Source organism: Leiobunum rupestre, chromosome 3 (genome assembly GCF_980474605.1).
Source record: "Leiobunum rupestre chromosome 3, qqLeiRupe1.1.hap1, whole genome shotgun sequence".
In the NCBI taxonomy this organism is placed as follows: domain Eukaryota; kingdom Metazoa; phylum Arthropoda; class Arachnida; order Opiliones; family Sclerosomatidae; genus Leiobunum; species Leiobunum rupestre.
This window is the reverse complement of record NC_143386.1, coordinates 8,377,196-8,438,143: the sequence shown is the minus strand read 5'-3', so window position 1 is coordinate 8,438,143 and position 60,948 is coordinate 8,377,196. Positions and strand designations below refer to the sequence as shown.

General features: G+C 37.5%; 7 protein-coding genes across 7 annotated transcripts in view; 4 read left to right on the top strand and 3 right to left on the bottom strand.

Moving 5' to 3' along the window:
• Positions 1-1,711: 1,711 nt before the first annotated feature.
• On the bottom strand, positions 1,712-5,636 carry LOC149949321 (dynein regulatory complex protein 9-like). The gene is made up of 6 exons (XM_090169234.1): positions 5,521-5,636; positions 5,195-5,438; positions 5,058-5,132; positions 4,864-4,995; positions 4,330-4,431; positions 1,712-1,921 (listed from the first exon to the last, which is right to left on the bottom strand). The coding sequence occupies exons 1-6, from the start codon at positions 5,562-5,564 to the stop codon at positions 1,769-1,771; spliced, it is 750 nt and encodes a 249-aa protein (XP_090025360.1). The 5' UTR covers positions 5,565-5,636; the 3' UTR covers positions 1,712-1,768.
• Positions 5,637-5,981: 345 nt separating this feature from the next.
• Positions 5,982-7,042, top strand: RpL35A (ribosomal protein L35A). The gene is made up of 4 exons (XM_090169194.1): positions 5,982-6,139; positions 6,384-6,518; positions 6,599-6,751; positions 6,829-7,042. Exons 2-4 carry the CDS (start codon positions 6,406-6,408, stop codon positions 7,001-7,003), a joined length of 441 nt encoding a protein of 146 aa, XP_090025320.1. The 5' UTR covers positions 5,982-6,139; positions 6,384-6,405; the 3' UTR covers positions 7,004-7,042.
• Positions 7,043-7,361: 319 nt separating this feature from the next.
• On the bottom strand, positions 7,362-7,906 carry LOC149949319 (uncharacterized). The gene has a single exon (XM_090169192.1). The coding sequence runs from the start codon at positions 7,795-7,797 to the stop codon at positions 7,396-7,398; it is 402 nt and encodes a 133-aa protein (XP_090025318.1). The 5' UTR covers positions 7,798-7,906; the 3' UTR covers positions 7,362-7,395.
• A 4,452-nt stretch (positions 7,907-12,358) lies between these two features.
• LOC149949318 (uncharacterized) lies at positions 12,359-13,881 on the top strand. The gene is made up of 3 exons (XM_090169413.1): positions 12,359-12,703; positions 12,782-12,931; positions 12,994-13,881. Exons 1-3 carry the CDS (start codon positions 12,440-12,442, stop codon positions 13,879-13,881), a joined length of 1,302 nt encoding a protein of 433 aa, XP_090025539.1. The 5' UTR covers positions 12,359-12,439.
• Positions 13,882-26,212: 12,331 nt separating this feature from the next.
• On the top strand, positions 26,213-27,413 carry LOC149949317 (uncharacterized). Its single transcript, XM_090169412.1, has 3 exons — positions 26,213-26,589; positions 26,913-27,170; positions 27,245-27,413. Exons 1-3 carry the CDS (start codon positions 26,213-26,215, stop codon positions 27,411-27,413), a joined length of 804 nt encoding a protein of 267 aa, XP_090025538.1.
• Positions 27,414-55,622: 28,209 nt separating this feature from the next.
• On the top strand, positions 55,623-57,368 carry LOC149949316 (uncharacterized). Its single transcript, XM_090169191.1, has one exon. The coding sequence runs from the start codon at positions 55,913-55,915 to the stop codon at positions 56,885-56,887; it is 975 nt and encodes a 324-aa protein (XP_090025317.1). The 5' UTR covers positions 55,623-55,912; the 3' UTR covers positions 56,888-57,368.
• Positions 57,369-59,578: 2,210 nt separating this feature from the next.
• The window catches only part of LOC149949315 (uncharacterized), a 1,601-nt gene continuing 231 nt past the window's right edge, over positions 59,579-60,948 (bottom strand). Inside the window, exons 2-3 of the mRNA XM_090169190.1 lie at positions 60,052-60,636; positions 59,579-59,963 (exon numbers count right to left, since the gene is read on the bottom strand). Of these exons, the coding sequence (XP_090025316.1) occupies positions 59,792-59,963; positions 60,052-60,629 (750 nt within the window). The 5' untranslated portion in view covers positions 60,630-60,636 and the 3' untranslated portion in view covers positions 59,579-59,791. The remainder of the gene's footprint in view (positions 59,964-60,051; positions 60,637-60,948) is intronic.

Below are 60,948 nucleotides of genomic sequence, written 5' to 3'. Positions count from 1 at the left end.
TATCCCTCCTGGAAAAAAGAAGAGTTTGGACCAAGACAGTCGATTTCGAACGAAAGCCAAGATTGAAATACGCGAAATGAGCGGCAAACTGCAAGTTTGAGTTGAGCGTGGCGTCGCCTATCGAAAAGTTTCGTCGAGTGATTAAAAGGGCGCGGCGCGCTAGAACGGACCCGAGATAGAAACAGATCACGTTTTAATCCCTAAATCCCGATTCTGGAGAAAGTGGAAAAATCCCCGTTCGCCGGTTTTAATAGGTCGCCTCTGACTCGTTTCATTTTCTTAGATTTATATTTTCATTTTGTCTTTCGACATTTTTATAAAGTTTTAACGGCGATTGATACATTACCCCTTTGTCGAATGGGTCTAATATTTTTCTTTAACATTTTCAATGTATACTTTTTAACTACTCTTATTTCATCAGTATAATTTTTTATTGTTCGTTTCGTATTGAAAATTCCATTTTTCTTTCGTATTGTTTACCAAGTAACAAAGAAAACGGGGTGCTTGTGTTTGGCGTTTTTCTGCTCTCTAAATCTCATTATAGTTGCGGGATGTTCATTTAATTCGCATCAGGTTTTACCAATTAATTCTTTTAATACGCATAATCTCGATCAACAAGATGTCCCCTATGACGTAATACTCATTTTATTTGGTGGGAATGGATTTTTTTTACTATAATTAAGGAATGACTGTAGGCTGTCTTAAATATAAATGATACCTTTTTTAATAATTTAGGTTCTTTTTACCATATTGAGAAATAATTTAAATGGTTTTATAATACATTTTAATTTGAATTTTAATGTTTAAACTTACATTTTAGACCCTTAAAATTATCCCCCTGGTTATTGGGTTAATGAGTGTCGTGAATGTTAGTTTGATGGATCTTTAATATTTTTACTAGAAAATTAGATTTACTTATGACTAAGAGCAACAAACACAAGGAGAACGCAGCTAGCCTTTAAAGGGAGTATATCCCCTCTTGTTTGGTAGGGTGCACTTAGACTGTACCGAGTATCTTCCACAAGCCTTCCTAGAGAGGGGCGGCAAGAAGTTAGTTTGATCGGGTTTTACCCCCCAAATTCCCAAAAAGTGTATACACCCTAACTAAACTAACTCCTTGCCATCCCTCGCTAGGAAGGCTTGTACTCGGTACAGTCTAAGCGCACCCTACCAAACAAGAGGGGTTATACTCCCTTTAAACACGCTAACGCAGTGTTGTGTACAAATTTCATTGGACGATACTTTAAGCTGAACGTTTTACGGGCAGGGGAGAAGACAATTTCCGAATTTTCCCCTTCCGACGGCAGCAGGCGCTAAAGCGTCTAACCAATGCAAAATGTACCCAAGGAAATGCACGAAAGAATGTATTTATTTATAAACCTTGCGCAATATCTCTGAAAATCATATTACTTTTTGGCAATTATAACACTTATTATTAGTATTATTACGTTACTTACATGTTTATAATTATAAATATAAACTTAATAACATCAGAGAAAATGACAGACAAAGTACAGTTTCACGTAAGCCGGTGTCAAATCGTTTAAGCTTAACAATACTTCGATATTGTTAAAATAAATTAATAACTTATAATTGTGGAAAACATTTATTAAAGGCAGCCAAATATGCGGAAATGAGAGATTGAGTCTTACGAGTCTTCATCTCGTTTAGATTGATTATGTAATCCCAATTTAAAAATGCTCTTTTAGTTTACAGAAATTGTAATATTTAAAATAACAAAACGGCGTATTATATAGAAAGTTCGTAATTATTCCTTTTTCTTGATAGCTTTAACCTGTTTTTGAATTGGTTTCTTTCGCTTGTCGCTCTCTTTGGGTTTAACTTTAAATTTCTTTTTTCTCTTCTTGGCGTAAGGTCCCAATCCTTTTCGGACCATATTCCCTCTCCACCAGGCTTGCACCTGAAGCGGGACACAATAATTGACACCCTTTCAAGGGAGTTGACAGTGTTTTGAAAATTGGGGATAGTAATTTTTATTTTATTTTATTCGGGATTGTAACGTGTGGGACAAATTTAGTCCTCTCGTCCACCTGATTAATCAGGGCGAGATATGTGTAACGGCCACGCCAACGGGGGGATACGTGGGGACAGGGGTGGAGATTGGTGGTCGTCCTTACACGGCCATCCACAAACTCTGCCTCCCAGACGCTTGGGATTACAGGAGTACGCCAATAATTCCGGCTGGGGATAGTAACTTTGCCTTTTTAGCCAACATAGAACCACGTAGCGGACGATCATAATTTTCGTCTGCTATTAAATAGGGGAAATCGTCTGCTTAGCAGTCATAATCGAGCAGTTTATGAACTTCTCGCGTTGACCGCTACGGGGCTCTACGTGAATTGAAAAGATTAATTGTGGCGGCAGCAGTGGCGTAGCGAGGGGGGGCGGAGGGGTGGACCGCCCCGGGCGCCACCATTAGGAAGGCGCCCCTTTTTACAAGGATGATTTTGGCGCGTTCATCCCTTCTACTTCACCTCTCTTCCTATCCTCCGTGGAAGTATGATTCCGCCCCGGGCGACAATGGCCGACGCTACGCCACTGGGCGGCAGTGACAATCGCAAATTCCTATTTCACACTCACAAGGAGAGTACTCGGGGTGTTAATTTCCGATTTTGTTCAAATTTGGGCGTAATGCAGACCTATATGAGATATGAAATTTCCCAAAAGGAGACGTTGCACTACCCATTCGATATGCCATGGCAACCGAAAATGTTTTTGACCACTTAAAACATAAATAAGATTTTTTCCTTATTTCACATAAAAATTGTTACAATTTTACCCCACAATTTTCCAATTTACCTAAATGTGGTCCAAATTACCCATTTCGTGATTTTAAATTTTTTTTTTTAAATTTTCGTAGAAACCGAGAAAAGGACATTTTTTTTGTTTTCAGTGGTTAAAAATATTTTCGGTTTTGACAGTAGGAATAGTAACAAACACAGCACCCCACACAAGGAGAACGCAACCCGTCTAAAGTCGTGCATTTTCTTGCGTACATTTTTCATTGGTTAGACGCTTTATCGCTTGCTGCCGTCGGAAGGGGAAAATTCGGAAATTGTCTTCCCCCTTTCCGTAAAGCGTGCAGCGTAAGAGCTCGTCCAATGAAATTTGTACACAACACTGCGTTAGCGTGTTTAAAGGCTAGCTGCGTTCTCCTTGCGTTTGTTGCTCCTAGCTTCAACAAACTTCTCACGATAAAAGTAAATCAAGATTGCTCCTAGCGGCATAAAACGTGAATTTCGTTGATCCACCATTGAACGCCCCACTTGATACTCCCATTAAAGATATAAGCTCCGAAATAATAATAACAGTGGATTGTAAACATTTAATCAAAGCTTCACTGTCCCAGAAACTTTAACAATATTTGACCCTCTTTTATAAACGTGTAATTTAACATTCAGATTTTGACTTTGTCATCTTTTTATATTACATTATCTATATTATGAGTTAGGTTAATTATATTGTCTGACACAAAATGGAGCTACAAACTTTTAAGTTAAAAAAAAATTATTTTAATAAAAATATTTATACTTAAATTTCTGTGTAATTAACAAGTTAAGTTTTCTTTGTGAGCTTGAATGCAAAGTCCCCAAGCTCTTATTTAAAAATAACGGCTCTAAAGGAACGGTAGACAACTAGGGCCATCTAGCAATCAGTTGTTTGTTCATAAAAAGTAAGGAGTCGTATTGAAAAACAATTTCAAAGTAATGCCATCTAAAGAATGGGGGCTGTCAAAAAGGGGGTAAGCACCGGAGCTTTTGTCGCTCGCAAAAACAGCCACATTCTTTCTTTCTAGGAGCAACAAACACAAGGAGAACGCAGCTATCCTTTAATCACGCTAACGCAGTGCTGTGTACACATTTCGTTGAACGAACCAATGAAAAATGTACCCAAGAAAATGCACGACTTTTGACGGGTTGCGTTCTCCTTGTGTGGGCAGTGCTGTGTTTGTTGCTCCTAGCTTTCTTTGACGTCATCACGGTGTAGACCCCTTTTTTGTCAACCCCCATTTCAACGCTTGCATCACGAAGACGTGTTGGAATTGTTTTACAAAAACCACTCCTTAGTTTTCCTCCTTGACTCAGATAACATCGATTTGAAGTATAATTCTACACGCCGTATGCAAAATTTTGGGTTTATTTTTTATTATTATTATTTTTAAAAGCTCGTGTACAAAACGCGGAAGATATTTCCCTGGAAACCGGTAAATCATTTTTGTTAGTTTTAGTTCATCTACTATTGTCACGTATTGTTTGTGTTTGTATGGGGGTGTATGATCATACGCATAATAATTAGAAAGAATCTTACCCTAATTATGGCTTTAATTTCGATAGCCTCTCTCTCCATCTTTCGACATAGAGTCATTTTTTCAATGGTATCTTCTTGTATAGTTTCAATGTAGCGTTTACACTGTAAAATGTGTTTTAAAATGACAAACAAGCCGGTGTTTTTTTTAACTTAAAGGCCCCTTAAACATCGTTTACACCCAAAAAATTGTTCACACATACGCCACAAACGAAATTGGCGCTGCTGTGTAATTTTCATGTAACGACTTAATTTTTGCATGAAGCCCAGACTTATTGAAAATTAAAAAGCTTCCAAAACCAAAATAAAATAAGTTTACATCGAGGAAAAAATTAAAAATTATTGGATAGAAATGTTAAATTGATTATTATAAACTATTGTTATTGTTATTTGTTCCTAAAGGTATTTATTAAAGAAACAAAACTGTTATTTATCACCATCAATCTAACCTGCTGGTGATTCGACCAAAAAGATAAGTATAATGTTTGGTCTGTGTTTAAAGGGCCTTTAAGTGTGTGTCAGATAACACAGATTTACCTCCTCCGTCATATTAGTAATGACGTATTTTAACGATTCTATTTCGTTTTCTAGTTTATCAATTTGGTATTGATTACTTTTTAATTGATCGCAGACCGTGATTTGCCAAGAATCCCTATCTTGTAGTAATTCCTAAAAAAATATATATTTAATAATATTAAAATAATTATAAAAATTATAAAGGCCTGGTTAACCTTAATTTTAATTTTTAAGAAGTATTCCAAGCCTTCGTTTGTGGAAATTTCTCCACGAAAGCTCGATTTAAAATCCTGTTTATTTTAAAAATGAATTTATAAATTGAATATTTAATTGAGGGAGTGTTTTTCCATACGTGTTTCTCGTTGATTAGTTCAGCTTCTTTATCTGCTAGCAAATCTTTGGCGACAGTTAGATCGTGTTTTAGTTTGTCGGTTTCCATTTTTACTTTATCTTTCAATTCCTCGGTAACGCGTTCCAATTTCACCCTAGTGTTTTCCACCTTGTTCTCTAAAATTCCCAGTTCTAGTTCGGATTCTCTTTTAACGGTGGGTAGCTTTTTGATAAGGCGCTCAATTTGTGATTTATTTTCTGCCAGCCTAATTTTGAAGACAAGTTTTAAAAAATTTATTTCGCAATTTTCTTTTTTAATATTCCACTAACTTGTGCGAGTCTACTTACTTTAGCTTTTTGTAAGTTAGTCGACTTTGTTTTAACCTTTCCATTTCTATATTTTCTATAAATTTCACGTACGTTCCATTTTTGTCAATTTCGGTTAAAAGGAATTCTATATTTTTAAGAATTTGTAAACGTTCGGTTTCGAATTGGTTTTCTTTTTTGTCTGACTGTTAAAAAAATCGTTAACATTTTGCTAAAAATTAAGCGATAAATCTATATTATTTCTTTGGGAAACATTTTAAGTGAAGTTAATATTTATTGGACAATATTTTAGACTTATGATTAGGTTTATTATCTGCAAATTAAATATTCTTACCAGATTGACATATTTTGTAATATCTAAATAGTCTACAGTTTCTTCAAAAACCGCCATCAACCAGTATCTTTCTACCGTATTAAATTTATTTGGAATTTTTAAATTATAATCATTTAATTTTAAACCTTCCGCCATTATTTTACGTCTTATCGAGAAGGTCTGGCGTATTTTTGACAACAAAGCCCGTCCCTTAGCAACCTATCGTAACAGAGATAAACTATTGCCATCTGGTGACTGCGGCGAGAAGCTTAAGTGAAAGATTTCTTCGTGACCACGTTCGGCCATCTTGCTGTGTCTGACGGTGAGGTATGTTGAATATTTAATGGAAATTTTAACTTTTTATAACCTTATTAATCTAGTAATATAGCTTTAGTTATTAAAATCAGACTATAATCTATCGAATAAACCTATATTATTATTAAATATATTGTCGTAAGTGAAGATTATTTCTGATTGAAAACCGATGTTATACTACGTGGTTATGAGACGTGAACCGAGGCTTACAATTGTTAGTGTATATTGTAGTATTCATGTAGTCAAACATTTTTAGGTCTAATTGAATCGCCTTTAAAATGGCTGAAGCTGCGACAAAACCGAAAAGAAAAGCAAAGACTGAGATTACCCCTGCTGCAGCTGCAGCTCCATCGTCAGTGTTGAAGATTAAAGAACCAGTTAAAGTTGGAAGGTAACATTAACATTCCCACTTTTACAATCTCGCAGTAGTTCCATTATATATTTTACTTACCCATATTTTAAAATATGCAGGTTATATTGCAAAGGAGTGTTTGTTGGATATCGAAGAGGTTTGAGGAACCAGCATGAACATACCGCACTTTTAAAAATTGAAGGTGTTACGAGGAGGAGAGAAACTGGTTTTTACCTAGGAAAACGATGTGCTTTTGTATATAAAGCTAAAAAGTAATTGATATCTGATGATGGTTTTTATTTATTTCTTGAAAGATTTGTGAATTAACTTATTTATTTTTATTTCGCAGCAAAACCAGAGTTCCTGGCAAGAAAGATAAGTTTACAAAAATAAGAGCTATTTGGGGGAAAGTAACCCGTGCACATGGTAACAGTGGTGTAGTTAGGGCGAAGTTTAAGCGAAACTTGCCAGGTAAAGCCATGGGAAGAAGAATTCGAATTATGCTTTACCCATCTAACATCTAATCTTGTATAAATTTATGGAAATAAATGGCGTATGGCTGACATTGGTGTTTTCTTTTTGTAAAAGGCTTTTTTAAATAAATTTATAATGAAAAATTTACTGTCCATTTGAAAAAAATGTTAATTGACTAAATTGTTTAGAAATCAACCACTTATATACAGTATAAACAACTTTATTCAAAATGCTAGGTGTTTCAGTCTGATTGCACAGACCATTATCAGGTGAATGAAACACAGATAGTCGGAACAAAACGCGTAGCGTTTTCAATAAATGTGTTTATACTGTTGATTTCTAAAAAGTTAGTATGTTATGCACAGGTTATAGCCAATTTCTTAGATTTATGTTCATTGAAATATTTTATTCTCAGTTTTACAAAAGACGCACAAAATTTTTATTATCTGACATTATATTCTTTTTCGAACCAAGCAAAATCTTCTTCTGTAAAACAAGACTCATCTTTTTTAGCTTTTGGTTCAGTTTTATCGAAAACTTGATTTTTGGATAGTTTCTCTTTTTGCCACTTAATAACATTTTGAGATATGTTGTTAGATACTGTTGAAGAACTTAACTTCTTCAAAAATAAGAGATTATGTTCGGTTTGATCATCTTTTCTTTTCATTCTAAACTCTTCAACAATGGATTTAACTTTCTTATTTTTGAGAGATTTTCTTTTCTTTCTTTTACTATTTATGGTAGTTCTAAGAAGGTTACCCTCTTTTCCAATGATGTCAGCTGTTGTTGAGCCTTCATTGGTGTTAAAATGTTCCAAAGCTTTTTTTACCAAAGAGTTAGACATAATACTTCGTTAATTGTTTTAAAACATTTGTAATTTTGCTAAAAAAACTTATTTTCAAATTTCAAAACAACAATTTACTATGGGCGTGAGAAAAACGTGCATATTACGATCAGATTTACGAGCAGACTATTTTCGGACAGCATTGCCAGATTTTTAAAAGTTAAATTATCATTCCATATCAGGCTGAAAAAAAGGGAATTTTTTAAACTGGACCTGTGGCCAGTAGCATTGAATTGGAAATAATACTGCTAGAATTACAATTACGATTTCGGTTGCCATGGTTACGTGGGACCTGTTCTGATAAGACTACGAAATTCATCTTTATAATTAGGTGGTAGCGCCATCTATATTTTGTAAAGTTATATGGCTAAAAATAAATAATTATTAGCTAACTCACCGTAACTTGAGTTAAAAAGGATCGTGTTGACAGAATAAAATTAATTTTAAACAACTTCAAAGGTTTGTTTGATCATAGCCACTAGAGACAGATGCCGCCACGGTAGAACGATAAAGTTGATAAAGTCTCCTTATCGAACGAAATTGGTCCCGCGTCAGACAGATTTAGTTGTACCTCTATTTATTCCCAACTCAATGGCCAGTAGAGCCAAATAGTATGGAGTAAATAGAGATAAAACAACCGGAAGAGGTCCGCAACGAAACGTTCACCACCGAGGGGGTTGACAATGGGGAAAAACATCTGTAAACCTAGCGTTAGTTTGTTCCATGATGAAATTATACTTCTCAAAATATCCATTAATGTGAATTTAAACTTTCGAACATTGGCAACACTGACTTGAGGCAGCCTCATAGAAATCTCATAGGTAACTAGAATGCTGCCGCCTACGGCCGAGCTTGTCGCCAGTTCGTTTTGAACCTTTAGTCAATGAGAGGCCGTAGAGTGGTTCCGCCAAGGAGGATAATAATTATCCTTGGTTCCGCTAATAGCTGAAAACTATTCGTGAGTTCTGAACCGTTCAACTAGTCCCCATGCGCACTATTCGGCAAAAAAAATTCTAGAACTACCCAAATGCAAACTATTCGCAGACAAGAACCTCTTGTTGAACCGTTCGGAACCGTTCTAAATGGTACCTGCTCAAGAGCAAGTACTTGCCGGAACTCAAGGTTGAAATCTCTAAAATTCGTCTGCACATCGGGCTGCGTACGTCAAATCGTACGAATCACAACTATTCGTCCAAAAGTTCTGAACTATCCAGAACTTTTGCGTGACGTCACAGCTTAGTCCTAAGCCGTTCTCTTAACGGTTCAGAACTCACGAATAGTTTTCAGCTACTATCGCGGGAGCTAGGTGACGTCATTCTCTCTGGTGACATTAAATTCTTGGCAGAACCACTCTTTGAGCTCTGATTGGCTGAGATCTGGCTATCGTCTGCCACGGCGTTTGGTCCATTTGCCAGTTACACGGCAGCATTCTAGTTACCTATGAGATTTATATGGGCAGCCTGGCTCTGGACTCGGTGCGATTTTTTGGGCTGTGTGTGATAAAGGGATTTTTAAGCGAAAATCATTGATTTGGTGGGATTTTTGGCCTGAATTTTTGAAAAAGCACTATTTCCAGAAATTCATAAACCGAAAATATCAGACTTCTATAATCACAATAACCATAATATTAAATCTCTTGCAATTTTAAAAATTCTGCTCATTTAAGCGTACGTTTCAATCAAAGAAGATGGTAAAATGACTTAACAAAACATTTCCTATAGATTTTTTTTATAAAAATTATTAGTAATTTTTATTTAATTTTTTTCCCGCGCTGGCGTACGAAACTTGAAAATATTTGGTATGTTTTCCGCTGAGTTTTGGGAAGGGGCATGGCTAAAAACGTGCAAGGTTCCTAGAAATTAATTTACGCTAATATAGGTTGGCTGGTTTGGCAGCATTTCCTATGGGCAGTTTTGAGCGCGTTCATTGGCTGTTCGATTGACGTCATCATGAGACTTGGAGAATTTCTTTAAGTTTTTCCCAGGGCCTTCAGGAAGCTAGATTTGGTGTCAGACGGACAGCGCTTTTGCCTAAATTATGTCATAATATTAAGTAAGTACATTTTTTTCAACTTTATTGTTATTTAAGTATTAGATTTTATTATTTTATTTATTTTGGATTATTTTTAACCAAAGTTAGACGTAAATATATTGCAATTTTTAAAATGCATGCCATTATGACTTAAGACTAGGCCGTTTTTATTTAGGTTTTTCATTTTTTATATCAATATTTATTCTTTTACATGGTTTCCAAAAGCTAATAGGATGACTGGTACAAGATATGCGGTTGCAGTGTGCCAAAATTGTTGAAAATCCACCAAACAATCTGAAGAAACCCAAAATATAACTTATTATCAAAAGTGGATCCACTTTTGTTATTATTGATTCCGCAAAGATCCTGAGCTGCAGAACGTGTGGGTTGTGCGTTGTAGAAGGTTAGACAAATTTAATCCAGAAACATCGCGTATTTGCTCAGAACATTTTAATTTGGAAGACTTCAAAAGGGTTCTCCAATCAGAACTGACGGGGATTTCTCGAAAGAGAATCCGAAGATAATAGTAGGAAAAAGCACAAAAATTGTGACTTAACATTTGTAACCCTTCAGGTTCATTTTCCCCCGTATACTTATTTTTTTTTACTTTTTCTGTGTTTTATTTACTTTTGTTATTACGTTTTCACCGCACTCTTGACCCTCTAAATTTACAGTTTTTGTTAAGTATTCGTAAAGCCCCATACGTCAAATTTCTTAGAATTCCGAGCTCTATTTAATGAAACTAATCCCAGTGTTAAATATAAATTTAATTTAACGATAAACTAAAAACTTAAATAACTTTTGAACCATACATACAAATTAATTATTGTTTATACGCCTTATAGAACTCGATCAAACCCCACGATAAAATATAAAATTAAGATAATTAATTAAACCATTCTCTCAATATAAATTATAAACTAAATCCCTGCCTTCGGCAACGTTAATATTAATCCCTCGCTAATGAAAATGTTTTTCTCTCGGTCACAAGACCGTGTTGCAATACATTCAGCGAACTTTCCCAGCCCAGATTTCCCTAAAACTTTCCGAACTAAACCAGTAAAGCTCCCTCAGCTTACAGCGATCCCATGAAGTCATTTCAAGTCCACAAGCTTCGTATTAACTATCAGGTAGCACGATCCCAAGAAAAGTGGACGTTTTCCAAGGTTGCCGCCATAGGGTCAAGAGGGCGCCCGGACGTTTCCGCTTGGAGACAGAAAATCGGGAACCTCGAGACTCTCTGGCATATCCCCCCCCCCGCAATCCCAAGCGACCTCTCGTAAATCGGACAACGTCACCACCGCATGACTAGACACGAGTCTTAAATACACCAATGACCTAGGTAAAATGGGAGGTCACCAGTTGCTTTTTGTTTCAACCCCGCTCCCCAATAATCCGAACAAAACCAAGAGACAGAGCCCCAAAAAGGGAGAAGTTGAGAAAGCTTGACAGAACGGTAGAGAACTGGAGAGAACTCTGCTTTTGGCAGAACTCGACAGAACTCAACTTTTACCAGGAAGGAAGTCCACCTGCATTATCCGGAGAAACCATGTCGAAATAAATATAAAATAATGTGCGATGAAGTCGCGCTTAAATATTAATTAACCCTCAATGCAAACCACATGATCGGAACAACCCTCCATAATTGCCTAGATGACCCACAGCCAGGACATTCCGACCGGAAGAGTATAAGCCGAGCAGTAATGAATCCGGGAAGCGTAATGCCCTCAGCACCCTCGAATCACCTGTTGATCACCCAAAATCTAGACGTACCGAGGGAAGAAAACCAGATGACCGAGACCGAATCCCTAGCCTAGCCGGACATTTGAGACTGAAACCCGAAGTACCTACGCCCCCGTCAGCTTGTGAAGTAAAAGAATATAGGAAGAAACCCGCAATCCGGCCGCCAAACCGTAGACGAGTAAATAAAGAGAATTAAAGAAAAGTGTGAATAAAGAAACGCGTAAACAAGCATCCCCCAAAGACGTCCCGTTCTGTGAAGTGCGTGTGTCGGGCATCTTACGTAAACCGAGGAACGAGAAAACCCGTAAACGGAGAGACGACAACGTAGCGGAGGACACCGAAATAAAATGATGAGTAGAATTTCCATCATAAACCCGCTTCGTTTTTAAATTTTTGGATAACACAACACTTGTATTTGTTATATGTAAAATTATAATTGTAATGTTCAGTTTAATTGGAAAATGAATTTGTCCAATAAATTCTGGTTTAAAAAATATATTTTTTAATATCAATAAAACAATTTACACGCCTTCAATTTTTGTAAAACACTCGAAAATAACCGAGAAATTTGCGGCGGTAGAGCGCTTAGCGAGAGACACGGGACGGGATGGGAGTCTCATGAAGACGTCACAAACGCGGACGACGAGAGAGTGAAAATTTCCTGAGATTTTAGAACCGCGAACTGGCCCCCCTTGGGTTTGGCTGGAAATTTTGGAACTGGACTGCGGGATTTTCACTCGTCAAACATTGGCAACACTGTCTTGACTCTGGAGCGCGGGCCGCGGGAGTTAAAACTGGAGGAGAGAATACTTCCCTCCTCCAAATTAAAAGTCTAGTCCGATTTGAAAGTTTAGAATTTTTTTTAGCTATGGCTCCGAAAAAATGTTATTACGGTGATTGTCGAAGTGATACTAGGTTATTAAAAGGTGCAAACTTGATATTTTATCGATATCCAAATCCCAAAAAGCAACCAATTAAGTTTGAGCATTGGTTAAGAGCCAGTGGTTGGGACTTGACTTCATCTGAAAAATTTAATTATTCAAAATCCCCTCGATATATTTGCTCGAAACATTTTCTTGGTAGCGATGGGCCTTCGAAATTAAATCCGAACCCAGTTCAACTAAATGGAAAGGTAATCATATATTAAAATTATATTGGTTATACATATTTATTAAAGAAATTAAAATATTCTATTCATTTGCACCTATAGGTTGTAATCTGGAATGATCGTAGAAAAGTTATCATGAAAGATAATGTAGGAACAATTCCAGTGATAATTAACCAAACAAGTGCCAATTCTAGTAATGATAATCAATTGTCTGAGGCAATCAGTGTTGATCCTGAATATGAAAATTCAAATGTACGTATTTCTTCTTCGAAAATGTATACTTTTCTTGAAAACTGATTAAGTTTATATTATAGGCTCAGGAGCCCCTGGAAATTTCAACTTCAGTGTCACTAAAAAGGAGTTATTCATATCAAGAAGTAGCCAATATCGTCAAAAAGAGTAAACCAAATCAAGACTTCTCAATAACACCTTCTGCCCTGCCCCTTAATAATGAAAATGTTGAACTATTTTCCATTGATCTTCTAAATAAGAAGTTTGGGTGTCCTCCAAATTGGACTACTTACTATGACATTGACTATGCCAAATATTCTAAAGCCAAAGGAGAGGTATTGGCCTTGTCGTATTATATTTATAAAGATCAAACAACTCGCTTGACCATATTGGGGAAAGAAGTACCTTCTTCAAATTTCCTTATAGAAGAAATTAAAACTAAAATAGACGACATTGCTAATATTCCCAAGAATCTAGAATATCTTCAAAAATTTTGTCTTTGTCCAGGAAATTCAAAGGGAGACTTCCCAAATATTATTGCATTTGGAAGCGGTGTTTATAACCACCTTAGTGACTCTCTTCACTCGAAGGAATGTTTACTCGTGTTCCAAAAAGATGGTAGAGTTCAGCGTTGCACGAAATGCAAAAATCTCCGCAATGTTTTACGAAAACTAGTATCGAGAAATAAAGCTTGCACCCCAAAGAAACGACTTAGTTTCATGACCAAAAAACAGCTAATTTCTAGTGTAAAGAAGGCAAAGAGAATGGAAATGTATTTCTCAAAACAAACCCAACTTATAAGACTGAAATACCACAAAATGATTCATGAAGAGGGCCACGTAATATCCAAAAAAGATTATGATATATTTGAAAAAATACTTAAAACAAACATGGATTCAACGCAAGACTTTTCACAGGCTTTTTTAAAACAACAGCTATCCGCTATTAAGGTGGAAAATAATGAAGGGTAAAGTCTGTCATTTAAGGATGTTCTTTAAAAAATTATTATATAATAAAAGTAATTAAAGAAACTCTTACCCTGCACTAATTTTTGATGCTTTCATTTGAATATTATGATTTTGAAGAATGAAACCCATTTTCATGTAAAATTTAGCTTTACCTGTGATTAATGAAGTTAATATTACATCTTGAGCAGTAGTCTTTAGCTCCAAATAATAAATATTCTAATGAATATCCATTCGATATTAAGTCATTTGACAGCCTTTTAGAAGATTCGTTACGAGGGCTGTTTTGTGTATCCTAGAATTTTTCAACCATTTCGCAGATAATAGATTGAAATCTATGCTCAAGAATATTTATGATGTTTAAAACGTTTCATATTAGTTTATAAAATGGGTTAGTATAACTTAACCTGAAAATTCTGTGTAAATTTTATTTTTCAGGGGGGGGGGGGGGGCAGAAGCAGTGGCGTAGCCAGAAATCCTTCAAGGGGTACGAGAAGGGGATGAAATTTTAGTACGGCCAAAGTTACACCCAAGGGGGTGTTTGACACCATCCCCTTGTCTACGCCACTTGGCAGAATAAAAAGATTACATAGAAGTTGGTGCCTTCACACATGGATTAAATAACCTAAGGTTATTTAATCGATGCTTCAAACCATGTGCAAAATAAAACTAAATGTAAAATTATCAAATGAACAAACACTTATAGTATGAAACCATAAGCCTATCAACCCTAAGTTTGAAACGAAAGGCAGTGTTGGTTCAAGCAAACGACTGGCGAAAGTACAGCGCTAAATCTACCCGGTGGCGGAAAAGAAAAACGTAACGGGTCCCGCAATGCATGATGCCAGATGCTTTGGTAAGAGAGGTGCGTAGAGAGAGAAAGGGGGAAGGAAGAAGCTTCAATTTATTTCTACCAGGTGCCGATACTATCGCCTGATTTCTTCTTTTTCGCCCGTCCAGTGGTGGTACAAAGGGCGCTATGCGCGTTTCAAACTTAGAGGTTATAGGCTTATGATGAAACCACAAACAAACAAAAGATTAAAATACGCTACAACACAAAAACCGAAAAAAAGTCCGAACAGCGTTGCGAAGTATTATAGCGTTTTCCATTTGACTGCTCAAGATTCGCTCTGAATCTGTCTCTGACGTTATAGATCTCGCCCCAATCGACTGATCGACTAGAGTAAAACCGCAAATGGAACATTCCATGAACATATTCCCGCGCTTTGTTGTTTTTCATCTGCTAGTAATTTAAATATTGGCGTCTTGGTCTGCCATTTTGCGAAAATTTGCTCCGATCTCGATTTCGATCTCGATCCGTTGATCTGTCAAAATCGGCAGATCGGTTTTGGGCGATCTCGGAGCACCCGAGAGCGCGAAACTTGATCGGAGCAGATCCGAGCACGCTAATGGAACATAAAATGTTGATCAGAGCGATCTAGAGTGCTCGAGAGCAGTCAAATGGAAAGGAAAACGCTACAACACAAGTGGCTGAACGCAGCTATAGAATTTCACTAGGTGGCTATGCCCGTCACGTCAAATTTAAATTTGAAAGACGAAGTTTTATAGGCTTACATTGCGAGTCCTGATATAGTTGGCCGTGGTTTGCCCATGATGAATGTTATCGTACATAATAGTGTTTTCGTCTGATACGATTTTGAAAACGTGTAACGTCACAGCTGTGGTGTTAATAGTGGCCGCCATGACAGTTACCGTTTTTTATGAACAGGAAAATTACATTGGTGACGTCGTGAGTTTCGAATTGAAACCACTCTATACTGTTCTTACTAGCGTTGATTAGTTCCATCACCAGTAAAATAATAACAATTAATAAGTGTGTCAATTGGGAATAATGATCACCGAACTGATTTTCAGAGCTAAGCAGCTGGCAAATACGCAAGTCATTTAGCCGTTCTAGCGACGTTTATTGCCTTTTAAGTCAGGTGGCCGGGTTAGATTGCGCAATCAAGATTCAGTCAGGAAATTAATATTAAAACAATATGAAGTGTCATGCTGATTGTTATCATGTTATTTATGGTGCCATGCTTCTACAATGAAATTACAGATTTAAGGTTTCTCAAAAGCCTATTGAACCTATCAGTGCCGTAACTACCTTTTCTTGGGCCCTGTGCAAAGTTCAATTTTTGGGCACATTATTTTTTGGGTAAATTACTAAGACAAACACAGAACGAATTGAGCAGGTAAACAATTAATAGCGTTTTCCATTTGACTGCTCTCGAGCACTCTAGATCGCTCTGATCAACATTTTATGTTCCATTAGCGTGCTCGGATCTGCTCCGATCAAGTTTCGCGTGTTCCATTTCGCGCTCTCGGTTGCTCCGAGATCGCCCAAAACCGATCTGCCGATTCTGACAGATCAACGGATCGAGATCGAGATCGGAGCAATTTTCGCGTGTTCCTTTTAGATTTTTTGGCAAAATGGCAGACCAAGACGCGAAAATTTAAATTACTAGCAGACGAAAAACAACAAAGCGCGGGAATATGTTCATGGAATGTTACATTTGCGGTTTTACTCTAGTCGATTGGCGCGAGATCAACTACGTCAGAGACAGATTCAGAGCGAATCTTGAGCAATCAAATGGAAAACGCTATTAGATCTGAAATTTTATGGTACAAGTTTGTAGGCGTGATGTTCAACGGTGAGAACAATTATAGTTCTATGCATACACTTTTGAAATTGTAATGTAATTTATAACCGAGCTCCAGGTCATTTGGCGTATACAAATTCAAATTATAGAGGGTAATATTTCCATTTACTAATTTTATTTAGGCCACCCTCACATGACTAAAATCATGATTAAATATAGTTAAAATCAAATATTTAGCTTTGGCTGTACAAAAAATAAAAATTATTAATACATTATTAAATTTTAAATCATGATGATTAGGACACCCTGCATTTCGAGAAACCTCTAAAATTCAAACGGCAGCGTTCCACTTAAATAGCCGCCGTCAGTTCCGTTAATTTAGTTTGCTTAAAATTCATTGCAATTTTTAGCATAGGAAAAATCTAAGATGACCATCAACCGCGTAGAAATTGAATTTAACAGATTTAGTTATGAACGTGGTGGGTACTCTCTCCTCACCCTATCTCCACCTCCGACTTAGGCCAGGTATGGGCTGGAAACTGGGCTTCGACTCAGGCTTACTGAGAGGGTCCAGGCAAACTGGCCGCCTCGGAGGAGTGGGTAGCCTGTTGTGGGGCTGTGGTCCTGTTTCCCAGCCTTTTGGGGAAACACCGGGTGTCCGGGGCCAGCTGTGCCGGGTTACTTGGGCCACTGTGTGTCCGTCGTTCCCTTTTAGGAGCTATTTCTGAAGGGTTTGGCTCTCAGGATGTCGACTGGAGTTGCTATAGCATCCGCTCTTATTCCCACTGCTGTGTGCGAAGTGAGGGGTTGGTCGTCCTATTGTTGCACTTTCTGCTGGGTTGAGTGGTCTGCGTCGAAGGTGAGACCGTCAGTGGTAGGGTTCTCTTGCTGCCGTGTTCTGTCAACGGTCCTGGCTGTGGAATCTGGCGTAGGGCAATATGATGAGGTCCTCCAGTGGTGTGCACTCTGTTTGCGGTACACCGGGCTACCAATCAGATACACCTTTAATACACCTGAAATGATAAGGGGCCCCAACTTCAAGGGCCCGCTGTACCGTCGCTACAAAACTGCCTAGGCCCTGTCCTAACAAATCAATTGGATAGTTATAACAAAACAATAAAAAATACGACGATCAAGAGAAGTCTAATTGAATCGGATTTCAGGATTTCTTGCCGAATTTTTGAAAAAACCTCCGGATTTCTTGGAAATTGTACGTTTTTTTTTAATGTCGAATGTTGGCGAAACGAGTCTACAAACTCTACATGCTATAGGTGGAGCGTCACTCTGTCGAGGTAGCGCCTATATGATCAAGCGTCTGCTACCGAGAAATTAGAGAAAATGCCGTATTCACTAGGAAACACAAAACAGTGTATATTTAAAATAAAATGTAAATGTTAACCTTTTATATCTTCTATTTCATCTATCAGAACCCTCTAATAAGCGTCATTGCTTGAATTAGTTAATTAATCCAACGTCATTGAGTACCATGAAACGTCCTTATGCAAGTTAGGCTATTGGTTATCAAACGTAAATAGCGAGAGGGTAGTAACTCGTAAAATCTTTGAACACCTGATTACTGTTTTTTGAAATTCATTACTTGATTTCAACTGACTCGGGGGGCGCCAAAGGATCGCCGATAGTTATTTTTATGGATTTAATATTAAACTCATTATTGTTGAAACTTGAAGAGTACACTTATTTTAAGTAAAACCCAAAATACACTTATTTTAAGTAAAACCAGAAGCCTATAATAAGAGAAGCCTCTAACCACGGACTGTAAATTTTAGACTATAACTCACCCAAAATCGTGAAACGTCTCGTTTTCGAACTAGAGGTATTCGGAGGGATATAGATTTGTTTAGGCGATATGTGGCCAGAAAATATAGTCCTCTCGATATATTCATATTGCCGAGACACTACAATCGCATAAAAAATATAATGCCAAAGAAGAAATTAGAATTCGGCCAATTTAATTTCCGAGAGTCTATTTTAAAATATAGATCTCATATCCAAAGGATTTTATATGCTCGAATTTGGATGCTATATAATTTATTATGTGATATAACATAATTTTTTAAAGAATATACAATGTAAGAATTTTGCTCTTTAGATTTCCAAAAGTAAAATCTAAACTTAAACACCATTCAATGTTGGTTCGGCGTCCAAAGTTGCAGTAGTTGAAGCTGAAATAGTTGAAGAACCTCCCTGGACTCCGGGCGAAGACTGTGCAGTTGATTAACGCTTCAAGAAATAGTCCAGAATTGTGTCAGTCGTTGAGGTATCCCCGCTGGTTGTAGTTGTATCACCTTGGCTGAAGCAAGAGCTTAAAACTACGGCCAGAAAGGCAGCGTCCGTTGAGGATGATTGAGGATCTAAAGAAATTACATCTCTTTCTGGGGTGGAATTTTCTCCGGGACTACTCCGTACGTCCGTTGGTCGTATTCTTTTAGTATCTTTCGAAGTGTTATCCCTTTCTGAGAGTGGCCTTTTTGTAGGTCTACTTCGCTCGGTCGTTATAATTTCAGCCGGAGTTTGAAACAAAGATGCAGGGGCGGCTTAAGGGCCGGGCAAGCCGGGCAACTGCCCGGGGCGCCGTTTTGAGAGGGGCGCCAAAATTGAGTTGGCGCCTTTCTAGTTATCAAGAATTGGATTTGTTTATAAAATTTGTAATGAAAGCATAACATAATTTGAAAAATCTTTAGCTAATAGGTGGTTAAACAAACCCCTCTCTGACTGTCTTGCCCCCCTGTTGAAAAATGCTGATCTATGCATAGAAAATTCACAGCTTGGGCAGTATAAAGAGAAACCACTGACAAACCAGTAATGTGTCCAATCGCGGCAACACAAACTGTATAATAATGATCTTTTATTTAAAGGACTAATACCAAAATGTCCAACATAGTCGATGATCGTTTTTTTTCGACTATTTATTTTAAAATAGTAAATAAACCATAAAATTACGGTGCATACATGTAGTTCTGACGGATAAAGCATTTTAATTGTATTTTCATTATAAACCAGGGTATATAATATGAAAAAGAAAAAGTGGTTAGGCGATACTACAAGAATAGAAGTGTGTCAGAATTTTAAGTCCGGTGTACCTAGCAACAGGGGCCATACCACCGGAGGCCTATCATCATAGTGCCCTACGCCAGCGTCCCCAAGCCCGGACAGGTGACCAATCCAGCATGGGTAGTAGCGTGGGGCTAGCCGGTAAGAATTTTCCTTACACCGATTACGTAATCATTAATGAGTTCAGATGATTACGATGAGTACAGAATGATTATGGTGAGAACATAATGATTACAATGAGTACACAGGCAACCTAAAACTTATAAATTGTTACAGATGAGTAATTGAGTACGGGATAATTCCAATGAATAAGCGTGATTACAGATGATTACGCACTTTACAAATGATTACACGTGATTACAGATGAGTACGCGTTATTTCATAATGATTTCGGTGATTACAGATAAGTACGAAGATTACAAATGATAACGGGATTACAAATGAGTACAAAAGATTACAGAAGAATACGTAATCATTACAGTTAGCCACTCAACCCAGCAGAAGGTGCAGCAATGGGTGGACCAATTCTCACTTCGCACACAGCCGTGCGAGTAAGAGTGGATGCTATAGCAACTCCTTCCAACACCCGAACTACGTAGGTAAAGAGTCATACCCTTTGTAGAAAGCTCCTGAAGGGAAACGACGGGACACAGCGGTCCACATAACCCGGCACAGCTGGCCATGGAGATCGCGGTGTGACTCCAAAAGGCCGGTAAACAAGGCCAACGTGCCCTTACACGGAGGCCCGCCGCCCCATAGCAGGCTACCCAATCCGCCGAGGCGGCTAGTTTATACGGACCCTCTCCGTTTGCCTGAGTCGAAGCTCAGTTTCCAGCCAAACCTGGCCGAAGTCGGAGGTGGAGATAGGACCATTTGATCAGAGCTAACATCTCCCAGTGCGCCACCGCCCTTATGGGTTACAAGAGCCGGACCCCTTCTCCCCGGTAAACCCACCAGTTATTGCACACTCTAACCAATTTAGGGCCACAAGAATAGAATTAAGCCCAAAGTAATACAGTACTTCTATGTACTTGCTTGCTATTTCGTTGTCATTTATCCAGCTTTATGATAAATAAACTAGCAGGCCATTTTCAAGAATTCTATTTGTTTCTTAGACTGTTATGAACCTGCATTTAATATTCTAAAATGCATTTAAATCGTTTTCGATAGCTAGTTCTTAAGCAGTCTATCGGTACGATTTAATCTGTCCGTGGTTACAGTTAGTCTCTTCTATTTTACGCGCACGCGCAGAAAGCCATTTATTAGTTTCAGTTAAATAGTTTTTGTTAGATATATATTAATAAGAGTCACGTTGAATTGAATTAAGTTGTCCGAGAAATAGAAGCATTCTGGTTCTTTTTATAAAAAAAAGTAAATTAAGAGAAGCCGTTAAAGCAGAAAAGCAAGCGACATCTTTAAAAAGTTCATAAGTGTAGGCCTTAAAAAATCCCACAAAAAGTTTCTTAATTAAAGCAACTAATGTAATGAATAAAAGAATTAAGTTTACTAAGAACAACCCGTGAGTTAAAAATAAAAAAATCCAGGGGTTATTTTTATCTTTAACTCACGGGTTCTTCGTAAACTTAATTCTTTTATTTCACATATTAACCCTGATACTATTCAGTATGGACATTATAATTAATGTACTTAAGGTATACTAGTCTTGCCATTTTACCTAGTGTTTCAAGCTCCATGTAAAATGACCCTGTAACATAAAGAAGGTATTAAATATGTTTACACAAAGTATTTAGAAAGTGATTAAAGGGATTATTTATTGTTAGGAAAACGGTAAATTTATAACATGGACATGGTAATGTTTTTTACGGGTGGGGGGTAGTTTAATTTAGTCTCAAAATAAGAGGGGCGCCAAAAATCCCCCTTGCCCGGGTGAAAAATATTTCTTGAGCCGGCCCTGCAAAGATGCGTGGCGTTTAACTATCCTTCTTCTAGGTCGTTTGACCTTTGGTTGGGGTGACTACGCGGTAGCAAGGGTTGATGAGTTTGACGTACTGGGTGCATCGCTGGAGATCTCGGAAGTTTTGACACGAGCCTCGCTTCTTTCGGGTGCCAACGATTCTGAATTCTTTCCAGATTTCTTAGCCATTTCTTTAAGGTTAAGAAAACACGAGACAATCAAGATGATCTGATATTTACTGACTAAGCCTAACATTTAAAATTTCAAAAAGCGCGCTGTTAGCACGTAATAATACAATAATTTAATATTACAAATACAATTGGGGGATTTTAAAATTCATTTTGTGCGTTAAAATACGCCGCCATGTTAGGGTATAAAAGCAAGTAAATAAGCCTGCTATACCTCATAATGTAAAGGTATTGTCGCGTGCAAAAACGTAATTTTGAAATCGGTCAATAAATAAATAAATAGATAGATAAACTCTAAATTTAACAACTACAGTGAAATAGGATCTTAAATACTTTTGAGGATGCGTACTTTAGAAAAAAAATAAAATGTTTCTAAATTGTATATGTAATCATTACACTCTGGTTTTTTGTTTATAAGTGGCCTATTCATCGAGAGAAAAAAATTAAGAATTGTTTATTTATATAAATATCCCCAAGTTTAAGGTTTTGTGCAGTAATTCAGACGTTCAATTTAAAAATAAAGGAAGTATATTGTAAAAATCGTAAAGAAATCAGATGTTAAGAGTAACAAGACGTACGACGGTCAGAATACACACAATCCTCCTAATGTGTTAAGTTTGTTTGAGCTATTCACAGCAACCTGCAGCGCCGTTATCACAACCAAAATATATCCACGGTCACACATATATACAAATTTACACTTATTTGTTACTTCTAGTCATACTTTGAAAGCATCGGAGATTCCTTCGATCAGTGTAACTCTTATTTTTTACTTCTGATAACACTTATTTGTTACTACTAGTCAGCCGTTGAGTGCCACACTTATTTCTTCTGGTTATACGACAAAGACTAGTTCGATTAGTTTCATACTTATTTGTTACTTCTTATCACACTTATTTGTTACTTCGGATCACACTTATTTGTTACTTCTGATCACACTTATTGGTTACGTTGAGTGTCACACTTATTACTTCTGGTCATACGCCGAAGACTAGGTAGATCAGTGTCATACTTAATTGTTACTTCTGGTCATACGTTGAAAGCGCGGCCCACTCTGAACGGCCTTGAAAAACGGCAGAGGGAAACGGGCGCGTAGACCTCTATAAACACGCGGATTTACAATGTTGGAAATTGCGGGGGTCCGTATACGCTGCCCAAAAAACCTTACTTAGAATTAAATTTAAGGAACGTTTTTACAATTCTAGGTTATATGTAAACCACAGCTATTCAAAAATATAACTTTCATGAAAATCGGACTTAAATATGTAGATTTTTAGGCGGAAATATAAAAAATTGGGGTCCCGTAAATTACCCTGAAAACTATACTTAAATTTAATATTTACTGATATGACCGAAGTTGTAGGTCCGCTGAATCCTAACCTATCCAATAATATTTTTTTTAACGTTATCGGACTTAATTTTAATCAAAATATCTACCACATAAAGGAAATCACCGAAAATAGTAAATTGGGCAAATTCCCAACTTCTTGGGCTCCGATTTGAAAGGCTATCAATGGTAATATATGTACTTTTGAACGAGATATCATTGACTCTTCTAGTTATAACCGTTGAAGAGGTATGCGTGACACGGCGGCATCGGCGGCAACGGCTACACTGTACGTGAGACTAATACACACAAATCCTTAGGATTGTGTGTAAAAACGAATTCTTGGGCCTAAATGAAATGAAAACGAGTTAAGCCTTGTTCTCTCTGGGTGTAACTCTCGAATCTGCAGGGAGTTAAAGTTTCTTCATGACTCGAAGCGTGTGCTAAATCCAATGTTGTCAAAGTGAGGTGAAATTTATTGCTGTTTGCAATGTCGAGAGATTTGTAAGGGATCCGATTTGTGTATTGAAGAACCTACCGGGGTTCCGGACAAGGAATAAGGAGTCGCTTTTGTAATACATAACTCCTTTATTTTGTTTTATTTCCCTTGTATCTCCCTCACATTGTACTGTTTTCCTGTACATACAAACGGTATATAATATCTCCTCTGTATATGTATAATTTGTATTGTCCACTATCTTAAAGAACTAAAAGAACTAAAGAACTAAAGAACGTCGTTTGAACAATACTAAAACAGGCGTATTTGTATGGGTATGAGCAAAAGTGACATAATTACCAAAAGTGTGTCAATCGGACCTAATTTCGTAATGAATGTTTCGAGTGAAATACAAGTTGGGAGGGGAAAAGGGAAAGGATGCCTTGGGGAGGAAAGTAAGTTAAAACGCCTCATAGTGAGGAACGGAGGAACTAAGTAGCACTGGTCAAAGTTAGTGTATTTTTTTATTTTTCGTCGTTCTGTGGAGATGCTATCGCAGTCTTGCATGTGGTCGATCTCGAGTTGAGCCCAAGTGTACCGCAAGTGTTTATCTTTGTATATTCGTATTTATTTCCCGAAATTCGTCTTAATTGTACAAGGCTTAGATGTATTTCAATTCTAACAAGTACTTAGCCTTTTTAGCAAGTACGCTGCTAGAGAAATAATAAGTTGTCACAACTCTATTTCAATTTCTTGAGTTAGAAAAATATAAGTATCAATATTTTTATTTAAACACTTTAAATATTACGACTTGTCACGTAAGATCGACAGAAACATGGCGTCGCCTTGAAGTTGTTAAATATTCGATTACGAAGTAAAAGGTCTAAAATATCCACGTGACTCCCGACGTTGTTGTTCAAATTTCTAGAGTGCTCTGCTTAACCGTTGACGTTTTTCCTAACCACTCTCGTGCCGTCATTCTTCCTTAATTTAAATAATTACATTCTTACTAATTAATATAGTTTCTGCTCTCCAATTTTTTCAAAAGCCCCTGTTTTAGCTATCACCGTAAAATGCCCAAAATCCTGGTGTAAATTAGAGATAAATGTTTACCATAAAATGGAAATACATTTTACTTTTGGCAATAAGTATTAAGGATCCTATTTCATGCCATTGTTAAATTGTCCGGTTATTTACTTTATTTATTGTATTATTTCTAGCTCTGTTCTCTCTGGCTCGCGTTAAATACGCAAGCACTAGCGCGCGCTTTTATAAATTTTAAATGTTAGGCTTAGTCGGTAAATGGCTGTTAGTAAATTTTAGAAAATAGTAACAAAATTTCTGATCGTCGTGACTGTCTAATGTTTCCGTAACTTGAAAGAATGGCTAATACATCTGGCACGGGGAATAGAAAATCCCCTGCACAACCCAAGAATTCCAAGTCATCGGCACCCAAAAGAAGAGTGGTTAATGTCAAAACTCCAGAGAAACTTAGCAATGCGCCTAGTGCCTCAAAACCCTCAACCCTTGTTAAAAAGGGCGGCACTAAACGCAGCGCGTCATCATCTCAGCCAACGGCCAAACGACCTAGAAGAGCGACAGCTCCAAATGAATCGATATTTGTCACCAGGGCCGCTGCCAAACGCAATTCATTGTCTTCGAAACTTCCGTCTGAAAGGGCAACAATTAGAGAATCAGTGGTTAAAGGACGTAAAAGAACGGCCAACCCAACCACATCGGGCATTGTTACGAAGGGTGCTGAAAAGACAAAGACCAGGAGAAGCCGACATAGAAAAAGATCACTTTCAGAAAGAGATGATACTTCGAAAGACCAGCGTCCAACTGAAAGGGACAGACTAACGAACGTACAAAGTAATCCCGAAGGAAGCTCAATCCCAGAAAGAAATGCCACTTCTGGAGACGAGGAAGAGTTAAGTACGTGGACTATTATCACTTTACGTCCTCGATCATCCACAACGGATTCTGGCTCGAATACAACCGGTGACGAAGATAATTTGGACTCGCCACTCTCCTCCATTCTGGGTGCACTAATTGGCGCGAGCCTCAGCCAGAGCGATCATAGCCATAACGGACTTCAGTCATCACCTCCACACAGCGCGGCTACCTCAACGACTGGCGCAATTGGATCTACACCTCTAACCTTTTTCGGAGCCCAGACAGACCCTCCAGTGTCCAAATCTTTCGACATTCCAACCCGAAATTCCACCTCCGCGACTCCTTCGACCACATTGGATTCAGCTCCAGACCGTGACCCAACAATAATAGAGTTCTTAGACTACCAAGAGGATAAAAAATAACTCTAATTTTTATTGGCAAAAATTTTGAAATGTGTCTGCTTAAAAAATTTTAAATAAACGTTTTCCGTTAAATCACGTTGTCGTTATTTCCTGATAGCATTGGCCTTGATATTAGACAATACAACGTCACTAGGCAATTTATGTTCTTCAACAACACCCGAGCTGTTAACTTTACCCTCGGAGTCGTTTATTCAAATTCAATTCTATTGATCTCGGAAAGGGTGTTACCCGGTTGCATCCACTTAACCGTGATATTACTTATGCTAGATTCATTAACGTGACGATATTCGGGTGTGTCTTTGTCATACCGTAATAAGAACAATGGCTTATTAATCGCGTCACCCGTTGACCTTACCGTTTCCCCAGTAAACCTATTTAGTAACGGAATACGAGAGTATAAAGACAACATAAACCAGCGAATCCTCTTCATTTTATCTCTCGTTTCCCCTTCTTAAAAACGTTATCGAAAAATATGGTTACTTTGCAAGCTGCCATTTCAATTTTGGTCATCACGTCTTTTGCTTTGCCCTCTAGTAGCGGTTTTATTCGACTCTCCTCCAAACCTTTGACTTTTATAGAAAGTAATAGGAATGATACGGAAGAAAGAGGTCACCGTAAAGCTAACCACAAGGACGACCCGCGCCAATCTGGTACGCCATCCACCGATCCCGGTAGAAATGCGCCATTGGGACTGCTAAAATTGAAATCTGGCTCCGTGGCTGGTGCCGCGTTACTGGGGATGGCTGCCCTTGCCGCTTTGTTACCGTCGTGGAACGGTTTGAGTTCCTTTGTTAACCCTCAACCTTACCCAATTTATTATCGCCGCATGCTGCATCATTTGGAGAAACGGTAAGTACTTGTTTATTTTTGGATTTGAAACGTTATTGTTTAGGTATGTACTGAAAAGGAAGAATAACACTAGTATGGAAGGTAAAGTTTCCGTTATTACTTACTCCTGCTGCGAGCTAATATCTACCAATGAAATTTATATACACGTCGCAGCGGGATGAGTAATTGCGGTTTTCGACAAGTGAGTATATTGACCTTCACAGCTAGAGTTACACTTCCTTCCTCGAAGAATCGCTTTAATCCGAATTAGGACACCAAAGTCGATTCACGAGGCGAGAGTGCTGGGGTCGATAATGATAAAACTTTTGGACTGTATTTGGTAGATCAAACGCGATGGAAATACCCACAAAACCCAGCAGATTCGACTACGCCGATGACCAACTAATTGACGTACCAAAAAGGACAGATTATCATCAAACGTCCGATGACTTACTCAGGGACAACGACGATATCTTACAAAATTGTCTAGTTGAGTTGCGAATTGTGAACGAATCGTGTCAGAATTCCTTCATTTGCAAGATAAACAGAAGTCCTCAAACGTGGGGTAGCGTTTGTAGTCGAGCCTTGGAGTTATCTATCGAGTAAACGATTATTTTGGTGGTGGCATTTCTTCCCTTTCTTCAAATTAAAATGCTTCTTCAATTACATTTTCTAGAACGAGTTATATCGCGGGAATGGATCTTCCACCCTTTGTTACAGAGAACATTTACAAAGCTTGGAAAAGGGGCAAGGAATTTAGTTTCGAATGCGATCTTCTATACAACTGTCGTAAGAACGTACCTCAATTGATGAACGCCATTGACGGCTCTTGGCTGCCATCTTAAGTTCAACGACTCTTAACAAATCTTAATTTATTTCTTTTACACATTAAACATGGATCGTCAATTTAATATTTTTTATTCTGTTCATCGGTTTGTTCAAATACGAAAAATATAAATTCATGTTACATAATGATAAACATTTTTTTCCAATAAATATATTTTTACGAATATACGTTCTTTGACTAGAAAACTACGTTATATCATAAGTTTATAATTATGTATTATATAAGTGTGTCAGTTCCATATCTCTCGAGTATTTAATTTTTACTAAAATAATCAAACGTTTTTAGCTAACTCAGACAAAGTCATTAAGCTTAATAACTGGTCTTTGACTCCTCGCAGGAATCCATACCTCTACTTGGAAAGCTTATCCTGCCGTATCGCGTATGGTAAGATTACTCTGACGGCTTTGGCCCCGCCTACGAAATAAAAAAAATCCCCTCTGCGTGCGCTCCCCTCTCACGTAGTTGTTTGTTAAGTTAACATAGTGACGTCAAAAACACCGTCAGCTACATCGAGACGAAAATCTGTCGCGATAAGCATTCCAAGTAGAGGTATGGATTCCTGCTCCTCATCATAGTGAGCATCCGCAAGGGAGGCGCAGAGGCACTGGGCCTGCCATAGTCCATAGACGCTTATCATTTTGGGGATGACGTCAATTCCACATGTAACGTAATTACTCATAAGTATGCCTTTGTTTATAATTTCCATAGAAAAAATTTCAATGAGACCTTGTTTCACATAAGCCAGGTTCACACTTACCCCTAAAATCGCTTCGTTTAAAACCAGCGTGAGAAATCGCTTCGTGTTGGTTCGGGAAGCAACTAGTCCAAGCCGTTTCGTTTAGAATCGCTTTCAAAACGACAAGGCGGGGAAGTAAAATTGCTCGTATTTTCCAAAATAGTGGGTATAAAATTCTAAATAATGTCAAATAGTAGTACTGTATAATAAACATTAACTAATTGTTTTTGGATACATTTGAGTATTTTCAAAATTCTGGTCATAATTTGAGTATTTTCAAAATTCTGGTCATAATTTGAAATGACGTTAAGCCTTGGCTATAAGGGAACCGAGGTGAAGAGATTTCGCACGTCCGAACGAAGAATTATCGTCGACGGTCAACACTGGCATGCAAACTGACCTAATCTAGGTTTTAAGCTCTAGTGTGACCGTGGCTATAGAGCATAGCAACGATTTGATTTGGGTCGGCGGCGGCGTTTCGCGAAAATCACCCGGCGGCGTTGATTTTTTTCAGCAACGGCGGCGTGAAGGGGTGAAAGAAAAAAATTTTGAAGGAAAAAAAAAGTTACGTAGAAAATCTCAAAAAAATTCGGTGGCAGGATAAAAATTTACTATCGGCGGCGCGCCGAAAAGAAAATGTCTCGGCGACGGCGGCGTTGGATCGGCGGCGCTAGGCTCTAGTTTCACCGAGAGCTTCACACGGAACACACAATAAACGGACCCAATAATGCAAAATGGCTTGTAATCCTTGCGCTATTGTAAAGGTTACAATGAAAACGAGGCACGAGCTAGGCCAGCCACGCGCTAGGAGACAGGAGTTCTGATCGTTTTCAAAATCCACTTCACTGGGTTCCGTTTCCCATCATTTGGTGACGCGTTTTTCGTCACGGAGTTGGAAGTGAACAAGGTTTCATTAAAGAAAATGCTTTTATGGCATAGTTTCCTTTTAACGTTACATACTTAAAAGTTATTACATTACCTATGTTATCAGTAACTATTTCGACCATCTGACACACTTATGGAACGTAATTATAGACTTACGTTTATATTACTTAACTATAGAAAATAAATAAAAAATATTTACTTCCGCGGTCTACGTAATGTTTTTATTTTCTATTCTTATTGTACGGTATCATCGGCATGTCTGATTTACGAAGGCTATTATACTTTAAATAAATAAGCTATACTGGTTTTTATACATAATTAATAAGATATATAAATTAAAGTTTGAGGTATACTCTGTGTTTTTACGAAATGCCTAATTTCATGAAGGCATTATGGTCGAAAGATGGTAAACTGAAAGAAGAACTTAAGGAATGAGGGCAAGCGGGATATACGGAAGAGCAATTTCCGTGGTCCACTCCCACTCTCGCCGCGTCGTAGAAATAGTCCACGTCTCGGATCTTTCTCTTGTACCTCGAACCTTTGGGCCTGTTGGAGATCGACAGGGTTATCGCTCGACTCTAAGGGTCTATTCAACCTTGGACGAATAATTACTGGACCCGAAACGTAATGGCGCGCTAGGTGCTTTTACGGCAGCGCCGCTTGTTGCGCCGTAGTGTCAAGAATTGGAAAGATTTCTATCCAAATACTAAACACGTGCTCAATATTAGCGGACGACGTTAGGCCTAGCGTTCTTAGCTCGTCACTGTCGTCAAAGTTCACACCTTTATTTCCGTTTTGACTAAGCATTTTTAAATTTATAATCTATTTAAACCTTCACGCCAACTATATATGCAAAAACATTAAAGCAAACTTCTTACTTAAATTAATTAACTCATTACACTTTCATTTTTATTCCAATACAATTATTACTGTATAATCTAAAGCTTATTAAAATTCCAAAAGCCTCACTTCTATTAAAAACAGCATAGCAGACGACAGAATGCGGGTTATTTGACATTATTACGCACGTATTTTATATTTGGATATAAATATTTTGCGGTTCTCTCGGTAGGAGCGCTGACGGGCGATGCAAGTTGTGAAACAGGGGATTTTGCTTAGGTTTCGAGTCCAGTAATTATTCGTCCAAGATTCAACTTTGTTTGGTGAACACAGTTTTATTCAGGATTCTAAAACCTGATTATACGTTCCACGAAACGTTGCTTAAATTCTTAAAGAGAGTAGGAAAAAACTAAATTGGACAATCGTCTGCTAACTGGTGGTGCTATGACTTGTTCTTAACGTAACTAGCGCCAATCAACCGTAGCTTCTGTTAAATTTCGTGGCAGAAATGTAAAATTAATAGATTCAACATGAAAATGGTTCATACTCTCTTTAAGAAAAACCCTCTAAATATGGCAACTTAAAGGTATTTAAAATTAATATTGTCAATTAGTTTCCTATGATAAAGAAGATTTGTACAAAAATTGTTATATTTAAATATTACGAACTACGGTCAGAAATCCCGGTTATTAATTACAAAATTTCTAACAAAACTGTGTGTGCCCAAAAATGTTGGTTCAATGCAGATCTGAGAAGAAACTTTCGCCACTAGTGGCGTGGCTGAACTAGAGGTCCTCTAAAACACGCGCGTATCACGTACGGTAAGATCACTCTGACGGCTTTGGCCCCGCCTACGAGAGAAAAAATCCCTTTGCGCGCGCTCCCCTCTCACGTTGTTGTTTGTTAAGTTAACATAGTGACGTCAAAAAAACCGTCAGCCACATCGAGACCAAAATCTGCCGCGATAAGCATTCCAAGTAGAGGTATGGATTCCTGATGAATCCTTGTTCTCCAAACTATCTAATCAGCCGTCGTCCGCTTAGATGACCTCTAGCTCAATCGCGCCACTAGCGGCGAACGTCTCGTCTTTGACCACCCTTACTTGAAGACGGTGTCAATTGCGGTCTGAAAGACTTCTAGTTCGGGTGATAATCCACTAGAGGCCACTTCTTTGTATATCTCGCAGACGAATAGTTGTTTGCAGGATCCTTCAGCCACTCCCCATTTCTGGAAGGCGTCTTGTAGCATGTGTAGGAAGGCACCGGTTTTCTCTTTTCCCAGAAGGGGGAGCCAGGCGCTTCCGGCGTCGTCGTCCGACACGGATCGCTTCCCGAACGCCGCCAACGCCCCACCTGCGAAACAAATAAATGTAGGCCACGGTTTGACTGCTTTCATCAATTCGCTTCGCAATCCGTGATTTGCAGTTTTGTATGTATCCATGAATTTATCAAATTGATAAATATCAATCTTTATTAGCGTATGCCCCTGTAAAAGTATTCGACGCGAAATATTCTTATTGTTCAAGCTGTATATTATTATTATTGAAGAGTTCTGGGACCAGAAGTAAATAAGTGGAGAAAGTATTTTAACTTCTACTGTGGTTAACATTTTTGAGAACAAGTGACTCAAGGAACCAAAACAATTTCCGCAAACTAGATATATTTTCTTAAGAATTTCGCGGTTTTAAGATTTCTGGCACAGAATTTTAGACCTTTTGCGTAAAACCAAAAAATCAATTACTGTAGTTTGACTAGTTCCATCTGTAACATAATTACTCACAAGTGTGCCTCTGTTTAACATCTCTGTATTAAAAATTTAAATGAGACCTTGTTTCACAGCCACCAAGGAAAATACGGACTTACGCCGCGTAAAACTGGTTTTAACTTCCTTCCCTCCCCACCAGAACTAGTTTTGATGACGATAAACCGTCATTGACTGGGAAGTGATGTCAATTACGTCATGCCCTTGCAACAAGGTCTCACACTTATGAGTAATTATATCTAATATATATAATATCTAAAATCTAATATCTAATTAAATTCTGATATATTTTACCGAAATATAACTGCGTAAAAAATTGTATAATATGATTTTGTAACACAATTACAAGTTTAGTCTTGCCTCATTAAAGAACTACTTTCTACCCCAGCAGAGTACATGTTTTTATAAAACACCTATAAACACGGATGAAATAGAAATATTGAAAAATAGTTTTACTCTCAAATATTTGATCGCGCTAACCAAACAAAGTTCAAGACTTTATAATCCTATTAACTACTGGTATAATTAACATAATAAAAATAAGTATGTCTATTATTATTTTAATTCTAACTTTCTTATCGAAGCTTTCTTTGACACTGAAATTCTCACACAGGTCCGACGTGGATTTGCACCCAAACTGAGTATTATATTATCATCCTTGGTAGTAGTATATTTCGTCTTGGGCATATTTAGACACTAGGGGGTTCTGTGCTAAGAATTAAACATTGATTGCGCAATAACTCTGAAAATCAGTTCGGTGATAATTTTTCCTAATTGACATACTTATGGTCATTATGTTACTTGTGCTATTGGATAAATATGGTATTTATTTTATATGTTGACACCCATAAAGTTTTCATAATCCAGCATATTGCTGTACTTGGTTTAAGGGGGAAGAATACAGTAAAAGCCTCTTTTCCGTTCAAGCTGAACGTTTCTGTTTTAACAATTACATAATTGAATTATATTTTTCTTATTAGGCTGAACCATCCTCTAGTGCTTAAAATAATTTTGATAATTATAATATTAATAGTTAACGAGATATAAGGTCCTAACTAAAGGGTAGTTTGGCCGCTTGCCCAACTTGTTTAGCTCCGGGGGTCCAAATTGAAACGTAATAACTTAATTACTTTTAAATTTTAAATTGTAAGAATTATTTAAGTCACTAAACAAGAGGCTGTTCTACACTTAAATATTAATTTTATAAGTTACAATACAAAACCTTTAAGAGTTTTTTCTTGTCCCATATTTAGCACCTTAACAGGTTTATAAAGGATGTTATTCTACACCTTAAAAAGCAGTTTTCCTGCTAGGGTGTTTATTTACACTGTTTGGGGTGCTTATGTCCTCCGTTTTGGTTCCTTTGTTAACAGTTTGTGGTATAAAACTATTCCCTTCAGGGTTATTATCTACTCCCTCTAGGGTAGAAGACCACTCCTTTAAGGGTACCAAACGACTCCCTTCAGGGTGTTACACTACCCCCTTCAGGGTTCTGCAATACTCTCTTAAGGGTTCTATAATACTCCCTTTAAAGTTTTTAACTACTCCTTTTAGGGTTCTAAACTACTGCCGTAAGGGTGCTACAATACTCCCTTTAAAGTGTTAAAATACTCCTTTTAGGGTACTAAACTACTGCCTTAAGGGAGCTACACCCTTACGAGGTGTTAAATCACTCAATTTACGGGGTAATATAACACCCTTTATACACCTTTTCAAGTTTTTAATTTGGGACAATAAAAATCCCTTTAGGGCGTTTAAATTAACATTAAAGAGTGTTTTTTTACAGATATTACACCCTTAATATACCATTAAAACACCCTTTTTTTAAGAGTGTAGTCTTCCCCCTTAAAAGTAAGTCTTAAGCTTGTTTTCCACTGGCGCGCGCAACGACGCGTTTCTCAGCTTTGAAACGTTCAAACGTTTTTACGCGCGTAAAGAAAATAACATAAAAACAAGCTTTATACTTATTTGACCGGTATATAGGGGACGCATTGCAATTTTGAAAATATTGTAAAACCGAGAAAACTAAAAATGCTTGTTCTCACCTAATCCTCCGCCTCCAAGAAGTACCATCATGGCTGGAAGTAACGACAGACCATAGAGAACACCACTCATCATAACGGTTCGTAGCCCAACTTGGGCTCCCAAGGCCGGAGCGACGATGGACTGTCGGTTGACGAAGGGGCTGGTTGCCACGCTGTCGAAATTAGTTTTGTTCGGGCTCTCGTAAGGATCTTCGTTGTCCAAGTAGTCGTCTGATTTAGAGCCTGTATGCTTGGTATCGGCTTTGTGGCTGCTGGTCACTCCCGCGACGATGGCCAGACCGAGGAACAGGGACCAAGTGATCCAACTCGCTTTTGCCATCTATTACTTATCTCTAGTATCTACGCGTATTTTTGATATTTATCGTAATGAGTTTCTTCTACAAAAATGTGATCGCTACAGTAACTTATATTCAAGATTTAATCTAAATAAACAAGCGCAACGTTGCCAGGCTCTGAAAAATGAAATTATCGTACCAAGGGCAGAAAATTATCAATTTCTGAATAAAAACATTAAGGTTAAAAATTGACGGAAATCTGAATTTTATGGGAACATTAAACTTGGCCAAAGTTTCATTTATGAGATATCATAAATTTTAATAACACTTTAATCAAGTCTATTGAAAAACTCATAACTAAAATAAAATTTAGTTACATATTTATCCGGTTTTACACCAAATTCGCAAATTATTGAAAATTATCGTACGCTCAGACCGAATTTTCGAAAATAGGTTACTATATAGTACACCATTAAAATTATCGTATACGGTTCAAAAAGTGTTTCGATATTTTCGACTTATGCAATAATTATCGTAGGCTTTAAAATGCCGGAAAGCGCTTTAACAGATGGAACTGGCAAGTACTTACGTATTGGCTTCAAGAGCCTGTGCGGTTATCCAAACTTTTCATAAACCTTTCGCTTTGTACGTTGATATCCTTCGCTTTTGGTGGGTAGATTAAACTTCGTGCCATCCCTGTTCTTGTTTATATAGACGACGGTCAACCTGGTCATTATCAAGGTGTGGTTCCCCCATTTCTTCCTTTCTAATTGAGTCTGGTGGCCTTTACCGACTTTGACCAGTGGCGCGGTGTCGCCGTGTCCGCCCTTCATTGGGACTCGCTGGACCTTGATAAACGAATTAAGAGTTCCTTTGTGTATTCGACGACTATCTTACTTCCGCCACGGACAATAATCTTAACGAACAAAAGCCCATCAACGTTACAGTTGTTGTCACCCTCATTTTTACGTGTCTCCATGTCGTTGTAAATTTTGTTTTATCGTACTTATAACCATTATAGGAAACCTTTATGCTAATTTTAAGCCATCTCGTCAGAGGATTTATCTTCAAATTATGATAAGAACTCTGGATTTTTCTATCTGTTATAGTCAGATATTTTACGTAAAATGACTATTATACCTGAAGCGTATAAAAGCTCTTAGAGATAAGTGTTCATCTTCAGTGGCGGCACCAAGGGTGGGCTACTTTAAATTTTACTTTGCGGCCCACAAATCAGGTTTAAGGGGCCCTGTAAGAGCCGCCGTAAAAGTCTAAAAAAGGGCCTACTTTTGGCCCTTTTAAAATCCTATCATCGTCACTATTAATGTCATTTGCGATAAACATATAACTTATGTTAAGTCCTGATTTTTCAAAATACGGAAGAAATATATCATTTAGTGATTTTTAGAACGATGTCACGGACTTTTTAAAAACACACAATCCCCCGATGTACTAAATGTATTTTAAATATTAAATTAAAATTTGAACCAATTTTCAATCATCAAGGGGGAAGACTACTGTGGCCATTGTCTACTTTCACGCTATTTCAAGCTGAACTCTTTTAATTTTGTATTTTAACTGATAAAATTAATATTTAAGTGTAGAACAGCCTCTTGTTTAGTGACTAAAATAAGTTTTACAATTTTAAATTTAAAAGTAATTAAGTTATTACGTTTTAATTCGGACCCCCGGAGCTAAACAAGTTGGGCAAGCGCCTAAACTACCCTTTAGTTAGGACCTTATATCCCGTTAACTATTAATATTAGAATTATCAAAATTATTTTACGCACTAGAGGAAGGTTCAGCCTAATAAGAAAAATATAATTCATTTATGAAAATGTTAAAACAGAAACGTTCAGCTTGAACGAAAAAGAGGCTTTTACTGTATTCTTCCCCCTTAATAAACCCAAGAGGAATTTTATCAAAATTGAATTTTTCGAGTTACCTGGTTTTAGAAATAAGGCAGCGAAACGCAAACCCCACAATTTAAATTAATTTTTAGACAAACCGAATATTTCGAGTTACTTGGTTTTGGAAATAAGGTAGCGAAACGCGAACGCGTTAATTTAAATTATTTTTTAGGCAAACTGAAATTTTCGAGTTACTTGGTTTTGGAAAAAAGGTAGCCCTGTTTTTTGTAGTTGGATAGTGACTGTATCAATTGGTAAGAAATTCAAATATCCCAAATTGCTTACGCGGGTTATCAGGTCCCTCGAATTGGTCAGAAATCTCACTTAAAATCAAAATTGGTTAATGAATTCGAAAACGTATTTCAGAAATGATCGGTACTAACTAAAAATATACTTTTCAACCAAGTCGATCTTAATTTAAAAAACAATGTGTGTAGACGTAAAGCCGAAAATCGCCAAAAACCACTTAAATGCAAAAATGATTAACATTTTGGGCTCCGATTTCAAAAATGTATAACGGGCTACCTTTCGATTAAGATATCGCTGGCCCTTCTAACCCTAATTCTTGGAGAGCTATGTGGAATACAGCGCGTATATTAGACAGTGGCGGCGGAATTGGGGGTACAGAGGTACATTGTACCCTCCTAGATCTCAGGCGGGGTACAAATAATGTGTTTGCACAAATTGGCCGTCCAAAAATTTCATAAATAACATTTTGGTCTATAAATTTTCCAATCTTAAGATGTTATTAAGAAAGTGATTTAGTTGAATATTTAATTAGACTTGCTATTTGTTAAACACTAATCTATTGTCGTGAAAATCACTAACAAATATGCCATACAATTTTTAAAAAAAAAACAACCAAAAATCGAAATCATGGGCGTTTTTGGCTGAACAAAAAACATAATATTCTCGGAGCACTTTGAATTGCCCTGCATTTTTACCTCTCCGAGGGGACAAAGTCCCCTAGGAGGGGTTATACAACGACCGTGTCTGTCTGTGGGTCTGTGGGTGGGTCTGTGGGTGGGTCTGTGGGTGGGTCTGTGGGTGGGTCTGTGGGTGGGTCTGTGGGTGGGTCTGTCTGTCTGTCAGGACTGCGAACGCGTTCGCATTTTCGGTGCAAAGTGTAATCACTTTAATAATTTTAAAAAGGGGACCCCTTAACCTTCTAAGAGGTCCAAAGCTTTTAAAAAGGGGACCCCTTAACCTTCTAAGAGGTCCAAAGCTTTAAGAAGGGGGCCCCCTTAACCTTCGAACCGGCTCTAAGCTCTTAAAAGGGGACCCGTAAACCTTCTAAGAGGTCCAAAGCCTATAAAAGGGGACCCCTAAACCTTCTAAGAGGTCCAAAGCTTTTAAAAAGGGGACCCCTAAACCTTCTAAGAGGCCAAAAGCTTCTAACGGGCTCTAAGCATTAAAATAAATAAAATATGTATATTTCCATTGGTTAGAAATCTTAAAAAATACGTTCTCAAACTAATTTTGTATAAACGAAAGGGCCTAAGCGAGTGAACCACCTTATTATTAAAGCAAAAATTCGCGTAGCCTTATTGACTTTTCAATTTAAGGGTACTTTTAAAGGCATGTCATTTTTGGTTGTCCCTACGTCTATGATCCCAGTTTTGCAAAAAGAAAAGCAACATAATTTGCAATCCCCTGCTCGCACCTGCGTTTCAATTTTGGAGGATCGTTCCCCCGCGAGGGAGCGCTTTTCGCGGAACGAGAGGAAATTTGAATCAACCTATTGTATTGTCATTTTGAAAAGGGTCCCGGTTTTGTTGTTGTCACCTACGCGCTCCAGTTCGCCGACAACCTTTTATCTAGTTTCTCTAAATCGGCGACAACATAAGCGGAAACCCCTAAACACGAATTTGGTTTCTATTTAGCGACTTTACCCGCTCGCCCGCGTTTTATCCTAACTACAAAGTAAACCCGGAGCGTTTCCCCGCGAGTTAACTCGGAAGGACTTTCCAATGCTAATATTTTATCTAGTTCGATGCATCATCTTTCAAAAGCATCCAGGCCGCATCCGAAATTAGTTTTTGGTGACGGGTTTCTGTGTTTTATTGGAAATTTGATAAGGTAAAGAGGCTGGAAGGAGGTAGGCTCCAACCACCCTCTTCTGATGATTGGGGGATTTGGGGCTAGGAATACCGTTTCCCCTTTATTGGCCGGGTAGATTCATTAATTAAGGCAATGTTGGCTCCCCCGAGATTCGTCAATTAGTGCGGGACTGCCACTTTCTCTAATATCGGAGCTAACCACCCCTTCCATTTCCACGCCCCACACACGCACAAACTCTCCATTCTTGTCTTTAATGTTACCACGGCTTTCATACGCGCTACTAGGACTAGATAATTTATTAGGAATGAAGCTGATTCCAGCCACCCAACTCAGGTTCTCCTTGCCTCTGATTTATTAACTGTTTGACAACTTAGACCTATCTTTCAATTAGTTTTCGCACCCTTTTCAAGAGATTATCACGAATAAGGGTACTAACGATTTTTAACTAAATTTCGATGAAGTGGGATTGGAGAGGTTTTCCAGTTTTTTTTGGACGAATTTGCATTTTGGATTTGTTTGCTGGATTCTAACTTTGCATTTTTATGTATTTATCATCGATCAGGATTCTTTTTGTATTCAAAACTTTAGTTCAGGGATCTCAATTATGCTATAATTCCTATATTTTTCTATATTTCTAAGATGGTGCTATAAAGTTCTATAAGTCAATATTATTTGCTATATGTTTTGGTTATAATTTGACCGAGGAAGTTTCCATTTTTTAGATCAACAGTTAATATAATAATAAATATATATAAATATAATAAATATTTTGGTTGGTGAGTTGTGTGAACTTGGCTTTTTCTCAATTTTTCAACCCTATAAAATTGCAATAAATCGATACTTTATATACTATTGTCCTATTTGAAATTTGTATCCTGGAATTGTTCTAAAATTTTGAAAATGATATCCTATATTTTGAGATTTTTATCCTATACAGGGTTAGTACACGACCTGGAATACCTGGAAAACCTGGAAAAGTCAGGGAATCTGAAAATGTTTCCAAAAGGTCAGGGAGAAGTCAGGGAATTTGAAAATGATTCCCAATGGTCAGGGAATAGCCAGGGAAATTTAAAATGGTCCGAAATAGTAAGGGAATTTTAAAATGACCCCAAAAACGAATCCGGAAAATAAATTTTTGAAAAATGTCTTAAAAATACATAATTAACATTTTTCAAGATTTTACCTCAAAACATAAATTTATTCTACAAAAATGGTCAGAGAAATTTGGCAATTTAGTCAGGGAAAACCTGGAAATGTCAGGGAATGTTATTCCGGAAATTTTGTACGAACCCTGCTATACTTATCCTATATTTTGAGATTTTTATCGTATATTTATCCTATATTTTGAGATTTTTATCCTATACTTATCCTATATTTTAAGATTTGTATCGTGGAATATCTTATAATTTTAAGATTTGTATCGTATAATATCTTATAATTTTAAGATTTGTATCGTGGAAGATCCTATAACTTTGAGATTTGCATCGTGGAATATCCTATAATTTTGAGATTTGCATCGTGGAAAATCCTATAATTTTGAGATTTGCATCGTGGAAAATCCTATAATTTTGAGATTTGTATACAACAATTATCCTATAATTTTGAGATTTGTTTACTACAATTATCCTATACTTCTGAGATTTGTTTACTACAATTATTATAAACGTTTGGAAACTACTGGTTAAGTGCCCTGTTATTTTAACATAAAACTGTTAGTTCAAGTTGTACGAATGTTAACTTGCTAACGTCGACAATAGGCCTTTCTATAAAGTCATAACGCTTGCCGAACTTGTTTTAATGTATCGCTTTCGTCACGAGATACATAGGAGTTCAGATCAGTTTTGAAGGTTAGATCTTTATAAAAAGAGCGACTCGTCGAATTTTCTTAGGGCTATCATAGTTAAACGTCACTTCCACGTCACGAGTGACGCGCCCAATACATCTAAACAAGAAGGCCAATGTCACTTTATAGAAAGGCCTATTCAGGGTTGCCACACGTCAGGGAAAACAGGGAAAAGTCAGGGAATTTAAAAATGAGCCTAAAAAGTCAGGGAAATGTCAGGGAATTTTAAGAATTTCTAAAGATTCGGGGAAAAGTCAGGGAATTTAATTTTATCTGGGCACTTTTTGAAGGTAATTTAACTCTAGATGTATGACAAATTCCACGATTATAATTTATTTCCTTGAATGTTTGGCTAATTTTTTCAACATTGCAATAACCTTTTTACTGAAATATAAGTCCATCCAAATTTATTAACTTCTGATAAAAGAAAAATATAAAAGAAAAATTTTGCCCTTAATAAGTCAGGGAAAATCTCTTAAAATGGTCAGGGAAAACAGGGAATAGTCAGGGAATTTGAATCTGAAAATTTTGTGGCAACCCTGCTATTGTTTTCCGTCTGAAATATTCTAAATCTTTGTGGACTTTTTGCCGTGCGAAATTTCGCCCAAGATTCTGCCTCATTAAATATCCCGAATTACGGACTCTATTTCGCTTTTGAAACTAGGCAAAACGGTGAATACGGAAACTGCCGTTGGTCGAAATTACGTTTGAACACGCTAAATTTAACACTTTTTTCCCGAAGCAATTTCTTCCTCATTTCGAAAAAAGAAACGCTAAAGCTTATTAAAGACGAAACCTTTTTTCGCTTCACTCGAAAAGACAGCGCGCGTCAAAGGTTACCGGTGCAAAATTAACCCTGGAAATAAAGTAGTCTCCGTTTTCTTACCTGTCCTAAAGGGGGAGCTAGCGTAACCCAATCGTAGGTAGCCAACTGCGCTCTGCCGAATGATATGTGGAGGCTGACTGGAAGCAACGAATATAAAGATTTTTTTCCGGTCGACCACTCCGTCGGTATAAGCTTATACCTCCTTTGATAGATGCCGAGTTAACACGATGTAAGAAGGGCCTCCCATCCCCTCCTCCGTTCCTCCCCCCGTTCCTATTTCCTTCCGTATCCTTAGCATCATCATCCACGCACGAATTCCCCATCCTTTCCCTCATCCACGTGTTTTCCTTTCATTCCGTTTGAGAGGGAAAAGCGTAAGTTTATCCGACTAAAGTATCCTTTCGGATGGAGTCCCATCTTTGGTTGAGGAGGGCGTTGGAGGATTCCGCTGTCTCGTGATGGTCGAGGAGGTCCCGCTTTTATTTCGATGAGAGCACTTGCAGGACCATGTGTAGGGTATTGGATTGGCCTTATTTGGAGGTTTTTTATACACCACCTAAGTTTATCAATATTTATGATAACTCCACAAATTAGAAACTGATAGGTTTTATTTTGAATATATAGACTTGCAGGGGCGTAGGAACCTTCTAGAAGTTCAGGGTTCGTCGAGGGGTCGGACATTTACCAAAATGGTAAATTAACATTGAAATCCCAAAATCACTTCAAAAAGTAATGATAAAATCGCCAAAATCTCTACGAAATCCCGTACAAAATAATGCCAAGTGTCCGATCCCTCGGGGTTCGTACAGAACCTGGATAAGTCAGGGATCTGTAAAATGGAGGAAAAATGTCAGGGATAAGTCAGGGATTTAAATAATTTCGTAGAAAGTCAGGGTTAAGTCAGGGATTTTAGTTATTCAACCAAACCACACATTAACAAAGAATTTTTGACCTAAAATAATAAAAAAAATGTCTAAAAATATAACCAAAAAGGTCAGGAATATTGGCAAAAATTGGTCAGGGATAACTTGGAAAAGTCAGGGATTTTAGATCAGAAATTTTTGTACGAACCCTGATGTTGGAGATAAACGAAAAGGGGTCTGGAGAATGGTTTTACAATCATCTGCCCCGAACTCGTACGCATTTTCGGTGCAAAGTGTAATCACTGCGTACGCAGTTTCTCGAGATCTCTGCGTTCGCAGTTTCTCGAAGGGTTGGCAAAACCACCGTGTGACGGTGAGCGTTAACGGATGCATTTGCGGTTTGGTTTGGATGGTGTTTTTTCGCTCACCGTCGTGACGGTTTGGTGTTTTACGTTTTTGTAATGTTTATGCGTAGGTTGTGAGTGTTGAATTTGTTGTGTTTGTGTTCTGATGGATGTGCATGTTGAGTCTGTTGTGTTTATATGGGCGTTTTCTCTCCAACTTCTTCTTAATGACTTTGGGACGGACCGAGTGCTGAGTGTAATGCTACCTCTCAACGTCCAATGGCAGGGTTTCCACCAGTTGTACACGGTATTCGTCTTAGTATCAATTTGCGATCGCATCGGGCGGGATTTGAACCCGAGACCTCCTGATTGACAGGCGGACGTTCAACCACAGAACCACCGACACTTGTTACGCCTTATTGAAAATTAGACCTTCAGCTTTATCGGAAGCGTATTTAATAGAGTAGGAAATTTTGGTTTAATTGAAATAGAATTGAAATTGAAATTATTGCATCGAAGAAATTCTAATTTAGCGTTTCTCTATTGATTAAAAACAAATGCGCCACCCAGGTTTCGAACCCAGACCATTCGGCTTGGCAGTCGAGCGCTCTACCACAGAACCACCGATAGCTGCTTAGATTCACTGAAATTAAGACAGGCATCGTAAGCATAATAGGTAATAAAGTCTTTTTTTATTAATGAATTTATGAAGGCCTAATCTGGTATTTTTTAAAGGTTAAATCTTGTTTTAGCGCAGTCAGCCGAGATTAGAGGGTTAAAGGGTAGACCCTGTGGGTGGTCCACTTTCTTAACGACCTATATATAGTTCTGTTAATTCAAAGGAGATAATTTAACGTTAATTGCTTTAAGAGCTGGCGGTTAGTCAAGTGGCTCTCTGTGCTTTGTTGATGGTAAGGTTTTTGCTTCTTGTAAATACATTTGGTGTGGATATTTGGATATCTACGATTTCTAACGCAGTCAATGATTTCTTGGGTGTGCGAGTCATTATATGATATTGGAAATTGGACGGCATTGGTCTTTTTCATGTGGTATGCGTCACAACGTCAACAGGAAGTGAACGAGTCGTCCACTACCAGATATCTACGGTATCTTCATCAAGGGCGAGTGTTGAAATAAAATGAGCGTTAAAGATGCGGCAAGTATTTCGTAAGCGAGTAATTCCAAAAAGCCTCTGTAGATATTTCATTAAAATTTGCTTCGTATTATATTTAACTGATAAACTTGTTCTGTAAAAGGGTTTAATTCAATTGTGCATTGTTATAGTACGTCTAACTTACTGTTGTAACTACTTAACTTATGATATTCTGAATAAATTAAAATTGGTCGTTTCGTCTCAATTATTTTAATTATAATTAAAATTTTATACCGGGCGGGATAGAAATGGGTTAATATTTTTAACAAATAACTCTAAATTGCGGAGATATATCTTTAAGGGTTATCTCGAGAAATTAATACCACTAGGGACAATTCTTCCGAGGAGAGGTATATTTTGGCTTGCCAACTTGTTACTTTTGTACCCCAACAAATAGTTTCCTTCCGCCTAATTAATTAGGCCTACGACTATACTCATGTTTAATTTTTACGACCTAGATGAAAACGTTTTTCTTAAGAATTAATTTATAAAATTGTGATATTAGTAAATGACAGATCTGTGCTCGCCATTGATAAATAATTACAATTATAAACGTATTCTCTAGACCAAACAAATCCAAATTTTAATTTTTCGCGTTGCTAATTTAAATCGTCGCTCGCCTGAAAATTAATAGGAAGGTTTCGAAAAGGATGCAACTTCGCCTTCACTGCAAGATGCGTATAATTTTTTACCTCTCCGAGGGGACTTTGTACCCTAGGAGGGGTTATACAACCACCGTGTCTGTCTGTCTGTCTGTCTGTCAGGCCTGCGAACGCGTTCGCATTTTTTACCTCTCCGAGGGGACTTTGTACCCTAGGAGGGGTTATACAACCACCGTGTCTGTCTGTCTGTCAGGCCTGCGAACGCGTTCGCATTTTCGGGGCAAAGGGTAATCACTGCGTACCCAGTTTCTTAGAATCAGGGAAAAAGTTTTTCCAAAAGCGCCCTCTTTTTGTCATTGGGTGTAGTATAATTTATTAATCGGCCGGGATTCGAACCCGAGCCCTCTTGCACGACAGGTGAGCGTTCTACCGCAGAACCACGGATAAAGTTACGCTTCACTGAAAATTAAAAACTCTTCCGAGGAGAGGTATATTTTGGCTTGCCAACTTGTTCTCCATTAAAACGGGATATATTAAACAGTTTCCTGCAAAATCGTAGTTTTCATTTATTTTTCGCGAATTAAATTGGACATGCCTCATAAAATAATTCGACTCAAAAGTGTATGTTTGGTTTACGATGTACCCTAATACTACAAGACTACGGCTACACATCGGTTGCTGTAGACCGTGCGGAGTTGAGGAGGCAGGAAGGTCACCGATCCTTGTGAACCGTGACCGCGTACAAGTCACGCCTGTATTTTATCGCTTTTGAAAAAAAAAGATGTCTATGTGGGTTACGTCTGTGGCGTTTGTCTATGGGACGTTGTCACGAACTCGAGCAGATGTTTGACACAATAGGAACGCCTCGGTTTATAACACCTTTGTGCGGAGTATATTTTGAATTTGATGTTCCGGCCTTAAGACATGTTCCAGAGACGAGACTTAGGTTAAGGTGTACGGCATAAACCGTATTAAAAATTATACATTATATAACCAATATTAAATTAATAATATATAAATAACTATATAATGAATAACTTTTAATCGTATAACGGGATAATAACGCGTCCTGTTTCTAACGGCAATGCTTACTAAGGATTTTAAACAATTACAATGAGCACGGTTATCAAACGAACTTTCTCAAATAAGAGTATAATTTTAAAGAGAATATTTATTTAAGTTTGTTAGTTTTCACCATTAGGATTATTAAATGAAAGAATAGACTGAAACAGCTTAAATCAAAAATGGCCATAATAATTTAAAATAAGTATACTAGACATTGGCTTGTTTTAAGCATAATTGATATTACCCTTGACTATTGTGTAATATCAATTATAGGCATAATTTTCGTAAACTATGTGTTTTGTTATGATTTGCTGGTGTAATCTGTACTGTTTCATTCCACAATAAAACTCAATCAATTCAATATATTGCATGTACAATATATTATCATTATTTATTGTATATTATATAAAATATATTACAAAATATGTTTCATCTTTTCACCGACCTTTGTGTTGGTTGCCGTATTAAACATAAAATAATTAATAAGAGAACTAAACGACAAATATTTTGGTTTGATTAGAGTAATGCGTATTATATGCAAATTTATATGAGTGATTTATGGACCATGCAGCGAAAATTTAAATATACCTGTAATTTTTCAAAATTCATAAATATAAAGTTAAATTTTTAATTGTGAAAAACATTTTTGGTTGCCATGGCAAAACGAATGGCCATTGAAACTTTTCCCTTTATAGGAGCTTTCGAGGTACATGAAGGTCTACTTAACCCCCGAGTCTGAACACCTCAGGATGTCTCCATGTTAGTCACCGTTAATGACAGTTTCGGTAATAATTATTAGCTCTATAAAATTTGTGTTATCGTATTTTATTTCCAAATGAATCCATGTAAAATACTAAATAAATAACATTTTGTATGTATACATATTAAAGAAATTCAAAATGTATAAATTAGTAATCCAGTACTAATTCAATATATCAATGGATATTTGTATGAAGAAAAAAATCGGTGGTATCGGCATCCGTTCTGTGATCATAATCGTCTGTATGATTATATTATATGGTCCTCGCTTTAACCGAAGCCCCATTTAGATCACAATGATCGCGTCTCCCAAAAACGCGAAGTTCAACAAAGAGTTCAATGACTAAAATCTGGCTTTTCATTAAAAACCGAGTTTACGATTGCGAAGTTGCCTTTTCTAAACTCAAACTCGTGTCTTCAATCTCGTTTTCTATTTCTTCGAACACCACTTGGCTCAATTTTCGATTTTCGAACTCTTCGTCGATTCTCCGATTGACCTCGTCGTCCAATGGCGAGCTTTGACACTCGGTGTACGACCGCAAACACTGCCCGCAATCCTTGGCTCCCTTCTCGGCCGCGCTCAAGTATGTGGACAAGAGGAATTTGGAAATGGGGTACTGCTCGGTCTGTTCCATTTGCTTCTGTCGCCTGCCATTCAAGTATATTTCAGAATTATAATGGCACCGTTTCTAGATTCATGAGCCAAGCTCCGGGGGATTTTAGAAACAGTTATCTGCTAAATAGTGGTTCACCAACGAATCTAGAGATGGCAGTAGTGTACAGGGTTGTACATAAGGCACTAGTCAAGACATTTAACTAATAAAATTAATCCAAATCTAGGGGCTCACTAATCAATTTGACTAGTGAAACATTTACCTAAATATTCATAAATAATGGCGAATATGACGTATCATAAATACATTTTTCATCAATCCCATTTTATTTAAAAAAAAATCATAACATGCTTGTACCACTTGTAGAACTTGCAACTCATACAAGTTTCTTATTCAGAATGTCTATCTCAAATTAATGCGTCATTTGATGATATTATCAATGAAAATAATTTAAACTAGTGAAAAAAATGTGATCGGCCAAAGTCATGTGATAATACACTTTTAATTATGACGGGTGAAAAAAAATGTTGGCTGTCCTTCTGGTTTTTATACGCCCATTTTATCCCACTACTCAGGCTAACTACCAAAAACCATATCCTTATGTCCAACCCTAGTAGTGTATAGTTACCAAAAATGCGGCTGCCATGACAAGAATTTATAATAAGTTGCATCTCTAGCGTAGTTTTGCCAATCTAGGCAGTGGGATCAACCAGTGTCCCGAGGTAGATAAAGCCAAGTTGAAAATAATATGGCAAATAGACAAATAGTGGACATTTCTGACTTGGGAAATTATGGGTTTATTGGCAAATGTAAGAAATATTGGACAATATATTTTTTCTGAAGAAAATAAAAAATATATTTCTGAGAGACTTATTAAGATTATTGCACAGTATATATTTACTACCTTAAAGGGGAACGGTCAAGCTTTAACATGTTAGATAGCCCTATAGCCCATTAAAAACTAAAATGTATGGCGAAAACCGCATCAAAAAATATTGAGTGGTTAATTTTTAATAAAATAAAGAAATTTCGGGAAATCGAAAAGCGCGCGTCCGCCGCGACACCTGGTGAAAAATCGGTGAGACAGAAAAACAACGTAAAAGCGCGCGCTGCTGAAGACGCAAAAAATGTGTTTTGCACGCGCGGCGCGTTCCAGTTATAAGAGATCTAAGCCTAAATTGCGCGATTTTAAAAGTTAGGATAGTTCGCAAATCGCTCTTACGGGGTTAGGGGCGCTGGCGGCAGCCCCTAAGATGGCGGCGAAAATTCAAACCCAAACACCTGGCGTTATTTTTCGTTTCAACTTTTTGGGCCAAAAGCTATTTTTTCAAGACAAAAAAAGGTACGTGTTAGTATATTGAACGTCTTGTTGATCTTTTGATACGCAAATAAGGTGATATTTGGAAAAGCTTGGCCGTTCCCCTTTAAAATAAAATGTTAAAATTTAACTCAGAGATTTACGAGTTTTAAGCCCCATTTTCATGCTCGCTGGTAGCGGGTAAAAATCGACAAAATCCGCTTCAGCTATACACTTTTTCACTTTCCGCGTCGATCTGTTTGAAACAGATATTTTAGCTTTATTTTCACGCTTGCGAGTGGCGGAAGCGAATTTTGACGATTTTTATCCGCTACCAGCGAGCATGAAAATGGGGCTTTATTCCCTTATTAACTAATTTTCCACTAGCAAAAGTTAGCTTTTGGTAACACTAGGATCAAATTATTGAGTAAGAATAATGTACTTTTACACACAATATCGATTAAAAATTAAACGCGAAATGTAACTGTGAACTCTCCGAGAGCGTCGATTATAAATGTGGTCCATACCTGAAGATGATGTCCAAATCGGCGGCTAATTCGTGAAGGGGCATCCCATTCGCTTTCTGGCAGCTGTATTCGCAGACCGCCCTTGCCTTGCAAGCTGGTTTATTAATGGAATGACCAACGAAGAGCTTCTCCAAGTACACCATCAACTGGGCGGCGTTTAGGTCCAATTCTTCCAAGTTCTCGTCCAGTCGTCTGGACTTCTTTACCTGAAATTGAAAGATTTTAGTTCGGACTATAGACATGGTTTGGACGAACGCTTTAAGGAAATACCCCGTGCAGTCTTTTGTACGGGTTCTTCTTAGCGCCCGTGGCGGCCGTCGCCAAGGCACCTAAACTGATGGCTCCTAAGTTGACTCCGAAAAAGGGCAAAAGAATCAATCCACTCAGAGCCATGAGACCCATTAGGGGCAGACCCAACGCCGATGTGAAAAGCAAATCCCCTGTTAATACGCGAAGATTATGAACGATATATAATAAAGAGATTAACAAAGCGTGTTAGAACTAGAAGTTTGAACGCACGTCGTTATTTTCGATAGTTTTCTTTTCTCATTGACACTTTGGAGTAGAATATTTTATCACTTGAAGACGAAACCATTAAATGCGCCTAAGCCACGCATAGTTAATTTAGAACGTAAATTTAAAAAAACTTTATTATTTTATACCAAGAACAACTATAGGGGTCTAACATGTTTCAATCAGTTTGATGATGTTTAAAGCCCTAGTTGCTCTACGTATAATAAATTCGAACATATGCAGATATAACGAAGTTTCTTTCATTTACTCCCTAAATTACAAGCCGCGTATGGACTACAAACAACAACTTATCCTTTACTAATGAATGGTTAATTCGAATTGGGTACGAGGATCATTTCCGGTAACTCAGGGTACACGATAATGTTTTGTTTAAACAATTCTCACAGTGTTACAAATACTGTATTTTACGAGGCGTCCGACGTACAAAAAATCCATCTAAATAAAAAGCATTTTAACAATCTTCAAATTAACTGGAAAATCGCGAAATCTAGGGTAAAATCAGTTCCAAAATCTCAAAATCACTGTAAAAAAACAATCACGAAAATCGTACTCTGAAATATTAAAATCAAATTCTGATTGCTGTTCCGTGGAAAATTAGCAAGTGTCCGACCCCTCGATATTTAATTTTATTATATGGTTCAAACACTTTTTTATCCTCGTCGTGTACCTTGGTTTAGCAAAATGTCGCTTAAAGTTCCACAAAACCGTTCGAATTTCAAAATTAAATTAAGGCAAAAATTTTCCCAAGGTTCATTGGCCCTTTAACCAATTTTCAATATATCGAGAACGTTTGGCCACTTATGACGTTGTCGTTAAAACTTCTAGAGCATCTTGCTATCTGAACATACCAAACGCGTTAATGGGATTTCCGGGGATTCTGGACAATCCCGGTGCGAGACCAGCTACTAAATTCTGTCTGTTTCTCAACGCTAGGACCACCGCTTCCGGTATCCTGGCTGGAAATAGCTCTATAGGCAACCTTCTGGAGGCAGCGGCTTGGAGGCTTCGTATGATGCGTTCGGGTGGTATCCGAACTGGTGCCGCTACTTGCGTCCATGACTCGTGTAGAAATAACAATATCAACAAGCCACTTATGTACAGCTCTTTTACGCGTAAGGTCCCCATTTTCCTAAGGTGCGATATATAAATTATCTCAAGGTTAAACGTCTAGTAAAATGTCCTTAATCATAACATATATAGTACCGTTTATTATTTGCCATTTCTGATGATAATAATAATAATAATAATCATTAATCACCACCATTGATGACATTTAATGCCATTATTTCCGGTGGCAGAGTTAAGCTGCGAACGAGGGTGATGGCAAGCCCTTTATGCCACGAGAGCCAACAGCTCCCTACACTTACTAGTACCGTTAAATTCAACATTCTTACGAAAGTGGTGAATCAAATTGTATCCAAAGTTTGGGCAGATACAAATTCGAAATTGATCGAAAATTACAATACAAAAATGAGTTATATTTGACGTAATTACCATATACGAAATTAAAATTTATCCATATCAATCCAAATTTCAAGATTGGATCAAGTCATTTTCGCAAGGGTAAATTTTTATCGAAATGTGAAACCGAATAACTTCGTTCTGGATTACATCGTACGATTTTAATTTTTTCTCGTTTACTGAGCTAAGAGGTCATCATGTCAAATACTAATTACTGGTCCATTTCGTTATCAGAAATTTTTAAGAGTCCGTGCTGTACCTTTTTAATTCATTTAACTAAACTTACCTTGAGGCGGAAGACGGTGTGTATAATTCCAAACGTATACCGAACAATACCGTTGCCAGCGGCGATATGACTGCCCAAACTGGTCAAAATAGCCACAAAGTTCAAAATAATAAGAACTTCTGATTTGGGAGAGACCGGTTTTCACCTTTCCGTTGCTAAGCTGGAGAAAAACTAACCCGGAAGACGAATCGAATCTTAGATTTATAACTTTTTTCCCCCTGAAACTCTGGCACGTTTCAACCTTGTCGGGTCCGAAAGTAGTTTTGAGATGTTCGATTTTTCAAGAGCACCCGCCCCTTTCCCAATCTCGGGATGCCATCATTGCGTAGAAATGAATTTCGATTTTACGCCAAAAAGATAAAGTTGCACTCCTCACCGATGAATATTCTTTTTTACCTTATTCGCGGGAACTTTTTAGACCGCAACGATGATGTGATATTTCTGGTTATTAATTATTATCGATATTCGATCTTTTCTTGTTTCACCCAATTTGGAGAACCGCGCTTTCGAAAGCTAACACTTTCTGGTTATGAATGGTCACTTTTTTAGGCCTAATTTTTTGCATACAATATAACCATTGAGAACGGCTACCTGTTTCTTATAAGAATGTAAATTTTGAAATCGCATTTTATGCCTATGGCTAATTTTTATGGGTTTATTTTCTTAAGTATAAATTCGAATATAGTATTCTAAAGAATTTAATTTATCTCAAAGTATTCTAAAGAATATAATTTATCTAAAAGTATTCTAAAGAATATAATTTATCTAAAGGTATTCTAAAGAATGTAATTCATCTAAAAGTATTCTAAATAATGCAATTTCTCTAATAGTATTCTAAATAATGTAATTTCTCTAAAGGTATTCTAAAGAATATCATTTCCCTAAAGGTATTCTAAAGAATATAATTTCTCTAAAGGTATTCTAAAGAATGTAATTTCTCTAAAAGTATTCTAAGGAATGCAATTCCTCTAAAAGTATTCTAAAGAATTCAATTCCTCAAAAGTATTCTAAAGACTGTAATTTCTCTAAAAGTAATCGAAAGAATGTTATTTCTCTAAAAGTATTCAAAATAATGCAGTTTCTCTAAAGGTATTCTAAAGAATGTAATTTCTCCAAAGATATTCTAAAAATTTAATTTCTCTAAAAATCTTCTAAAAAATGTAATACCTCAAAAAATCTTCTAAAGAATGTAATTTCTCCAAAATATTCTAAATAATGCAATTTCTCTAATAGTATTCAAAATAATGTAATTTCTCTAAAGGTATTTTAAAGAATATCATTTCTCTAAAGGTATTCTAAAGAATGTAATTTCTCTAAAAGTATTCTAAAGAATGTAATTTATCTAAAAGTATTCTAAAGAGTGCAATTCCTCAAAAGTATTCTAAAGACTGTAATTTCTCTAAAAGTAATCGAAAGAATGTTATTTCTCTAAAAGTATTCTAAAGAATGTAATTTCTCTAAAGGTATTCAAAAGAATGTAGTTTCTCTAAAGGTATTCTAAAGAATGTAATTTCTCCAAAGATATTCTAAAAAATTTAATTTCTCTAAAAATGTTCTAAAATTTGTAATATCTCAAAAAATCTTCTAAAGAATGTAATTTCTCCAAAATATTCTAGAAACAATTTTTTTTCAAAACGAATATCTGTAGAAAAATGACTTACGATTAAGGTATTTAGTTAATTTTTGGAGCTTCTCTTTGTGATAACTAAATAATATCTTTAGCATGTTTTTAAGTTTTTTCTTAGAAAAATGTCCCAAAACGGATAAAAATGTGTGTTTTTTTTCTGTTCTACTTTTAAATAATAAATAGGTTGGTTGTGGTTTATTTTTGCAATCTTAATTGATGGTATACCATACATAAGGATACCACCCGTTTTTTTTTTTTCAATGTTTATCAGTCGGCTAATTCCATAATTTCACTCATCGTTACATTTGGCGATGTATTTTCAAGCTCAAATTGGGAATAAAAACGAAGTGAAGTATACTTTTCACCACAGTCGAGTGACGGTGATCGGGAAAGGCCCCAGTTAACGCGTAGACCACCTCCACAAATAGTCAAATATCGACAATGATGACGACAACTCGCACGTCGCGCTTGATTGGACTATCGCGATTAGTTTCCTGACACGAGGAAAGCCCGTGCTGCTCATTCGGTAATTACGATTTCCACGGATCGTGTTCCTCTTCATTTCGGTGCTTTTCTTTTCGACAACGATAATTATGTCCGTTAGTTTCCTCGTATAATTCGACGTATCTTCGGTTATATCGATGTGTTTCTTCCCTATATTGAAAAAGAAGCCGATAATTTTCCGAGTTATGAAGTGCTTAAATTAGCCGTGTAATCTGTAACACGACGAGATTTGGATGATTTCGGGAGGTAGCACGCGAGCGAGCAGCCCAAGATTATTTTGAAGGGCTTTTGGTTGACCATGGGTATGTTATTAAAGATTTTCTCTAGCGCCGAATCGCCGCATACGCCGAGTCATTTAAGGCTGGTTTTCACTAGGACTTTTGCTAGGACAGAAACAGGACGACGGCGAGGGCGGTCGCAAAAATATTGTATTAGGCCTAACGGTGATTTTTTTTGCGGCGAAGCTAACCGTTGTGGCGTTTTTGGCCTAGTGAAAACTAGCCCTTACTTTTCGGCGCGCCGCCGATAAATTTTGTGAGGTTTTCCTACGTAACTTTATTTTTTTCTTTCAAAAACATTTTGGAATTTTTTTTTTAATTTTCCCTTCACGCCGCCGCCGCCGTAAAAAAATCAACGCCGCCGACGATTTTGAAAAATCAGCGGGTCCTCTGCCGCCGAGCGTTTTTCGCCAAACGCCACTGCCGACCGAAATTAAAATGGCGCTATGCTCTATATGTTATTAACGAGCAAATCTAGTTGTTGGGCTTACACGAAATAACTGTTTTTATCGAGGTTTAAAGAATCTACAATTTTAAATCAAGCTGTATATAGTTCAAGATAACTATTTCAGAGTGACTAGGTATGATTTAATAATAATAATAATAATAAGCAATTTTTATAACCTACATTGCAACAGGCCGGACCTATAAAAGTTTGAGTTCTTATGGCGGATATCCTGTGATAATTTCTATGAACAAAATAATGGGGACTAAATAACGACCATCGTTAACTTCTGTATAACTTTCAAGAGATACACGATAACGATCGATTGTTATTGTTAACGAACGACTAAAACCACGCTTACACTATATCTTGAAACCACTTAAAATGGCTAGTTCACCTCAAGTTTATAGAGTAATATCGACGTGACGTATGTCGACGTCACCCATGCTTTTTCCTATAGATAAAAAACTGCCCTCAAAATGGCGGCCATAGCCCAAAGCTACAGAGCGATACTACTCTATTGGTCAAAACTAGCATCGAAACCGACTTAAACTGGGTATAAAGCCCTCGAAATTAAAGCGTGAACCGATAATGCAAGGTTTTTCTATAAGAATACAAATAGCAGATAAAACAAACAAGTGCCGTATCCAGGGGTCAGGATTTGGTGCACGGTAAAACTAGGACTGTTTGGCGACCTATTTATTAAAAGCATAAGTAACGTAATAACAATAAGTATGACTATTCATATGATTTTAATGCTAATTTCCTGACGGAAACTTTTTTCGACACTAACAATCTCGCCAAGCTCCGACTTGGACTTTCAGTCAAACTAAGTAGCGTGTCATCGTCCTTGGTAGTATTATATTTCGCATTTGGCCGAGAACTAAACCTAGACTGCGCAATACCTCCGAAAATCAGTTCTGTGATAATTTTTCACTCTTTGACATACTTCTTGATATTATGTTACTTATGACAAATGGAATTTAAAAATATGATAGGATATTTTTATTTAGTGTTGTAAGTTGGAATATTTTCCAGAAAATGACCTACGCCTTTTTTTCGGAAAATTTTCCGTATTTTTCCGAAAAAAATTAAAAAAAGTTTTAATTCCATGATTAGTCTAATATTGTTTGCAAATGTAAATAAAGCAGCATTTTCACATCATTTCTTCGAATCTAAAAGTAAAACTAAACCTCTAGACTAGTTTTAAACTGATTAACAATGTAACACTGTTTAGGGTTTAGCTTTTTTATCCCTTTTCATAATGGACTAATTATCTACTTATTCGCTAATTTTATCATCCTTTGCATTGCAGTGGTTCATTTTAACATTACATTTCGTATATACTATTCTCCACCACTCTCCCCCTATTCGGCTTTCCGTTGCTATGCAACTCGTTTTAAAATTGTTTAATATTTATGCTTAGTTTCTCTATTCGGTGTTATAGTCGCGAGCCAGATTTCCCGCACGGTACTGACGAGTCCCAAATAGGACGAAACCGGTCTACCGTTGGAATTTCTGGCTATTTTATTTAATTTAATTTATTTTTCCACTCGAAGATCTATTTGGTCCGAGTTTCGCGTCATTTTGTTTGCTCGAAGACCTATCGGTACGAGCTATTTGTAAGTTTTTAAATTTCTTTAAATTTCTCCAAATTTGTTTAGGGTTTAGCTTTTTATCCCTTTTCATAATGAACTAATCTACTTATTCGCTAATTTGATCATCCTTAACACTATTTATGTTTTGTAGTATGTTTACTGTTATTAAACATTTTATATCGATAAAAATTAAAAAAAATTAAAAACCCTTAAAAAGTAATTTATGTTTAAATTTTTTATTTTTCCGATTTGCGGAAAATTTTATTTTTCCGAAAAATTAACAACACTATTTTTATTTAAAATTTTTTAAAAATATATGAAAACAGCGCTTTTCGACCTTTTAAGGAAGCTTCGAAGTGTTTCGGAGGAAAATCATCTAAATAAAAAAATACGAGCATAGTTGTATTTGCTCGTTGGTGTAATACCTTTTTGACCTTTGCTTTATTCTCTACGAATTGCGAGGCTTAATTTAGACTTTCAAAATTAACGCTTCCCAATTGACGTTCTTTATCACGAGCTTTGACTAGTTTAATCATGGATAGTAGATTTTAGAGGATCGGTAAAAAGCCTGGTTTTTAGCCCCCGTAAACCAATCACACTAAGGGAGTCGTCCAAGGTTATTTGAAAAAAAAAACAAGTATCGCTAAGAGTGGACGATACTGTTCGAAAAAAGAAAAAATATAAACACGAAGTACATTTTTACGCCAAAAGGTATTTTTTTCACGTTTTTATAGATTAAATATGATATACTAAATATCAGTTGATAGTTTTTATTGAATTAAAAACCAAAATGAAAAATTACTAAAATATAAAGCGCAAAAAATTACGTAACAATATCAACCGCATTAGATTGCCATTTTGAAATTTTAAGATCACGTGGTACAAACGACCTTGTAAGACTCCCTCGGAGTCTCTCGAGCTGTTTGATAGGCGGGGATAAATAAAATGCACTGTGGAAGGGTATCGAAAACCTGTCCTCTTAATTTACTGTCCATGGTTTAATTTAATTTTATGGACAGTCACTAATAGAAATTTCGATCATAAAATATGTTCCAGCCCAACTTGGATGAGCTCTTGAAACCTGCATTTTCCAATAATGTAGAGGTTTTCTGATGCCCCTTTCCATCGGGTGCGCAGCCCCCGGCGAACAGCCTTCCCCGCCGAGCATAGATACAGCTATGAAATAAACCACTTGCGTATGTATCATTTATTCGCGTCTACGTTAACATTCACCGCCACCTGCTCTTGTTTTGGAAAATATACTGGTACTTTCATACAAGACTGGCATTGCTTCGGAGCGCCATGCTATTAGTTTCGTTCGGTACCATATACCTCGTTTCAATTTTTGAAACATCAAAATGGGTGACGTCGAAACGAGTGGATCTAGGGACGTTGAAATAACCTCAAATTCTCCCTTGAAATGTTTCCTCTTGTTGGTAATTGCGGCGATTGTGTCAACGCTATACGATCTGGTTGTCAAATTCTACGAGTGGCTACCACCCTTGCAATTCAGCTGGGTCAGTTGCTGCGCGGTATTATTCGCCTCCATGCCCATTTGGATGTGTCGTACCAGATTCGACGAGCAAACTGTTCAGTCTGTCAAGAACAAGAAGGTCGTTCTCTTGTGGTTTGCCAAAGACACCAGCGGTACTTTGGCCGCCATCTTCTTATACCTAGCGCTTAAGAACCTGTCTCCGCCCATCGTCTTCATCATTACGTCCAGCAGTCCATTCATAGCGGCCATTCTGGGACGTATCTTCTTGGGAGAACCGATAACCAGCGTTAAACTCTTCGGTTTAGCCTTCACGGTGACCGGTATGGTGCTTGCCGTCATCGCGCATACTAGATCGGCGGACCTTTCGGTGTCTTCGAGTGCTCAAGTTCTCGGTCTCGTGTACTCCGTATTATCCACGCTGTGTAGTGGTTCCCTCTTTGTCCTCTGGAAGTACCTACCAATATTTCGCGGTTCCAGTTTGCTCGTGTCTAGCGCCATTAACGGCTTTGTGTTCTCTTTGTCCCTGTCTATGGCCTTCGAGACCTTCATAATTCCTCCGTGTGGTCTTGCCGGTTGGGTCGTGGCTCTTTGCGGTTTAGCCAACATGCTAACCGGTCTTCTTCTGCACATGGCTTGTCGGTTTGGCGAGGGTGGCGTGGTCTCGGCCCTCATGGCTGGTTTGTGCGTCGTTTTCGCGTTTATTTGGCAGCTGGTGCTTTTTGGATACAATCCGGGGACCATTGAGTGGGTGTCGGGCGTTTTGGTCCTCTGCGGAACCGCCCTGAATGGCTTAAGTAACCTCTTGGCCAAATTTAAGGTTTTCGGTTATACTATTTGAAACTACACCCCGTTTTAGCGGTATCTTCTTCATCTACCTGTTTGAGTCAAGGTAAGCCGTAGGGTCACTGAACCGTTTAACGTAGATTTTTTTTCCTGGTTGTTTTCGGTTTTTGGTGACATCTGGCTATTCTTTATGTCTTATGAAAATTAATTTGAGTTGCATTTTTAAATTAATTATAATGTTATACCGATATTTTTAAATTATAAATTATATTTATAATGTACAATAATATATTGCTTTTCAACTTCCAAACGTTAATTTCGTGTGATTAATAGATGTCACTAGAATGTATTTGATTCAAAACTGGATTTTATAAAAACGTGGAGGTTCATAAAACTAATTCCTGTTTGGAGAATAATGTAACAGAAAATTATTTTATATCTGCCTACATCGGTTATGACTTTTCTGTATTATATTTAAATTGGTACCATGTTATTGCTTGGAAATTATTTAATTAAAGATTTAAGGTAAAATAAAATTTATTGCAAATTCAAAATCTGTATATTCATATCTAGCATAAAATATCGTCCTTTATAGTTATTCTCAATATTTTAACACTCTTTTGGGACAATATATTATCAAGAATGTATTTATTTATCGTTGGGGAGTATAACTAACTAAGTTGAGACGATTTTTAGTAATGCTACCAGTCCCTCTCACGCTCTTAGAGTAAGCTCTTTCACCCTAAGCCAAATTAAAGCAGCCTGTTATGGGTAATGGCAAGAACCCATAGACGTACTAAGAACACGTAATCATAGCTTTAGCCCGTCGTGGAGCCTCCTAATCTATATTTTCAAAATAAGTCCCGCCTTTTTATATTTTCCGCCTGTAGTAACTTAAGTAACCAAAAAAATAAGCGGTCTAAGAAATACTTAAACTAACTAAAAACCTACTTAAAAACCACTTAAAACCAACTCTAATTTCGCTTAATGGAGGACACTTAAAGCCAACTTAAAGCCAACTTGAAACTTAATAACGACAACTTAAAGCCAGCTTGACCCCAACTTGTAAATACTATGTAATTTTCTGTATATGTAAGGGTTCGCGCCTTCTTCTTAGAAGTAACAATAGTGGAAGAAGACTCAATAGCTCCACCTCTTTAAAAAAAAAATCGATTAGGAGGCGATCCAGCAAAATTTCCTTTCCTCTGTTCTTGGTACGTCTATGGGTTTTTGGTATTGGGTATCTTATTGGACTTACGTTTTCCGATGAGATTGATACACACGCCGGTGACTATTTTCTCTCCCCCCCCCCTTGCATCAGGGGAACTTCGACCATGATGCCCGCTGTCAGGCCCGGACTGGCCAGGTCGGCTGGTCGGCAATCTCCCAGGGCCCCGGTTTAAGGGGGCCCCAAATTGCTTAAATGTTTCCTAAAAGTCCTTTAGACGCGTTTGACTTTTCAAATTAATGTGCACGTAGAATCTAGTACACTTTAAGCGTTATTTGTTGTCCTATAAATTACCATTTAGATTTTTAAGATTTAATCAGCTAGGCTAATACCCAAAGGCACCACCTTAGGCCCAAGTCAACTAGCGACTTATAATGCCTTTAAACAGGCATATCCCCCCACCGCCTGGAAAGGGGGCCCCTCTTTAGTATTTAGCCCAGGGCCCCCAAAGGGGCCAGTCCGGAACTGCCCACTGTTCGTCTCAATACAGGATGTTTCAAAAGATTGAGAAGTATGCCTGTTTTTTTTTCATTTTCCTACGATTAGTTTTAAAAGACCGTCAGAGAGCTTCAAAGTGTGGCCTACTAGTCCCTGGAAGTAGGCTGCAATAAGCGCAAAACCAAGCAGCGGGGAAATGCGAACATTAAAGCTCCATTTTCATGCTCGCTGGTAGCGGGTAAAAATCGCCAAAATCCGCTTCAGCTATACACTTTTTCACAGATATTTTAGTTTTATTTTCACGCTTGCGAGTGGCGGAAGCGAATTTTGACGATTTTTATCCCCTACCAGCGAGCATGAAAATGGGGCTTAAAGGGATTATAACAGTTGCAGCTTTGGCCGCTCTTGCCTTTGGCTTTAAAAATGTTTGGCGCCACTGTACAGGGATATTTGAAAAATTCCAGGGGTCTTCCATAAATATTGCTTTGCAGGTTATATTCCCTTTAAGGTTTGGATTCGTGTAATAGGTAAAAAAGTAAAATTAAACAGTATTTAAAGTCCCTGCTGCTGGGTTTTGCGCTTGTTGCAGCCTACTTCCAGGGGCTAGTAGGCCGCACTTGGAAGCTCTCTGGCGCTCTTTTCACTCATCGTAGGAAAATGAGAAAAAAACAGGCATACTTCTCAACTCACCCCCTACAACTCCTTAAAATTTTTGCATAAACTTTTGAAACACCCTGTATAGTTATTATCCCTAAGTGTAAATAAAAAATGAATAGATTCTTGATATAATCATTAGTTTCGTTGGTAGACAAAAAATAGCAAAATAAATAAGGCTTAGTACAGCATATTTTATTTTTTATGTTGGACAATCACAGATAACGTACAACTATTTTGGCAGCCAAACTTGCCAGCAGTTTTTTTTGTTCTTTTATACAAACGCCACATATAAAACACATTTTATTTACATAAATTAATGATAACATAATGAGGATAAACATTAGTGAAAATAACGACGTCTCAACAAACTTTTACCCGACGTCCGAATAGTTAATTAATGTTAATTAATAAGTTAAATAAATCGCAGTTCACTTTCGACTAATTATCTAAACGAAGAGCGTATTCTATAACGCTTTCGATTTCGGTTTTTAAATGAATTATTTGAAAGTGTTATTCCCTGTTTTGGTTTCGGTAGTAATGTCCGGAAGAGGGGTGGTGGTTTCCGTGTCTTTCGCGCGGGAGAAAAGACACCTTTGAAAAGTCTATTGGTTTTGGTAGATTAAGGTAGACGCGTTCTTAACCCGATTTGGAAGGGTTTTTGATGTAGGGTCCCGTTAGAGATTTACATCCTCTGTAGATGGCGTGGCAATCTCGTTGTCCGAGTCCGGCTCTGGCTGCTCTTAAAAAGTCCTTGAGTATCGTCTTAGGTCCGCTTCCGATTGTTGTCTTCTCCAGTTTAGTTTCGACTCTGTTTCGAAAGTGTAACGTTGCGAGTTAAAAGTGTTTCGTGATTATAGAATTAGGCCTAGACGAAAGTTATTGCGAAAATTACTTACTCGAATAAGTCAATGAGCTTCTCGGCGAAGGTTCCGACTTTAGGGTTGATGGTTTTTTGGTGTAGTTGGCACATGAGGAACCTTTGGCAATCGGGGTTGGTGACCTCGTATTTGTCTATGGTCTCCTCGACGGTGGAGACGATAGCGGCCAGTTTATTAGAGGTGGTGAACTTGACCTCCGGCTCTTCGTCGCCGTCGGAAGACCTCCTGTAGCCCTGTCTTTGGTAGATGTAACTGGCGGCGGGACTGGAACCGGCCCCCACCGGAACTCCGGACCCTGGTCGAAGAGCCTGGAAGCCTTGCTGTTGAAAAGCCTGTAGCCTCTGGCCGGCCAGTTGCAAACCGGGCTGGGCTAATCCCACGGCCAAAGGTCCGGTCATCATGAGAGGAAGAACGGGCAAGGCCAATAACATCAGAACCAGGGAAACGGGGATCAGGGAGTTGAGGGAGTTCTGTCTGTCCTTCTTCTTGATGGAACTGCTACTACTGGCTTTCCTGCCGGATTCCTCGGCGCAGTGGCCGAAGCAAAGACAGGCGACCAATAAAGCGACCAATAAAAGCGCGGTTTTCGACCGCATGATTACGCTACAATTAAAAACAAAATAGATTCGTTACAAACTGAAATTTTTATAATTATTCTAAAAATTATCGAAATTCCCTAGTAAGAGATTTTTTAAACTATAATTAAGTACTTCAAATAATTTCTCCTAAATCTTAAGATCTCCATATATAAAGGAAATAATATCCAAAAGATAAATTAGATCTAATTTATTTAAAGGGTATTTTAATAATATTGTAATATTTCGCAAATTATCTAAAGTTATAATACCGAAAACGAAATAATTTATATTTAAAATCACTTCTAAATATGGCGATATTATCTAAAGCATTCGTTTC

Coding starts and splice junctions, on each gene's coding strand:
- LOC149949321 (XM_090169234.1), bottom strand. CDS start 5,564: ATGGAAAGGTTAAAACAAAGTCGACTAACTTACAAAAAGCTAAA. Junction 4,996..5,057: donor TCTTAAAAATTAAAATTAAG/GTTAACCAGGCC, acceptor ATATTTTTTTAG/GAATTACTACAAGATAGGGA. Junction 4,432..4,863: donor TTACTAATATGACGGAGGAG/GTAAATCTGTGT, acceptor CACATTTTACAG/TGTAAACGCTACATTGAAAC.
- RpL35A (XM_090169194.1), top strand. CDS start 6,406: ATGGCTGAAGCTGCGACAAAACCGAAAAGAAAAGCAAAGACTGAGATT. Junction 6,519..6,598: donor GAACCAGTTAAAGTTGGAAG/GTAACATTAACA, acceptor TAAAATATGCAG/GTTATATTGCAAAGGAGTGT. Junction 6,752..6,828: donor TTTGTATATAAAGCTAAAAA/GTAATTGATATC, acceptor TTTATTTCGCAG/CAAAACCAGAGTTCCTGGCA.
- LOC149949319 (XM_090169192.1), bottom strand. CDS start 7,797: ATGTCTAACTCTTTGGTAAAAAAAGCTTTGGAACATTTTAACACCAAT.
- LOC149949318 (XM_090169413.1), top strand. CDS start 12,440: ATGGCTCCGAAAAAATGTTATTACGGTGATTGTCGAAGTGATACTAGG. Junction 12,704..12,781: donor CAGTTCAACTAAATGGAAAG/GTAATCATATAT, acceptor TTGCACCTATAG/GTTGTAATCTGGAATGATCG. Junction 12,932..12,993: donor CTGAATATGAAAATTCAAAT/GTACGTATTTCT, acceptor TTTATATTATAG/GCTCAGGAGCCCCTGGAAAT.
- LOC149949317 (XM_090169412.1), top strand. CDS start 26,213: ATGGTTACTTTGCAAGCTGCCATTTCAATTTTGGTCATCACGTCTTTT. Junction 26,590..26,912: donor CTGCATCATTTGGAGAAACG/GTAAGTACTTGT, acceptor TGTATTTGGTAG/ATCAAACGCGATGGAAATAC. Junction 27,171..27,244: donor GCCTTGGAGTTATCTATCGA/GTAAACGATTAT, acceptor TACATTTTCTAG/AACGAGTTATATCGCGGGAA.
- LOC149949316 (XM_090169191.1), top strand. CDS start 55,913: ATGGGTGACGTCGAAACGAGTGGATCTAGGGACGTTGAAATAACCTCA.